The 72,089-nt window shown below is 37.1% G+C and overlaps 2 protein-coding genes across 5 annotated transcripts; both read right to left on the reverse strand.

The window, feature by feature from the left end:
* Positions 1–4,269: 4,269 nt before the first annotated feature.
* Positions 4,270–12,529, reverse strand: LOC104244210 (sm-like protein LSM3B). Its single transcript, XM_009799582.2, has 3 exons — positions 12,322–12,529; positions 10,211–10,306; positions 4,270–4,507 (listed from the first exon to the last, which is right to left on the reverse strand). The coding sequence occupies exons 1-3, from the start codon at positions 12,436–12,438 to the stop codon at positions 4,427–4,429; spliced, it is 294 nt and encodes a 97-aa protein (XP_009797884.1). The 5' UTR covers positions 12,439–12,529; the 3' UTR covers positions 4,270–4,426.
* A 29,892-nt stretch (positions 12,530–42,421) lies between these two features.
* Positions 42,422–47,473, reverse strand: LOC104244209 (uncharacterized). 4 transcript variants are annotated; one of them, XM_070174482.1, is made up of 4 exons: positions 47,375–47,473; positions 46,788–46,896; positions 43,635–43,822; positions 42,422–43,064 (listed from the first exon to the last, which is right to left on the reverse strand). In XM_070174482.1, exons 3-4 carry the CDS (start codon positions 43,794–43,796, stop codon positions 42,570–42,572), a joined length of 657 nt encoding a protein of 218 aa, XP_070030583.1. In that variant the 5' UTR covers positions 43,797–43,822; positions 46,788–46,896; positions 47,375–47,473; the 3' UTR covers positions 42,422–42,569. The 4 variants fall into 4 exon arrangements, with proteins under 4 accessions (XP_070030583.1, XP_070030582.1, XP_009797883.1 ...); XM_070174481.1 differs by having other exon boundaries at positions 47,222–47,473; XM_009799581.2 differs by having other exon boundaries at positions 46,788–47,473.
* Positions 47,474–72,089: the final 24,616 nt, after the last annotated feature.

The following is a 72,089-nucleotide window of genomic DNA, read 5'->3' on the forward strand; positions in this document are numbered from 1 at the left end:
TACTTGAGATGTGTTGGGGTGACACACCTGATAGGTGAGGGGCGTGTGTGCATATACCGGGGCATTCATGATTTGGGTAGTCTTTAGGCTACTATGAGACTTGTCTTGTATCATACCTCGTTACATCCGTGTTTTATCTACATTTAAGACTATTTGAGCTATGATTTATTTTAGAAATCATGTCTAGGCTATATGCTTATTTGTTTCAGACATGATAGGGCTATTCTTGCTATTTTGAGCTGTTTGCCTTAATTGTAGATATACTCTTAGCCATGATGCTATATTTATGTATGATATCTATGTCTTAGTGCATTCTTATTATGATTTCTTACTTGTTGTTGATGCCTCATATGAGTAACACTATTGAACTGAGTACCGTAGGATGTGGTTAATTGAGGCTTGAGCGGTAGTCATATTCTCAGTCATAATTTTTCATCTGCATGTTATATCTCGATCTCTGTGCATTATTCATATGTCATATCACATGTCGTTGATACTTTTTATATGTAATATCGTTTGGGCTGAGTTCTGTGAGACATGAGTCATTGAGACTTGAGCGGTTGATGATTGATGTAAGCCATAGAACTGTATTGTGATTTATATTTGGATCAGGTTGCACGCCGCAATGATATTTGGATCGAGTTACACGTCGTATTTTATTGACATTTGGATCGGGTTGTACGCCGAAACGGATTAATATTTGGATCGGACTGCACACCGCAATGATTATATTGATTATTTATTAGCGCTTGGGCAAGGATCCACCCTTTCGGAGTCTGATATTACAGTGAGCGCGGGCATAGTGATATATATGTGCTCTGGTGAGGGAGCATTTGTGCCAGGCACTCATACAGTGTTGAGTGTGGTTGTGTGTGCGATGGTAAGGAGCATTTGTGCCAGGGCGTGAGTATGTTAAGTGTGAGTATACTTGATGGTTTTATTGTGATGTTATTGACTAGACATGTATATTTGACAAGTAGGCATAAAGATATATTTTTCCTCATGCTAGATGGTAATGAAATGTCTTATCTGTTGTTGAAAGATTGGAAAATCATAGTTACCTTGTTAAACTCATATTCTAGTGATTTGGAAGAAAGATTGGGCTCTGACTGTTACACTTGAAAAGCATGCCTAATTTTTTCATATTTGGGAACGAGTTGAACAAGATATCTCTTGAATTGTTTTATTCTACTATCATCTTTATATAATGTGTTGTTATTGATCATTGGTGTTGGACACTGACTTTCTTCTGAGCTCGTCACTACTTTTAGTCCGAGATTAGGTCTGTTACTTCTTAAGTACATGGTGTCGGTTGCACTCATACTACACTTTTTCACCTTGCGTGCAGATCTTGGAGTTAATATTGTTGTGTATGGCGGGAGCTGGTATTGAAGTTGTACTTGCTTTTCGGATATAGCTACCACTTGTCCTTGGTAGTTTTAGATTTGAATTTAATTTATGTATATTCCAAATAGATGTTATATTTATTCATACCAGCTTTGTAAATCTAAATCTTAGTGGCTCCTAATTTGTACTACCAAACCGTTGGTTATTATTTAGAAATTTAGTTATTTCACTTATTGATTCTTATTATTTTCATTTGAGTTGTGTTAACTATTGTTTGGCTTACCTAGGGTTGGATTAGGTACCCTCACGACTAGGTAAATTTTTGGATCGTGACAAATTGGTATCACAACTCTAAGTTCATAGTTTCTACGAGTTAGAGCAAGTGTCTAGTAGATTCTCGCGAATCAGTATGATGACGTATCTAGTAGATTCTTGCAAATCGGTATGATGACGTCCATACCTACCTTCGAGAAGCTACAGGGAATCTAGGAAAAACTTCCCATCTTTCTTTGTCATAAGTCATGATTCAGTGTGAAGCGTGTATCATTGATTTCCTTCCATCCACTTCGTACGTGATGTTGAGCATTCGGTATCAGCTTGGCAATGACGGCCTGCGATATCGTGGATGAGGTGTGAGATGTGTTTTCTGTGTTGTGGGCGTAAGCCAGTCTGCAGGGCTTGAGATCAGGTTCAGACCGCAACTTCGGGTCGTGTTATATCATTAGTGTGACTATAAATACTTCCTATTAAGGAAAATTGAAATGAGCCAATCATTTTGAAACAGATTAATAAGGAAACACTGCCAATCTTTTTTTAAACAAATAGGGTATTAGATTCTCCCAAATTATAATGTTGAATTTCGGAAAGGAGAATATTAGAAACAATGTTTATTATATCATAATATATGCAGACATAAAAAATGAAGAAGAAAAAGTAAGCTTTCTTTTCAAATATTATGCTCTGAAATTATCCCTAAACCAATCTTTTCAAGCTCTGAAACTTCAAGCTAGAAAACAATCTTTTTAAATTTTAAGTTGGAGAGAGGTTTCTACAATTATCCCTGAAGTAAAATGTTATTTAAAGTTTCTAATTTTAGCTCTAATTTAAGTTTCTAGCTTTGGTAAGAAATTCCTGCAAACTTAAATTAAAACCTTACTTAAAATTTTAGGTGTTAGTGTTAGTAATAATTTAAGTCAATCATAGATTTGAATTTAATTATGTTAAAACAATATGACAAGTTGGACCTCCAATTGTGTATATAAAATATAAATACATAAACATTCTATGATTAAACAAATTTCTACGTAGAGATTGAGTTGGATGAGGTTTTTTCCCTCTTTCTTTGTTTAAAAAAATAATAATTGCCAGGAATTCTTCCTCGTATTATCAAACGCGTCCAGTAGCAATTATTTTCTATCATCATTTTTATTCAATTAAATACATCCAATTTTTTGTTACTTTATTCGAGTAAAAAATGAAAATAATACAAAATAATAAACTTCTTCTTTTAATGACAAAATATTCAATTTAGAGCGAAAATACCAAATAAAAGCAGTTCTGCAAAACCTCTTAACGAATTAATAACCCTCTAACAAAAGTATGGAACATGGAAAAGTAGTAAAATTTTCATGTGGCGCCCAATTCTGCGCCATCCATTGGATTTGTACTCGCTTTTTAAAAATAGTTTAATAGATATTTAATTTTTGGATAACTTCATATACCTATATTTTTCTCCTTCTTTACTGTTGTTGTCTTCTTCTTTGTGCCTAGAATTTATTCTTGTTCTTCTTAGTTGCAAAATGGATTTGTTCAATTTGTTGTTGTTTGACAATAATGATTGAGATTTCTTCTTTATGATATTTAAAAGTTATGTTTCAAATTTGAGCTCACTCGGAGTAGATTTGGGCATTGAATCATGTATTAGTTTGTTGAAATTCGAAAAATAAATTTATATTTTAGAAATTAAGATTCGAAATCTGAAGTTGCATTCAATAGATTTGAACTACTTAAGGTTCGAATTTCTAATGTTACATTTGAAAGATAGAAGAATTGTAGATTTTATCTCTGAAGTTGGCATCGAAGAGATTCAATTACTTCATATTCGAATTTCTTAAGTTGCATTTGAAAGATAAAAAAACTTTCAGATTTGATTTTTGAAGTTACATCGAAAAGATTGAACTACTTCAAATACGAGAGGGTACACATTAAAAATTTTGTGCAATGTGAGTATAACTTCAATGGTGGCCCAAAAAGTGCGTATGTATGAAAATGCCGCGAAAAAGTAAAATAAATCAATGTTAGGACTCCATCATAAACAAACAACTGTTCCTCCACCACTTGACGGAATGGAGAGAAATACGCTATATTAGCCTATTTGACCAAGCTTTTAAAATCAACTTATTCTCGTAACTGTTTTTCTCAAAAGTATTTTTTTTAAAAGCACTTTGATGAAAAGCATTTTATGTTTGACTAATTAATTTGAAAAACACTTTAGAGCAATAATTACAGCATATTTCCAAGTTTCTAAAAAGTGCTTCTAAGTATATTTTTCTCAAGCATGTTTTTCAAAAAATTGCTCTTAGGAAGAAACTATTTTTTTCTGCTTCTCAAAAATTGCTTCTACTTCTACTCAAAAGCACTTTTTTTTTCTAAAAGCTTAGCCAAACACTTCAACTTATAAAAAAATAAAAATAAAAATTAAAAAAAAAGTGATTTTCGCCTTGGAGAAGCTTGGCCAAACAAACTATATGGATTCTTCACCAAACCTAATTTGCTTGTGTCGGAGGTCCTTAGGATTAATATTCCCTTCACACCTCATTTTAAAAGTCACAAGCGGATAAAGCATGTTGCCCAATCCCTTTCGGACATCCGATAGAATTGGAACAATATAGAGAACGCTAGCATGGTCCATGCACAAGAATGGGCACGCAGAAACCTAGAGACGTGTTGCTCCAAAATGAGATTGTTATACAGATAATATTCCCTCAATAATCTGAGTTATTTTAAATTTTACTGCAGCACCTTAAACAAAATATAGGATGCTTGCACAGGTTTATGATGAGAACATCTTCTCTATTGATCAGGCAGTCCGCAGAGGAGGAGACACCAGTATTACACCATCCCCACGAACAAATAGGAAAGGGATGGTCCGTCTTGTAGTCTGTAATAAGCACAAGTAACTATGTTAGAAGATTATATACCGTTAGTGCAGAAAAGGCGGAAAAATATTGAGCCCAATTAATGTTCATAAGCAAATAGTATGTTTGCATCATACAGATGCAAAATGAAATTTAAGACATTCTGCCAAACATGACAGATGATTTGCTCATTTCCATGGTTAAGCTTATCCCCGGAAAAATAGATGTTAAGGCTTTCCTTGGAACTAAAATAGCTGAATCAAGCATGTGCAATGACGGGAGAATGCATTGATTTGTCAATCAGATAAAACTGGAAAACAGTACATTATTGAGTTCCTATATATACCATTATTTCAGGATTATAGAGTTCCATGGCATCATTTCGTTCAAAACAAAAGACGATTTTCCTGGTAGTTGTGTTTCATCTAAGAGGAAAACTTAGAACAACAACAACAATAAACCCAGTTTGATCCAAACAAGTGGGGTCTAGGGAGGGTAGTCTGTACGCAGACCTTACCCCTACTTAATGCAAGTAGAGAGATTGTTTCCAATAGACTCTCGGGTCAGGAAGGGCAAGAAGAAGAAGAGGAAAGCAAGGAAGGAAGAAAGAAGGAAGAGAAAAGAAAATGGGAGAGATAAAGGATAAATAGTACCAAATAATAGCAGCAAGGAATACAATACCTGAGACAAACAAAACCACATAACGTGATAGAAATCTAAGAATATGAAGGGATATGCATGCTACTAAGACTATCGATGAACAACTATAAACTAGCTACTAACCTTCTACCTTAATCCTCAACCTCCACACCCTCCTATCAAAGGTCATGTCCTCAGTGAGCTGAAGCAGCGTCATGTCCTATCTAATCACCTCTCCCCAGTACTTCTTAGGCCTACCTCGACCTCTTCTCAAACTCTCCATGGCCAACCTCTCACACCTCCTGACAGGAGTATCAATGCTTCTTCTCTTAACATGTCCGAACCATCTCAGCCTCGACTCCCGCATCTTGTCCTCCACGAGGGCTACTCCCACTCTGTCCAAGATAGCTTCATTCTTAATCTTATCTCTCCTGGTACACCCACACATCTATCTCAACATCCTCATTTCTGCTACCCTCATCTTCTGCAAGTGGGAGTTCTTGACTGGCCAATACTCAGCCCCATACAGCATAGCCGGTCGAACCACCACTCGATAAAACTTACCCTTAAGTAAGGGTGGCAAGTGGGCTGGTTAGGCCCGGCCTAGGCCCGCAAGCCATATGGGTAGTGGGCCTAAACGGGCCTACCCGTTTAAGCCCGGGACCAGGGGCTTGAGGCCCAAGTGGCCCGGTTCATTGAAGAAGCCCGTTAGGACCGGGACCGTTAGGGCCCGGGACCAGGTCCTAAGTGGGCCGTTCAACCGGTCCTAAACGGGCCCAACGGCTAATTTTTTAAAAAAAATCCAAAAATCCAAAAAAAAATTAGCCGTTGCAACATTTGAAAAATGGTCGTTGGCCTGCAAAAATAGACGTTTGGGCTTTCTAAAATAGTCATTTAACCCTCCCCCAACTTTGTTTTAACCCAAAACTTTTTATAATTACACTTTTTCCCTATTTTCAACTATAAATACCCCTCATTCTTTCATTTTTCTCACAAAATCATCAATCTCTCTCATTTCTCAAACTCAAATTGAAGTATTCAAGTTTTTGCTCATCTCTCATTTCTCAAACTCAAATTCTTAATTCAAGTTAAATCATGCCCGGTGATTCTAGATTGCACCTCTTTGTTTTGGAACACTTCAATGTGGTAGAAGAAAATGAAGAAGTTTACATAATAAAGTGCAAGAACTGTGGTTGAGTCTACACTCATCGTCCAAAGTTGGAGGGCATAGGCTGTTTAAGAAGGCATATAAAGAGTTGTCTTGCACGTTCTCCAGACATTCGTATTTAAGATTTTAAGTTGATTTGAGATAATTTGTGTTATTTTAAAATTATTAGACGTATTATGCTTAATGTTTTAGTTTGTTAAATTAATTTGAAATATTATGTTGAAAGCATTGAACTTTAATTTGAAGTGTATATATATATATATATAATTTACAAGAAATTACCTTAGATAAAAAATAGGCCAAGCCCACTTAGGCCCACATATATATATATGTATGTGGGGGGGGCCTAAGTGGGCCTGGCCTAATGTACGCTACCGAAACGCCGCTAACCTCCAAACACCTCCAGAGGACCTCCCTCGGGACTTTATCATATGCTTTCTCAAGGTCAATAAACACCATATGCAAATCCTTCTTCCTCTCTCTGTACTGCTCCACTAATCTCCTTACTAGATGAATCGCTTCTGTAGTCGAACACCCTGACATGAATCCAAACTGATTCTCGGAAATAGACACGCACCTCCTCACCCTGGCCTCCACCACCCTCTCCCAAACCTTCATAGTGTGACTCAACAACTTGATACCCTATAATTGTTGCAATTTTGGATATCACTCTTGTTCTTGTAAAGCGGAACCATCGTACTCCACCTCCATTCTTCGGGCATCTTCTTTGTCTTAAAAATAACATTAAACAACCCAGTGAGCCACTCCAAACCAGCCCGCCCCGCGCTCTTCCAGAATTCCACCGGGATTTCGTCTGGCACCATCGCTCTGCCCCTGCACATCTTACGCATCGCCCCTTCCACCTCCTCTACCGTAATCCGCCTACAGTACCCAAAATCCCGCTGACTCTTAGAGTGCTCCAACTCACCCAATACAATCTGTCCATCCCCCTCCTCATTCAATAGTTTATGGAAATATGACTGCCATCTTCTCCTAATAAGTGCCTCGTCCATCAACACTTTGCCATCCTCGTCCTTGATGCTCTTGACTCAGGAAAACTTACTCAGGAAAACAAAATTACTTATGCTAATGAGGAAAGTACGCTTCTCACAATAAGGATCGAGAAATGAGAACACATGTTCTGTTAAATTCATTTTAAGTAAAAATTCCATTTGTTTGTGATTGCTCCTTATTAAACATACTTTACCTAGCTCAAGCAATTGAATTAGCTCCTCATCTCTTGCCAATTACCTGATGCTTGGTGTATGCTATCCCATTCGCCTTGCAGCAAAACTAACAAAAAAGAGTATTGGCTCCCATATCTTGTCCATCTCCCGTATATTGTCCATCCCATTCGCCGACTCCCATCCCTCACCCTTTAATCTGACTCAGCCATCCACAATTCAAGCGACCACCACTACTGTCAATAACCCTTCTCCAAATAACCATGTGTTGTTCAAGGACACAAACAGACCAAGGACGGCCTTAGAACTTAGATGGAACCACCAATTGGTTGTGTACCCTTTAGCAACATGACATAAACGCAAGTATGAGACACTTTCAAATACAGCCACTGTATATCAGGTTTGACTTTTCCAAACATGATCAAATGCCAAAAATATAGAAGCACCACCACCGGAGAAGATTAAACAGAGAAGAAAAGAGGATGGCTTATCATCCTCACAAAAAAAGGGGAGGGGGGGTGGCTTAACTTTACGGCAATCGAAAACAAATATGCTAGAGACATTGTGCTACAAACATTTTCACTAAATAGTTCATTGATCACCCTTGATAAATCAATATATGGTATAAACTTCATTCTCAGTTGCATCGCACCAATGTTCAACACTCATATCCATGTGTCCATACTTGAGGGCCTAAGGGAATCAAATACACCAGAATATGCTAGCTGTTGTGCACCGGTGGTGACCCCACTGGAACTTCCTACATTTTCCTTTAGATTCAAGAACTAAAGCAATTACTCGTACAACAATCTCTCTGTTCAGACACTGAATTATCCATTTGGTACTCCTACAACAACACATTAAAATCCCTTATAACTCCCTCTTTAAAAACTAATATGACATTTACCAAATACTTAATTGTTATACTATTCTAAAAAAGATACTTCCATCTACAGAAACTACCTAATAGATAATGATTGTATACTAATAGATATTTGAAAATTATCTTCCACAAGACGTCAAAAAGATAACGCAAACTCTAGTAATATTGAAGAAATGATTCTAATAAACAAATATAATTGACTATAACGAGAAAGAATAGTGGCAGAAAACAAACCGCTCTCGGGACTTTGGTCTAGTGGGAAGAGACCAACACGTGATGTGTAGGTCAAGCGCACATGAACTTTTGAACCCTACCGCAAACAAAACCTTGGTCTTTAAGTGGAGAAGGGTAGAGAGGCGGGCCCGTCATCCACCAAGTTTCGAACCATGTGATACTGGCCCTTAGGAATTTTTCGGTGGGAAGAGATCATCACGTGATGTGTAGGTCAGGCGCACATGAACTTTTGAACCTTGCCGCAAACAAAACCTTGTCTTTAAGTGGAGAAGGGTAGAGGGGCGGGCTCGTCATCCACCAAGTTTCGAACCATGTGATACTTTTGAACCTTGCCGCAAACTAAATATTGGAATTGGAATTATGTACATAAATTATTGATGACATTGGACGAATGCAAACAATTCTAATATTTAGCTCGAGGTTACAAAAGGATAGTAGATAGACAAAGATGTAACACATAACCAAAATAGACTGGTTGAAAATGGAGAAGTGCAATCAGAAAGATATGCGATAGGAGGATACCTACCAAAATGAAACGCAAATTCAGTAGAATATTGTAAAACCGGTAATTTCACAAGGAATATTAGGCATCTCAGGTGCAACATATCCACGAGATGAGTGTCGTAGAAAGCGAATGTTAAGATGGATATGTAGTTATGCATGATAGAAATTATCATATCTAGCAAAAGGTAAAGTACTACAATAAAGGAGAAAATGAAAGAAGGCTCGCTTGAGATAGTAGGGTCATGTCCTAGTCAACCTCCAGATGCACCCATCTGCAAGTGTGAACCCGTGTTGATAGAAGGTGTTACAAGGATACAAACTGATCTAAAATCATATGGAATGAAATTGACTCAAAGGATCTACAAATTATTGGACTGCATACATACTAAGCAAAAAATAGCACACAATAGAAGGAAAAAGATTCATAATAGTGATACTAATTACTTTATGTTAAGGGTTTGGAGTGCAAGGGTCAAAACACTTGATATACGATGTGAATTTGTGCATAGATTCTTTATATTTTTTTAAAAAAAATTACATATCTGCAAACTACATAAAAATTACTACAAATCAACATAAATAATGATTAAAAATATGTTAAGAGAAAAAGTTTGAGAAAATTGTAGTCAAAGAAAAAACTGTTTAATTTCCCCAAATAGCAATACCTTCACATAAAATGAGATGGAGGAGTAGTTTAAATTAGTTTTAGTCATGTAGGTATGCTTACTCTATGTCCAATATACTCTAGGAGTCTTCCAATTTTATTAAGGATTCGTATGCCATTGGAAATGTAGAGAGCTTCTAGTGATAGAAAACCTAAATTGTGAGATATTGGATGCCAAAAACCTAAATGGAGCAACATGCACAGTGGGATTCATATAGTAGACACCAACTAGCTTGGGATTGAGACGTAGTAGTTGTTATTATTACATTGGACAACTAACTTTCCAAGTCAATTTATCAGATTTTCTGATAATTATCTTAAAATGCCGAACACTTTTACAAGTGTGAGTCAAATTGATTACAAAGATCTTAAATAGAAACATGTGGTGCATTGACCAATAAAAGAAAAAGGCATATATCAGAAACCAAAAGCGGAAGAGAGAGCGTGTACCCGAACTATTTCCTCATATGTTTCATCATCAATCTCAATTGTGGTCACAATTTCTTCAACATCACCAAGAATCATATTAAGATGCTGATCATAAGCCTGCAAAGAAAACGATATGAAAGCTTAGTGTCACTGCAGAAATATTGCCTCATTATAGATTTCTAGGTAAAAGCACAAGTAAAAAATATACTTTAATTTCTGTATGCATTTAATTCCAAGTGGACTTTTGAATATTGTTCTTTTATTGAAATTAACAAAACTATGAAGAGCTGTAGAACCATTTGCTATTCCATAATGGTCATTCAAAATCAAAACAATATCCAATATTTTGCAGTAACATCATTCAGATGTCATTGTTGGTTCACTTTGCTATTCTGTCATCGTTCTTTGTTGAAAATCTTGCTGGTCTTTTTGGTTTGGCCCTCCTGCTCGGCTCTTTTGTATTCATGTGAGTTATTTTAGCTCTTAGTTGCTATTTTTCTAAAAAGACTTTGTCCTATTCTGTCTCTATCTTTCTAATTACTTCTATCTTCACACATTTTATTTACTTTCAAGATACTGAGAAATCAAAATCAAAGGACTTTTGGACCAACAAAACATGGGGTGAATGACAGGAATGTCCACATAAGGGGATGGTCTTAGCCGAATGCCCCCGTAATTGGTTGTATTCAAAAAATAGCCTCGGACCGGGGCACACAAATATTGCTCTTCAGGAATTCTCTACCAGATTGGTAGAGTTTATGTTATATCTACTCTACCTATCTATTAAATTGTTCATCAAAGTGTAACCCGTTGGCATGATTTTGTCCTTGTTTAATTGTTCACCAAATTCTACAAGATTGGCAAGACTTTGTGTTATCTGCATTTCACCTATTTGTTATATTGTTCACAACTCTACCCAATTGGCATAATTTTGTGCTTGTTTAATTATTCATCAAAGTCTACCAGACTGGCATGATATGGTGTTATATGCAATCGACCTATCTATTAAATAGTTCATCAAAATCTATATGATAGTCATAATTTATGTTGTTCAACAAAGTATTTTTCGAAAATGCAATTTGGTACACAACAGTATGACAAAATGGTAAAAAAAATTATAAATTTTATATTACGATATAGCATTTGGTACAAAATCCTGCTGTGTCGGTAGATCTAGGCTGAAGCCTACACAAAGGAAAGGACACGGGGGCCATTTATTAAATACCACCAATTACGGGGACATACCGCTAAGACCAGCCCCATGTGGGGCTACCCCGCCCAATTATTTGCAAAACATGTCATGTGCTAGGATCAAATTATTCATTAACACCATTGGAGAAGCTAGATGGAAATCGCTTTGGAGTTATTTTACTTATTAATTACTAATTAGATGTCAACATTTAGAGAAGACTGCAGAGAAATATTCTTTTCTTTCTGGTTAATACTAAGGCTACCCAAAAACCATAGTATATTTATGCTTCACAAAGAAATTCTATAAGCAGTAGCACATAATTGTCCCCAAATAGTTTCCAACTGCATAATACTAAAAAGAATCAACCACACCCTCCCGCCCCTTTGCAAAGCCGATATAGGCACCCAAGGGTGTGGCCTAGTTGTCATTGAAGTGGGTTGAGAACCTGAGATCTCACGTTCAAATCAGTGGAGACAAAAACACAGGCGATTTCTTCCCATGTATCCCAGCCTTGGTGGGTAAACTTAGCTGATACCTGTTGCTAGTGGGAGGTAGCAGGTATCCCAACGTAAGCTGGTCGGATACTACAGTTATAAATAAAATTAGTCGAGGTGCACGAAAGCTGGTCAGATACTACAGTTATAAAGAAAAAAGGTGGATACAGGGAAAAAGGAAGAAGTTTAAGCAACCAAAAATAAAATTCTAAAAAACAAAAAATTATATTGAAAGAAAAAATAGCAATGTGGCCTAAACCCTAATCCAGGAATTAAAAGAAGGAAAAAGGGAAAGGGCTAAACGTCTACAGTATGCCAGTAAGACGTTTGGTAAAAGCAGACAAATTACCATCACATAACATTCAATTTTTGTAAGTTAGAGAGAATTTATCTTCGAAAAGAACAAAAGATAAAAGAAATAAAGGAAACGGCAGGTGTAAAAATACGTGAAGTTTGCCACGGAGTTCTCGGTCTGAACGGAGTTTGACGTAGATTCTTTCATCAAGGCTGAGTCTGATGAGATCTAACGGCTCTTTCACTGTGCTCTCTTCTTCACTTCCCATGCCTGTTGTCAATGCCTCTGTTTGTCTGCCTTTTACTTCCTGCTAATTCAACCGCGCCCTTTTTTATATAGTTCAGCAGAGTTCAGAGCTCAGTAGACTCTATTGCCTAGACTCTCTGTTGCCTAATAGTGTGGTTTGGGTTTGGCGGGTTACGAGCCCACCAAGTCGATTAGAAGCCCTACTCACTAGGGTTTCAAATTTAGCCATAAAGTTGTAATTTGATAAAATCCCACTAGGTGTTTATTGGGTGATTGACAGAAATAGTCCTATAAAAGCTGGTCTTTAAATATTATTTTCATTTTTTCTTAAGTATTTAGAAAATGACCTCGGTCCCCCACACACATATTGCTTGTCAAGGAATTTTTACCGGATTGATGGATTTTATGTAATATTTACTCTATCTATATTATTAATTATTCATAAATTTTGTCTAGTTGGCATGACTTTCACTACTAGAAATTCGGCCAAAATCGAACGAGGCCGACCGATTTATTTTGATAGGTCAAAACACAGACCGAAAAACTGAACGATGTTAGTCGATTTTCCAGAATATTTTTTGTTTTAATTTTTTTTACAAAACCCACCGAATTTGGTCAAGTTTTTTGGCGCCAAAATAAAGGAAGTTATTTTTGCATCGCGGAAAATTTATTTTCAAGAAATCGATCAACTTTGATCGATTTTTCATTTAAACTAAACTAAAATTAATATTCAAAAAATCGATCAAAACAAGTCGGTTATTTTAAAAAACGACTGATTTTGCTCTGTAATTTTATTTTTTTAACAAAACCGATGGAAATCGAGAGGTTATTTTTGCACAAAAATACAATTAAATAAAATAATAAAATAAAAGAAAGTTTTAAACAAAAAAACACCAATGGTCTAGTGGTATAATATTATCATACTATAGTACCGACCCCGATTTGATTCTCAAATGATGCATCTTTTAATTAATAATTTAAAAAACTGACCAATTTTGGTAGGTTAAAACTGACCAAAGTCAGTTAGTTTTTTCGGTCGATTCTTTTTTTGTCAGCTGTGGAATTTAATTGATCAGCCAAAATCGGTAGGTTGGTTGTATCTACCGCACGATTATAGACTGTTATGAATCAATCGATTTTTGCCAATTACCAACCAACATTAGTCTGTTTTGGCAATCGATTTTTGTCCTATTTTTAGTAATGTTTGTGATTGTTTTGGCATGACTTTGTATTAACTGCATTCAACCTATTTATTAGATTGTTCACAAACTCTACCATGTTAGCATGATTTTGTGCTTGTTCAATTATTCACCAAACTTTACCAGGTTGACATGACTTTATGTTATTTGTAATTAACCTATCAATTAAATTATTCATCACAGTTTACCCAATTGACATAATTTTTCCGTGTTGTTCAACATAGTGTTCTTCGAAGTTGCAACTCTAATTTTGATCAAACCTCCAAATAATCTCAAGTTTGAAACAAGACCTCCGAATACCAATGCAAGCGATTCTAATCACCAATTTAATCAGATAACACCAAATCAAGAAGACTCACTTTATCTTTTTTAATATTTTTTAAGGACCGATAATGGAGTTTTAAAGTAAATCACTAAATCAGTATTGCCACTAAAAATTTAAGCATAAATTATCAAGGTGCAAATAATTTTAATAATAATCAATCATTAACTTCCAGTTTCTACCCCTAAACAAGAATTTAAAGCTTTTAATATTGAAGAATTATGGTATTCTTGGTGAAGAAAAAGATGTAACGACTCGACCGATCCTTTTGAGCTTTAGCACTTGGTTCGGCAGTTTGAGACCTTGATTAGCTTCACATTATGCATTATGACTCACGTATATGGTTGGTTTTGATTTTTAAGAGGTTTGGAGTTGATTTGGGAGAGTAATTCTCAATTTGGAAGCTTTTAGTTGGAAGAATCGATCAAGGTTTGACTTTTGAGTAAACAACCTCGGATTCATATTTTGATGGTTCCAATAGATCCGTATGGTGACGTTGAGCTTAGTTATATATTCGGATTTGGATTTGGAGGGTCCTAGGTTGATTGGCTCTAATTGTGAAAGTTAGAAATTTGAAGGATTGAAAAATTCATAAGTTTGACTAGGAGTTGACTTCGAGACTATCGGGGGCAGATTGTTATTTCGGAAATTGGAATAGGTCTATTTTGTCATTTAGGATTTTTTCGCAAAGTTTGGGCTCACTCCGGATTAGTTTCGCTTGAATCGGACACTTGGTTTGAAGTTTATGAACTTAAAAGATTGATCTTGATCGACGATTCTTGGTTTTGATATTAATTATTGTGTTTAGAGATTATGGATAGGTTTATGTGGTATATTTGAACTTGTTGGTATTATCGGATGTGATTTCGTGTGCTTCGGATGAGTTTTGGGGTGGTTTCAGACCACTGTGAGATTCGATTTCATTGATGGTGCTGGTGTACCGTATCTGCGGAGCATTAGTCGCAAATGTGAGGTTGCACCTGTGCGTGAGGTGCTTGTAGATGCGAAGATGGTGAGGCCAGGGGTTGGACGCTTCTACAAAAGTAAGTGCGAAGTCGCACTTGCGGATGCATGTGCACCAGCTGAGCTTGGTTGGACTAAAGAATTATGCTTCTACACTTGTGGAGCCACACCTGCGATGTTGCAGATGCGACTGAAAGGCCTCATATGCGATGGGGGCTTGTGCTATTGGAAATCGCAAATGTGAGCGAATGAGTCGCAAAATCTAGCTTGTAGATGCGAGCTGGAGTCCGCAGGAGCTAGAATTCCTAGCAAAATATTATATTTGAGGGTTAGCTTCATTTTAGCATATTTTGAGATAGAGAGATCGAATTGGGGCAATTTTCATCCCCCTGGTTTTAGTAAGTGTTCTTCACTTAGATTTGATTATTATTCGTGATTCTATCTCTAATTTTGACATTTAATCGATGAATCTAAGGAAGAAAATTTGGGATTTTATCTACACTTTAAGAGAATATATTTTGGGGTGCTGACCGTTAATTTGGAAACTAATTATATATTTGGACTTGGCAGATAATGAGTCATCGAATTTTGGTATTGGTTTCGCATTTCGGGCACGTGGGCTTGGGTTGACTTTTGAAAAAAATTCAAAGATCGAAACTTTATGGATTGGAATTGCTTAATATGGGATTATCGATTTCCTTGGATAATGTTTGGTTTGCATTTGTGGATTAGAGGGCTAGATCTAGGTTTTGACGCGATTAGGGGTGAAGACTAACCCGGATAAGATTAAGTATTTTGCCTAAGCTTGATTTGAAGGTAATTATTCCGTTGGCTATGAAATTTGTTATAATTTGAGGGCGACGCATATGTGAGGTGACAAGCGTATATTCATGCACTATGGTTATTCATGTTCTGGGTAGATCTTAGGCCCTTATATCCCTTGTTTGCTTATCTCCATTTGTATGACTACATGAACTATCATTCATGCTAGAAATCATGTCTAGGTTATTTGCTTAATTGTTGAGGCATGATTGAGCTATTTTTGCTATGTTGAACTATTTGCCTTAGTCGTAGTCATACTTTCTAGTCATGATATTATTTTCGCGTGTTATATCTCTATCTCTGTATACTTTTGTTATGTTATTTCATATATTATCGGCATCCTTGTTCACTTTATGAGTTTGAGCTAAATAGTGGTACGTTGGTATATATTTCGTGTGGTATGTTGAAATTATGTGATAACAACAAGGATAGGGGAAGACTTTGTGCTAGAAGATGGAAAGAGGAAAGGTTTGTTCTTGAAAAAAAGTTCACAAGCTCAAGCATTTGAGACTTGAAACCTTATTTAGTAGTAAAAGTAGTAGAGAATTAGTTATAGAAGAAGAAGAATAGGAGGGAGGGAACTCAAATAGGGAAGCTTGATATTAAAGACATCCAGGTAATGGTTCTAAGTAGAACAAAAAGAGCAAACCCCAAAGAGAATCTTTTTTAAGTCTCTACAAAGCCAAAGGCTACTAATATCAATATTAATCTTCAATTGAAGTTACAATGAAGAAGAAAACACTCATTTTTTATATGTTGGCTGTCACCATAAAGAAAAAACCCTAAAAGAACATTCTAGGCTTCAAAGGTGGTAAAACTAAATTAAATAAGTTGAAGTTTCTTAGGTGCATAGAAGACTACCCACACTTTAGTCAATGTAGTCAATATTAAAGACTACACACGCTTTGTTCAATGTAGTCAATATTAAACTAAGAAAGAATTAATGAAAGATTCTAGAAATTATGTTAAATTAACACTAGTTTGGGCTGCTGAAGTTGTTCCTTGTTGGGGATGATTTGGCCCCATTCACCTCCCTTTGGACTTTAATTTTTGCCTCCAAATAGTTGTAAGACTTTCCTAAAATATTTTCTTTGAGATAGAGTTCTTCTCCCATCATAAGACATCTTTTAATTACTATTTGAAACTTATTGAGTTTGTCTTGAAACATCTTCATTTGAGATCTTGTCGTGGACCTTCTTGGAGCTTCTAAAACGTCATCCTTGTCCTTTAATGGCACGGATATTCCATGGTTGCTATCATTATCCCCCCTCTTAAAGAAGATTCGTCTCTGAATCTTAATATTGACCTACAGCCATCATGGTAATCACAATAAAATAACACAGAGTAGTGACCATGCAACCATTTAGCCCACTTATTTCTTTTATGTACAAACACTCCTTTCAAATATCCAAGCATAACATCATCCAAGAGAAAATGTAATTACCAACACAAACAATCAAAACACAATTCATAAACTCTCTAAACATTAGATGATGGTTACCTAGACCAAAAACATATGACTATCAAGAAAACATATCATATTTGCTCTTCCTAAACAACTTAACCTCACCATATAATATACCATAGTCAAGGTGTGGATCAAAAGTTATTTTCTTGAGAAGTGGCTTGTAATGAACGTGCGAGAAAGGATCTTCAAAATAAATTAAAGATATTATGAAGTTACCAACTTGTGAGTACTTGTCATTCTCCACTCTTGAGCCATTATATTCTGCATTTAACTCAATAACTTCAAAGTTTATAGCACCAAAAGTTTCATGTGTCTCATTGTTTTCATTGGCAACTTCTTCATTGATATTCTCAAACCATAAAGGATTAGAGAACAATTTAAGTTGTTTGCCAATTTCTTCCGCTAATGGGTCGTTGTAAACTTTAAAACCTTGGCCAATGGGATTTTTATCTTCGTGTGAGGTGTCATTATCCTTTTTCCAAGGTTCTTCCTTCATTTTCTGCATGAAAGGAGAAAAAACATGTAATGACTCGACTGATTGTTTTGAGCATTTACATTTCGCTCGATTGTTTGAGGGCATAAGTAGCTCCGTATGATGTATTATGACTTATGTGAACTGTCAATTTTGGTCTTCAGGTTATTCAGAATTAATCTGGAAGAATGATTCTCAGCTAGAAGCTTTAAATTTAAAAATATTTGACCAATTTTGACTTTTTAGTATTTGATCTCGGATGTTACATCTCGCGTTTTTCATACATAAAGTTTCATCTTCAGTAAATTGACATAAACTCGGGGAGGAGATTACCTTGATATTATCATATTTATGCTTATACCAAGCAATAAGTAAGTGACATGAAGGAAGGGGTACACGAATTAAAGAAAATGAGTTTCGTTGAAGATTGTCGAATTGGGATAAACTACGGGTCGAGCGATAATACCCGATACTTATGGACTAGTACCATACAAGGTACCATATGACCACGATAGTATGATGTATAAGGTATATTAAAAATAAATAGAATTTTAAGTAATTTGAGACAATTCTTAATTATGCGGGTAATTGGTTAATTAGTGAGTAGTGAGATATTACCTAATTAATAATTAAACTATGAGACTGGAAAACCCAAAACATGGCAATTAGTTAAAGAAATGACTAAGATTCATTCTTGATTAGGTGGCTAATTCTTACAACAATACATATTCTTACTAGGCATGTTAGTTATACCTTTACTTAATTTTAAACATTTTCCATATCAAGACACCACCATTAAGAAATGTGGAACGTTAGCTACCCTAAAAAGTTTCAACAAGTTTCATTCAAAAATACTCCAGTCAGGCCCTAAGCGTTATATTAAGCAACATGAATTCTCGCAACCAAAAGGGATCCAACGAGTATTATTAGCAACGTAAAATTTTGCGGTTCTAAAGGAGTACGGTGCAACCTTTTCCCAAAAATATCATACAGATTTTCCCTACTCCGGGTATGTTAAGGCTAAGCTCTTCCTTTATTTTGGCATGATCTCGTCATTACACAAGTTTGATAACAAGGCATAAAGAAAAATACATATCTCGAAATTTACGTATATTTTGCTAGTCTCGCAAGTTACAATATTTTGTTTATCGGGAATTCATATTCATTTGACTATTTCCTTCTTTCAGTCAAGAAAGCAGAGAGTTTATATATATAGTATTAAAGTATTTTCATTACCATCGAGCTATAATCGATGGACAGGCCCCTATTAGGCAACCTCTGATCAGATGGTTAGTTATATACCAAGCCTACTATGGTCGAGCGCCTATGAGCGAGCCTAGTTGGTCGAGATACAGAGCCTAGTATGGCCGAGCGCCTATGAGCGAGCCTACTACGGCAAAGGAGATATATACATATGCCGAGCCTTATAGGGCCGGACATCTATTTTACTCACTATATTGAGAGAGTTGAGTCAGTATTAGCAGATGAGCATATCTTCAAATTTTCTTTGACTCCTAGTTGCTTTCAGTTATTATATTATCAGTTCAGTTTCAGCTTTCAGTATATTGCCTTACATACTCGGTACATTATTTTGTACTGATGTCCCTTTATGGGGGTGCTGCATTTCATGCGTGCGGGTCCAGACAGACAGACGGGTAGACCCTTTCAGTAGGTGTTGCCCGAGTTCAGCTTTATCGGTAAGTTCCTCGTCTTTCGAAGTTGCCGGGTCTAGCAGTTTGGTGTACATCTTAAGCATAGATGTAGATAGGTTATGGGTAGGTTGGGGACCTGTTCATATCACAATACATCTATCAATAGAGGCTTGTAGATATATCCTGTCAGTTAGTGTAGTATGAGGGGCTTGTAGGCCTTGTACGTATATTTTGTTGGCTTGTCAGTTGCAGTAATCACGACGGCACATTTAGTCAGCATTAGTCTCTATTCAGTTTTACATTTTTCATCGTATGTTATCTTGTAATGTGGCCCATGTCCAAAGTGTGACATTACATGTTCAGAGTCTCTTAGTCGCAAGTGGTACGCAAGTATAGGTGAGGCACTGGGTGCCGGTCTCGCCCCCAGGCTCGGGGCTTGACAAAAGTGGTATTAGAGCAGTTCTGTCCTAGAGAGTCTATAAGCCTTGTCTAGTAGGGTCTTGTTTATAGATGTGTGGTGCACCACATTATATAAGCAGGGGACTACAAGGCATTTAGGAGATGGTTACCCTTCTTTCAAATCTAAATCGTGTTGTAGCACTGAGTCATAGGAAATTTGAGTTAAACTTACATGTTGACGTTTGCATGCACAGATGACGGTAACTAGGAAGACTACGGCTAGCCAGATGAGGGAAACAATAGTAGGTGAGGGGACTAGCAGGGTACCCCCAGTAGATGGGGCCCAGTTGGAGTCCTAGGAAGAGACTCCTACCCAGCAATTACAGGCTCATCCGCTACCTGAGGAGATTCCTAGGGAGACCGCATATCCAGTTCCCCCTCCGCTTTCATCAGATCAGGACTAAGGAGTGCGGTGCATTTGTTGGTACAGTTGGTATCTACCCAACAACAAGCTAGGGCATCCGCTAGTATAGGGCCTTCCGAGGGATCTGGGAGCTCAAGGGTCTGAGAGTTTATTACTTTGTGTCCCCTAGAGTTCACGGAGATAGATCAGAAGGAGGACCTGCAAGATTTCATAGATCAGCTTCACACGATCTTTTGGGTTATGCATACCACGGAGAAAGAGGTAGTTAAGCTAGTAGCTTTTCGACTTCGAGATATAGCCATCCTTTGGTACGAGGGATGGGAAAGGTCCAGGGGATGTGATGCACCTCCAGCTATTTGGGAGAATTTTTCAGATGCCTTTCTTAACCAATATTACCGCGGGAGATCCGACAGGCCCGAGTCGATCAGTTTCTAGCCCTCAAGCAGGGCAATATGGGAGTTCGAGAGTATAGTCTCCGTTTTGACTCATTGGCCAGATATTCACCATCCATAGTTGCTACTATGCGGGATAGGATCCACAGGTTTATAGCAGGGTTGGACCCAGAGTTGACCGAGGCATGTGCCACCGTTACATTACAAGATAGTATGGATATCTCCCAGATTTAGGCATTTGCCCAGAATATAGAAATGGGTAGGCATAAGCAGCAGGGTACAGAGAGGACTGAGTCAGGGCAGCGGAAGAGGATGAGAATTTCCAGGTCTCAGGAGCATTCTCAGGGTAGTTATAGGCCCTAGTACTTCGAACGACCACCTAGACCTCCGCCACCTCAGCTACAGGGTTACAAGTATGACCGTTATACTCAGTTAGGACCAGGTGAAAGCTCCAAGGCATCAGGGTTGCAGCGACAATGAGGTTCGGGGCAGATATGGCCATTCCTGTCGCGGTGTGCCATCTGTGGTAGAGGACAGTTGGGCCAATGTCGAACCTGTTTCGATACTTGCTATAAATGTGGACGTCTAGGGCATATGATGTGAGATTGCCCAAATAGAGATTCTGGGGGTATGACGTAACCAGCGAATTCAGTAATAGGATCAGCTATGTCCGTGCATCCTTCAGGGTACGAGTCTCAGTCTTCGGCTGGCAGAGGTCGAGGAAGAGGTAGGGGGTCCAGTTTGACTGGTAACCAGAATCGTATCTATGCGCTAGCAGGTCAACAGGACCAAGAGTCCTCAACAGACGTTGTGATAGGTATGTTGACCATTTGTTCTTACAATGTTTATGCCTTGATAGACCCAGGATCTACTTTATCATATATTACCCCATTTGTCACGAGGAAATTTGGTGTAGTGCCTGAAATACTAAGTGATCCTTTGTGGTATCTACATCGGTCGGAGAATCGATTATCGCTACACGGGTTTACCGAGGTTGTACGGTGATAGTTTGTGGTCGTCAGACCTCAGCCGACCTAGTTGAGCTAGAGATGTTGGATTTTAATGCTGTCATGGGCATGGACTGGTTGGCAGCTTGTTATGCCACAGTTGATTGCCGAGCAAAGACAGCCAGATTTCATTTTCCAGGTAGGCCAGTCCTTGAATGGGTAGGTAATACAGCGACACCCAGAGGTAGGTTTATTTCCTATTTGAAGGCGAGAAAAAAGGGGTGTATTTATCATATTGTGCGAGTTAAAGATGTAGATGTTGAGATACCTACACTTCAGTCTATTCCAATAGTCAAAGAGTATGCAGGTGTATTTCCAGATGAACTTCCAGGTATTCCTCCAAAGCGAGAGATTGATTTTGGCATCGATTTACTTCCAGGAATGCAACCAATATCCATCCCTCCGTATATAATGGAACCTTCCGAATTAAAGGAGTTGAAAGAGTAGTTAAAAGATTTACCGGAGAAAGTCTTCATCAGACCCAATACCTCACCTTGGGGTGCATTGGTATTGTTTGTACGGAAGAAAGACTGCTCGCTAAGGATGTGTATCGATTATAGGCAACTAAACAAGGTAACTATTAAGAATAAGTATCCACTTCCAAGGATATACGACTTGTTTGATCAGTTGCAGGGAGCTAGATGCTTTTCAAAGATAGATTTGAGGTCAGGGTACCACCAGGTCAGAGTTCGGGAGAAAGATATTCCCAAGACAGCCTTCAGGACCCGATATGGCCACTTCAAGTTCCTTGTCATGTCCTTCGGGTTGACGAATGCACCTGCCATATTTATGGACTTGATGAATTGCCTATTTCAGCCATATTTAGAACTATTCATCATAGTCTTTATTGATGATATTCTGGTTTATTCACGTTCAAAGGATGAGCATGTGGACCATCTGTGAGCGGTACTCCAAACTCTCCATGATAATAAGTTATATGCTAAATTTTCTAAGTGTGAGTTCTGGTTGAAGTCTGTAGCATTCTTGGGGCATATTGTATCCAAAGGAGGTATAAAGGTAGATACTTAGAAGATTGAGGTTGTGAAATCCTGGCCTAGACCTACCACTCCAACAGAGATTCATAATATTCTAGGCTTAGCAGGATACTACCGGAGGTTCGTAGAGGGTTTTTCTTCTCTTCCATCACCATTAACGAAGTTGGCGCAGAAAGCAACTAAGTTTCAGTGGACAGAGGCCTGTGAGAAATGTTTTTAGGAGCTTAAGAACAGGTTGACCTCAGCGCCAGTTCTAACACTTCTAGAGGGCCTGGATGGTTATGCCATGTATTGCGATGCCTCAGGTGTTGGGTTAAGATGTGTCCTAATGCAACATGGGAAGGTAATTGCATATTTTTCAAGGCAGTTAAGGAAACACGAACGGAATTATCCGACCCACGACCTCAAGTTAGCTGCAGGTGTCTATGCATTTAAGATATGGCATCATTATTTATATGGTATTCATGTTGATATATTCACAGATCATAAAAGCCTGTAATATATCTTCAAGCAAAAAGAGTTGAATTTGCGACAGAGGCGATGGCTTGAGTTATTGAAAGATTATGATGTTAACATTCTCTACCATCCAGGGAAAGCTAATGTTGTAGCAAATGCCTTAAGTCGCCAATCTATGGGTAGCTTAGCACATGTAGAGACCGGAAAAGACAATTAACCAGAGAGATTCATCAATTAGCTTGTTTGGGGGTTCATTTAGTGAACTCTGGCAATGGAGGAGTCGTACTCCAAAATACTGCAAAAAATCATCTCTCATAGCTGAAGTAAAGGAGAGGCAGTACGAGGACCCAGAGTTGGTCGAGTTGAGAGAGCAGGTTCCACAGTAGAAGAAGCCATTTTTAGAACTCAAAGGAGATGGGGTTCTTAGATACAGAGGTCGTTTGTGAGTTCCAGATGTAGCAGGGCTACGAGACAGGATTATGTTAGAGGTACATTATTCGTGGTACTCCATTCACCCTAGGTCGACGAAGATGTATCATGACATTAAGGATGTGTATTGGTGGAACGATATGAAGAAGAACATTGCTGAGTATGTCGCTCAATGCCCTAGTTTCCAGCAGGTGAAGATAGAGCACCAGAAGCCTGGAGGGCTAATGCAGACTATAGAGATCCCGACGTGGAAATGGGAGGCGATAAACATGGACTTATCACAGGTTTACCTTGTTCTCATCATAAGTTCGATTCCATATGGGTGATAGTCGATAGGCTCACAAAATCAGCTCATTCTTATCGATCAGATCTACATATACAACATAAGATTATGCAAAATTATATACTAAGGAGATAGTACGACTACACGGAGTACCAATATCTATTATATCTGACTATGGGGCCCAATTTACAGTACATTTTTGGAGGTCATTTCAGCAAGGTCTAAGGACTCAGGTGAATCTCAGCACATCTTTTCATCCACAAACTGATGGACAAGCCAAGATCACAATTCAGATGCTCAAGGATGTGTTACGAGCATGTGTGCTGGATTTTAAAAGAAGTTGGGATGAACATCTACCTCTTATCGAGTTTGCATATAATAACAATTACCACTCCAGTATCCAGATGACTCCATACGAGGCTTTGTATGGGCGTAAGTGCAGATATCTTATAGGGTGATTTGATGTTGGAGAATCTGGGTTACATGGACCAGACCTAGTTCAGTAGGCCATAGAAAAAGTAAAGCTTATCCGGGAGCGATTATTGACAGCTCAGAGTCGTCAGAAGTCATGATATTCTGATGTGCGACGATGATATTTAGAGTTCGGGGTTGATGACTGGGTATTCTTAAAGGTGTCACCTATGAAGGGTGTGATGAGATTTGTCAAGAAAGACAAACTTAGCCCACGGTATATTGAGCATTATAGGATCATTCGAAGAGTGGGCCAAGTAGCTTATGAGTTAGAATTGCCCTCGGAATTGAAGTCTGTCCATCTGTTTTTTCACATATCTATGTTACGAAAGTGCATTGGCAATCCTACCCAAATAGTGCCCACAAATGATGTACAGATTACAGAGGACTTGTCATACGAGGAAATTCCAGTTGCCATCCTAGACCAACAAATCCGCAAGGGGGTAGCCTCCGTGAAGGTTTTATGGAGAAGCAAGAATGTGGAAGAGATGACGTGGGAAGCGAAGGAAGAAATAAAGTCTAAATACCCCCACCTATTTCAAACTAGAACTATGGATCGAGATGGGATACCTCAGCACAACCCTATTCAGGCAAGTAGGTTCTACAATAAGCTCTTATTTTTGACTTTTCGAATTTATAATAAACAGCGGTGTGAGGACAAGTGTGGCATATATAGTATGATTTTTGGCTGTGTGCAGGGTGGTTTAAGTCTAGTGTACGGAAGAGACTACGACAAAAATTTTCCCAAAGAATCTAACAGTAGAAATTTGAGGACCAATGTTCGTAAGAGGGGAAGGATGTTACATCTCGCATTTTTCGTACTTAAAGTTTCGTCTTCAGTAAATTGACATAAACTCAGGGATGAGATTACCTTGATGTTAGCATATTTATGTTATTTATACCAAGCAATAAGTAAGTATCATGAAGGAAGGGGTACACGAATTAAAGAAAATGAGTTTCATTGAAGGTTATCAAATTGGGATAAACTACGGGTCGAGCGATAATAACCGATACTTATGGACTAGTACCATGCAAGGTACCATATGACTATGATAGTATGATGTATAAGGTATATTAAAAATAAGTAGAATTTTAAGTAATTTGAGACAATTCATAATTATACGGGTAATTGGTTAATTACCGGGTAGCGGGATATTACCTAATTAATAATTAAACTATGAGACTGGACAACCTAAAACGTGGCAATTAGTTAAAGAAATGACTAAGAGTCATTCTTGATTAGGTGGCTAATTCTTACAATAACACCTATTCTTACTAGGTGGCATAACATGCTAGTTATACCTTTACTTAATTTTAAATATTTTCCGTATCAAGACACCACCATTAAGAAGTGCGGAACATTAGCTACCCTAAAAAATTTCAAGAAGTTTCATTCAAAAATACTCCAGTCAAATCCTAAGTATTATATTAAGCAACATGAATTCTCACAACCAAAAGGGATCCAACGAGGATTATTAGCAACGTAAAATTTTATGGTTCTAAAGGAATACGGTGCAACCTTTTCCCAAAAATATCATACGGATTTTTTCCTACTCCATGTATATTAAGACTAAGCTCTTTCTTAATTTTGGCATGATCTCATCATTACACAAGTTTGATAACGAGGCATAAAGAAAACATATCTCGGAATTTACGTATATTTTGCTAGTCTCGCAAGTTACAATTTTCTCTTTATCGGGACTTCATATTCATTTGAGTATTTTCTTCTTTTAGTCAAGAGAGCAGAGAGTTTATATATACAGTATTAAAGTATTTTCTTTACCATCGAGCTATAATCAATGACAGACCCCTATTGGGAAACCTCTGATAAGATGGTAAGTTATATACCGAGCTTACTGTGGCCGAACGCCTATGAGCAAGCCCAATTGGTCGAGATACAGAGCCTAGTATGGTTGAGCACCTATGAGCAAGCTTACTACGGTAAAGAAGATATATATATATACCGAGCCTTATAGGGCCGGACAGATATTTTACTCACTATATTGAGAGAGTTGAGTCAGTGTCAGCAGATGAGCATATCTTTAGATTTTCTTTTACTCCCAATTGCTTTTAGTTATTATATTATCAGTTCAGTTTCAGCTTTCAGTATATTGCTTTACATACTCGGTACATTATTTCGTACTCACGTTCCTTTTTGGGGGCGCTGCATTTCATGCGTGCAGGTTCAGACAGACAGACGGATAAACTTCCTTAGTAGGTGTTGCCCGAATTCAGCTTTATCGGTAAGCTCCCCGCCTTTCGGAGTTGCCATGTCTAGTAGTTTGGTGTACATCTTGTGCATATATGTAGATAGGTTCTAGGTAGGTCGGGGCCCTGTTCTGATCACAATACATCTATTAGTAGAGGCTTATAGATATATCCTATCAGTTAGTGTAGTATGAGAGGCTTATATGCCTTGTACGTATATTTTGTTGGCTTGTCAATTGCAGTAATCATAACAACACATTTAGTCAGTGTTAGTCTCTATTCAGTTTTACATTTTGCATCGTACGTTATCTTGTAATGTGGCCCATGTCCAAAGTGTGACATTACATGCTCAGAGTCTCTTAGAAACAAGTGGTACGCAAGGATAGGCGAGGCACTAGGTGCCGGTCTCGCCCCCAGGCTCAGGGCTTAACATTGGATTGGATTTTTGATGGTTTTGTTAGCTTTGTTGGGTGATTTTGAACTTAGGAGCGTGTCCAAATTGTGATTTGGAGGTCCGTAGTAGAATTTAGCTCTAAATGGCGAAAGTTAAAATTTTGGAAAGTTTGACGGGCAGTGGCCTTTTTGATATCGGGGTCGGATTCTGATTTTGAAAGTCGGAGCAGGTCTGTAATGTCAAACATGACTTGTGTGCAAAATTTGAGGTCAATCAGACGTGATTTGATAGGTTTCGGCATCGGATGTGATGTTTGAAGTTTCAAAGTTCATTGATTTCGAATTAAGGCTTGATTCGATGTTTCAATATTGTTATGTGGATTTTGAGGCCTCGTGTAGGTCTATATTATGTTAGGGGACTTATTGGTATACTTGGATGGGGTCCCAAGGGGCTCGGGCGTGTTTCAGATTGATTTCGGATCATTTTTTCCTTCATGTTGCTATTGTTTGTTGCTGATGGTTTTGGTATGACCGCACATGTGGCTGGTTTGTGCAGGTGAGATGGTAGTAGAAGCGTTAGTAGAGTCACAGAAGCGAGAAGAGACTGGGTGAGGAAGACCGTAGAAGCAGATTTTTGGAGCGCACCTATGCGCGGGCAAATGCGAGATTGGAATCGCATATGCGTAAAGCTTCGCAGAAGCAGAATTTGATATCCGCAGGTGCGAGGATTGTTGGGCAAGGCTATTTTTGCAGAAGCAAAGTTTCTACCGCAGAAACAGTGGTCACATATGCGACGATTTGTTGCCAAATGCAGAATCGCTGGCAGAATGTTATAAGTTCGAGGGTTGGTCATTTTTATCACATATTGAGCTATGGACTTCGGAATGGAGCAATTTTTGGAGAAAATTTTATCACAAGGATTGGGGTAAGTGTTTTCAACGCGATTTTGGTTATATTTCGTGAATGTATCATCGATTTTAGCTTTTGGTTGATGAATTTTATAGAGGAAATTGGGGTTTTAGCCTAAAGTTTTATAATATAAATTTTTAAGTTTTGAACACCGATTTGCAGTCGGATTTGAGTGAAGCTAGTATAGTTGGACTCGTAATTGAATGGATTGTTAGATTTTGTGAGTTTTGTCGGGTTTCAAGATGCGAGCCTGGGTTGGAATTTTTGGCCGATTTTGGGATTTTGATTCAAGATTTGACCTTTTTCGATTGGGATTGATTCCTTTAGCATTGTTTGATGTATTTGAGTTCTTTTTGGGTAGTTTTGAGCCGTTCGGAGGTCGGTACGCACGAGATAGCATTTTTGGAGCATTGCTTGGCTTGCTCGGTATTGGAATTGGCTTGTTCGAGGTAAGTAACTCTTCTAAACTTAGTACTGAGGGTATGAAACCCTTAATTATGTGCTATGTGAGTGGTGTTGAGGTGACGCACATGCTAGTGACAGGTGTGTGGGTGTGCACCGTGTAGATTGTGACTCCGTTATTGATGTGGTACTGTGTAGTTACCTGACCTTACCTGTAATCATGAAATTTCTACGTACTTGAGCTATTAAGCTGTGATCCATGTTAGACACCATGTCTAGGCTATATGCTTATCCTGATGGGACCCACTAAGGTCATTTCTGATGTTGAGTTATCTACTTTCATTGCTTTATATACTCAGTCATACACATCCATATGCATATCATATCTCAGTCTATGTTGTTATTTATTGATGCATCATATCATTATATTCGGGCTAGTTTTATGACATTGTGAGCCCGAGAGAGAGATTATAGAGATTGATGATTGAGTGAGGCCGATGGCCTAATCGTGAGGATATTGATACTATAGCACGTGAGTTGTCCGTGCGGATTCTGATATTGATACTTTAGCACGTGAGTTGTCTCGTGCAGCACGTGAGTTGTCCATGCGGATTCTAATATTGATATCATAGCACGTGAGTTGCCCGTGCATATTATAGCGCTTGGGCTGTAGGAGCCCCTCCGGAGTTTGTACACACCCTAGTGAGCGCGGTTGATTATATTGAGGGATGGATCTTCCCTAGATATGGATCTTGTCCGAATCATTTATATACCTGGAGATGGATCTTTTCCATGGGGCCAAATGGGCCTTCCTCGGTACTAAGTGACTGATGGTAAGTGATGTATATATTTCGGGATGGATCTTCCCTGGGCTATGTGGGCCATATACAATACCAGGTGGTTGAGCATGACGGGTGGAAAGTGTGAGACAATGAGATTGAGTACTCTGAGAGTATGAGTATATGATTCATCTCTGAGATACATGGCATTGGCATGCACACATGACATACAGACATAGAGATGCATTTTTCCTCATGATGTACGATATCACGTCATTCATGACTTTTTACACACATTGATATGTGGGCATATAGAGGTATTTCACACTTGCTATCAGAAAGAAAATGAAACATCTTATTTATTGTGGAAGGGATTTTTGGAAAAATTATAGTTTTCAAACTATCTTATATTTTTCGACGATTTCGGTAAAGGATTTGGGTTTCACTGATATTCTTTAAAAATGGAACTATTTTCAAAAAAATGTGAAAAAACTGAGCATTTTATCTCTGAGTTACTTTCTTATTTATGTGCTCTACGTTGTTATGAACCGTTGTTGGCTATTGGTGTTGGACCCGACCCATTTTCTAGCTCGTCACTACTTTCAACCTAAGTTTAGGTTTGTTACTTATTAAATACATGGGGTCGGTTGTACTCATACTATACTTCTGCACATTGTGTATAGATATTGGCTACCGTGGTTGTTGTGTTCAATAGGAGCTAGATTTGAAGATGTACATGTGTGCCTGTTGTAGTTGCATCTTGTCATGGTAGCCTTAGATTTATAAAACTCTGTTTATGTACTTTTCAAACAGATGATGTACTTATTTCATACCGACTTTGTGAACTTTATTCTTAGAAGCTCATGATTTGTACTACCAGTCCTTGGGAAATGTATAAGATTTAGATAATTTCTTTAATTAATTGTCCTGTTAAATATTATTGAACTGGTTAGATATTAGTTGGCTTACCTAGCGGGTTGGGTTAGGTGCCATCACGACTAGTGGATTTAAGGTTGTGACAAATTGGTATCAGAGCTTTAGGTTCATAGGTTCTACAAGTCATGAGCAAGTGTCTAGTAGATTCTTGCGGATCGGCATGATGGCGTCTATACCTATCTTCGAGAGGCTACAAGGCATTTAGGATATACTTCCCATCTTTTTTCCTTATTATGCGGCATCGATTCAGCTTGAAGCGTAATCCTTTGAATTCCTTCCATGCATTCGTATATGCACATGAGCGCTCGGTATCAGCTGTGCATCGATGGCTTGTGATTCCATGGAAGAGGTGCGAGATGTGATTTCGGTATGCTGATGATGGGACAGTCTAGAAGACATGAGGATGGGTTTGGACTATAGCTTGAGCACAAAGATGTTGACTGTGTGAGAACGTGCTTTTGGACTTATATGTCTAATAACGTCTATATGAGTGGAATTTGTGACTAGATGAGTGGTCGGATGGCTATATGATGAATATGATGTGACTACGGGTATGTTCAAATAGATTGGATTTGACGAAAAGGTATAGAGAGATGTCAGTTTGAGGCAAGCAGGTGGTTATCTCCTGTGGGGTGTCCTGAGGGTTGTGTGATCCCTATGTTGTTTTGTAGCGAGTTCTCTTTTACTAGTGAATTATATGTGTTGTAATTTGAGTTTGAATTGCTTATGAGAGTTGGCTTGACTGTTACGAGAATGAATGCGAGATTTGCAAATGATTTTAGGTATTATATGGTTTGTGTTACATGAGCTTATAAAGGATTTAGTTGAATCTCACTACAGTATTTTGGCTGTAATAAAGTATGGGCATTGTGAGTTATTATGTGTTTTGATCTATGGATTTGAGCCAAGTGGGGGAGTCCGCTATTGATAAGTTGATTGCACGGTTATGTGTTGTATTGGTTTCAGTTTGAGGTATGTTGGTGAATCAGTTATGACTTTCAGAGGTTGAGATCGAGAATGACTCGAGTAAGGAAATTTCTGGATACGGGTTGTATTACACTCAATGGGTATATGGGAATCATGGAATGGATCGAGTTTGTTATTCGTGACGGATGTAGTGTGCTGGGAGTAGGGGTCTACTCAGTTGCTTAGAGATGTGAATTACTTCTTATGGTATTGGTATGCAAATGGTGCACAGGTCATTCGATTCGTTTGATCAGTTTAATAGAGATTTGAGAAGAATGGATGACTCTCAAGAATGGTTCTAATGGATTCAAGATTTATATATAGCAATTGGGAACCTTCAGGATTTATATATGGCTAGAAATTGAGATTTACATTGGATGATGTCGAGACTTATGGCATTTATATATCCTTATGGATTCTACATTTTAGTATTAGGAAGGTGAAGGAAACAACTTTAGATTCGCAGAAGGTCTCTTCATAGTAGGTATCTCAGTTGTGATACTTTGGGGTACTTAAGAGGGAATTCAGCGGCTTACAAGTCTTAGGGCGGTGTGGTTCTATGCTAATGTTCATGGGCAAGTTTTGGTTAAGGATAGTAGTGTTCTAGCAAGGAAAAGTATCAATTTGAAGGAAATTCAGTAGGAACTCGAAAAATTAGGATAGCTTGGTAACGGGTTGGATCAGCATGGTAACAAATATGAGTGGCTCTTTTGGTTCTTATGATGTAGGGAGTTTCTAAAGGTGTTTTGTGGCAATACTCTTGGGTTTTGATGGCCTGCGTAGCTTGGTTGAGTTAGAGGGATTCAGTCCTGATGGTTTGGTTAAGTGCAAATGGGTTTTAGAGAGTTCTTGATGGTTTCTACCACGATTTGAGAAGTATATTTCCTACTGGTGTGTGGGACATGTTGCGTGTTGTGATTTTCTCCTGGATGGGAAAAGTTCTTGGCTAATCGAGTATGTAGTTGCTTGTGACCCGGAGTGGATTACAAAGTTCTCGTATTTTTCATATGATGGCTTGGTATATGCGGTGTGTTGTGTAGGATTGAGATTTGCATGTGTAAGGTCACAATTCAGTTTTGAAGGGAAGGAAATGAGTCCTTAGGTAGCATGGACGGTTTCAGATGACTAGGTAAATGATATTACTATTTGGTATGGCTTAATGAGAGTGTACATTTAAGAAGGGGCATTGCGTTTGATTTATGGATACTACATTGGTATTGTGTCACTCTCCTAATTGATCGACTGCTGCTATTCAAATTTTGCTATATGGCACAGGAGAATTTTAGAAGTATTTTTCGTGGGATGATCGTGTATGAGAGATGTGCTCGACATTTGGGCGGTGGAGTTGGGATCAGATATGGTGATTCGTGTGTTCTATGGAATTGGAGACTAGGAGTTTTCAGGAGCGGATTGTTTCATGATTATAGACTATGAAGTTGTGGTCGAAGCTAGCCAAATGATAGTATGTGTTATGATTCAGTCATTATGGACTTTCAGAGGGTTATTTATCTATTTCTGGATGACTAGAGTTGATTTGGGAGTCCATCGATAGGCTCAATTGGGATGTGTATTCTACACCGAGTTGGGTTGGTTGGCTCCATACTGCTATTGTTATGGGATGTGCCATGTGGTTGTTGTTGAGCTTACTTGTATTCTGAAATGATATGTGAGTTACTCTTCTATGCTACAAGGAGTTTTGATTCGTTCGTTATATGCACGTGCGTTGCGGTTCTATTTGGGTTTTATAGTGAAATTTGAGCGAGATGGGTATTTGGGTGTTTCATGATTGATTGAACATTGGTTATGTTCTTTCGGGCTTATGTGGCATTGCGCCATTTGCTTCTCCGTGGTTATGGTAATGCACTTTGGGAACTTGATGTCGAATTGCGTGATTTTGAGCAAGGTGGCTTGAGGTATATGTCATGGACCAGTGTTTGGATTATGAACCTTTGTGTTAGATTCGTGTGATGGTCCTATGGTGTGTGATGGATTTTCGGTATTTCGTTGTAGCAATATTTGTTAAGCTTGCGGGGCAGTTCTCTTATTTGAGTCATTTTCTATGATTTGAGTACATTTGGATTGTGCTTATTGGTGCACGGATTGCACAGTTGTGGCTTTAGATTGTATTGATGTTGCATGTCACTAGAGTGATTATGTTAGATGAGATAAGGTCATCGGACCTAGAATGGGTGCTATCGGATCTGATTGCGGGATATTTGGAAGGATATTATTGCTGACCGGCCTAGAAATTTGCTATAGTTCCTATCAAATGAGAGGGAATTCCACAACTGGTTGATCTAATGAATGGTTATGAGTTCTGAGTGTTTCTTACATCATTGGCAGTGTACGAAGGTTTTAGAACGAGGCTTTATTTGATATGAGGTTTATTATTGGTATTGGGTTATTTTGAGCAGCTACTGCGATTAGAAATTATCGCTATGAGTATTTGAATTATGCGGTATATCATGTGATTATATTTTGGGTTATGATTGCAGTTTGTTCAGACTTATACAATGTGTAGATGCGAGATATCCTATAGAAAATTTCGGATGTGAAAAATTTGGTTCTAAGGTTTATGGGCTAGGATGAATTATGAAATTTCAGTTCGGTTGTTTGAGGGCATGAGTAGCTCTGTATGATGTATTATGACTTATGTGAACTATCGATTTTAGTTTTTAGGTTATTCGGAATTGATCTGGAAGAATGATTCTTGGCTAGAAGCTTTAAATTTGAAAGGTTTGACCAAGTTTGACTTTTTAGTATTTGACATCGGATTGGATTTCTGATGGTTCTGTTAGTTCCGTTGGGTGATTTTGGACTCAGGAGCACGTCCAGATTGTGATTTGGAGGTTCGCAGTAGAATTTGGCTCGAAATAGTGAAAGTTAAAATTTTGGAAAGTTTGACTGGGAGTGGCTTTTTTGATATCGGGGTCGGATTTCGATTCCAAAAGTTGGAGAAGGTTCGTAATTTCAAACGTGACTTGTGTGCAAAATTTAAGGTCAATCGGACATGATTTGATAGGTTTCGACATCGGATGCGAAGTTTGAAGTTTCAAAGTTCATTGATTTCGAATTGAGGTGTGATTCATCGTATCGATGTTCTTATGTATGTTTTGAGGCCTCGAGTAGGTCTGTATTATGTTAGGGACTTGTTGGTATACTTGGCCGGGGTCCCGAGGGGCTCGGGCATGTTACAAATTGATTTCGGATCATTTTTCATTCATATTGCTATTGCTGGTTGCTGCTGGTTCTGGTATCACCGCACATGCGGATGGTTTGAACAGGTGCGATGGTCGCAGAAGCGTTAGTGGAGTCACAGAAGCGAGAGAGGCTGGGTGAGGAAGACCGCAGAAGCGGATTTTTTGTAGCGCACCTGCGTGCGCAGATGCGAGATTGGAATCACAGGTGCGTCAAGCTTCGTAGAAGCGGAATTTGATATCCGCATGTGCAGGGATTGCTAGGCAAGGCTATTTTTGTAGAAGAAAAGTATTTACTGTAGACGCGGTGGTCACAGATGCGACGATTTGTCCGCAAATACCGAATCGCTGGGCAGAATGTTATAAGTTCGAGGGTTCGTCATTTTTATCATATATTGAGCTATGGACTTCGGAATGGAGCAATTTTTGGAGCAAATTTCATCACAAAGATTGGGGTAAGTGTTCTCTACTCGATTTTGGTTATATTTCGTGAATCTATCTTCGATTTTAACTTTTGGTTGATGATGTTTAAAGAGGAAATTGGGGATTTTGGCCTAAAGTTTCATAATATAAATTTTTGAGTTTGGAACATCAATTTAGAGTTGGATTTGAGTGAAACTAGTATGGTTGGACTCGTAATTGAATGATTTGTCGGATTTTGTGAGTTTCATCGGGTTTCAAGGTGCGGGCTCGGGTTGGAATTTTCGGCTGATTATGGGCTTTTGATTCAAGATTTGACCTTTTTCGATTGGGATTGGTTCCTTTAGCATTGTTTGATGTATTTGAGTTGCTTTTGGCTAGTTTTGAGCCGTTTGGAGGTTGGTACGCGCGAGATGGCATTTTTGGAGCATCACTTGGCTTGCTTGGTATTGGAATTGGCTTGTTCGAGGTAAGTAACTCTTCTAAACTTAGTGCTAAAGGTATGGAACCCCGAATTATGTGCTATGTGATTGGTGTTGAGGTGACGCACATTCTAGGTGATGGGCGTGTTGGCGTGCACCGTGTAGATTGTAACTCTGTTATTTCTGTGGTACTGTGTAGTTACCTAACCTTACCTGTAATCATGAAATCTCTACGTCCTTGAGCTATTGAGCTGTGATCCATATTAGACACCATGTCTAGGCTACATGCTTATCCTAATGGGACCCACTGAGGTTATTTCTGTTGTTGAGTTATCTACTTTCATTGTTTTATATATTCAGTCATATGCATCCATATGCATATCATATCTCAGTATATGCTATTATTTATTGATATATCATATCATCATATTCGGTCTAGTTTCATGACATTGTGAGCCCGAGAGAGAGAGAGAGACGGGAGAGATTGATGACTGAGTGAGGCCGATGGCCTAATCGTAAGGATATTGATACCATAGCATGTGAGTTGTCCATGCGGATTCTGATATTGATACTTTAGCACATGAGTTGTCCGTGCGGATTCTAATATTAATACTATGTCACGTGAGTTATCCGTACAGATTATAGCGCTTGGGATGTAGGAGCCCTTCCGGAGTTTGTACACACCCCAGTGAGCGCGGTTGATTATATTGAGGGATGGATCTTCCCTTGACATGGATCTTGTCTGAATCATTTATATACCTGAAGAAAGATCTTCTCCATAGGGCCGGATGGGCCTTCCTCGGTACTGAGTGATTGATGGTTAGTGATGTATATATTCCGGTATGGATCTTCCCTAGGCCGTGTGGGCCATATACAGTACCGAGTGGTTGAGCATGACGAGTGAAAATGTGAGACAGTGAGATTGAGTACTCTAAGAGTGTGAGTACATGATTTATCTCTGAGATACATGCCATTAGTATGCACACATGACATACAGACATAAAGATGCATTTTTTCTCATGTTGTACAGTATCACGTTATTCATGACTTTTTACACATATTGATATATGGGCATATAAAGGTATTTTACACTTGCTATCTGGAAAGAAAATGAAACATCTTATTTATTGTGGAAGGGATTTTTGGAAAAATTACAGTTTTCAAACTATCTCATATTTTTCGATGATTTCGGTAAAGGATTTGGGTTTTCACTAATATTCTTGAAAAGCGGAACTATTTTCAAAAAAATTATGAAAAAGCTGAGCAGTTTATCTCTGAGTTACTTCCTTATTTATGTGCTTTATGTTTTTATGAACTGTTGTTGGCTATTGATGTTGGACCCAAACCATGTTCCAACTCGTCAGTACTTTCAACCTAAGTTTAGGTTTGTTACTTATTGAGTAAATGGGGTCGGTTGTACTTATACTGCACCTCTACACATTGTATGCATATGTTGGCTGTTGTGGTTGTTGTGTTCAATGGGAGCTGGATTTGAAGATGTACTTGCATCCCTGTTGTAGCTGCCTCTTGTTCATGGTAGCCTTCGATTTATAAAACACTATTTATGTACTTTTCAAACATATAATGTACTTATTTCATACCGACTTTGTAAACTCTATTCTTAGAAGCTCATGATTTGTACTACCAGTCCTTGAGAAATGTATAAGATTCAGATAATTTCTTTGATTTATTGTCCTATTAAATATTATTGAACTAGTTAGATATTAGTTGGCTTACCTAACAGGTTGTGTTAGCTGTCATCACGACTAGTGAATTTTGGGTCGTGACACAACACTAGAACAAGAAAGAGTTAGTTGATTGGCATATGAACAAGATTCATCCTCTCTCAAGTTTCCTTTAATTTGTTCACTCATTTTTCTTATTGCTCACATTCATCACATTGCGGCAGATTGTTCACATTAAAAGATAAATCAACAAGCCCACACTCACTCCCAATTTCAATTATATCTCCACTTAAACTCCTAAGATTACCAAATTGAGGTACAAGTTCAGCATCATTTCTATATAGAAATAGATCATCAACAAGGTCATACCATATGAGATCATGAAGCTCACACTTGTCTTCAACTTGCAATTTCTTCCATAGATCATTGGTAATTGCACCATTGAAATCTTGTTCAGATGTGAATTTTCATGCATTTGCTGCTCTAACTTTTCAATAGTTTCTTCTTTCATAACCTGAACATTTGAAGCATAAATACTAGCAAAAGAATAAGTTAGTTAGCAGCTTGAACAAGAATCTTTCTCCCTTAGGCACTCTATTTTTTCATCTCTTTTTTTTCCTCATCTCTCAAGTGTACTTGTTCACTCTCCATTTTATCTCTCAAATTCACTTCACTCAATTTTACCCACTCATTTTTATATCTTGACAACTCAGTCTCTTCACTCATTACTTCCTTTCATTTTTCCTCTCTTGAGTTGTCAAGTTTCTCACCCTTACTTTTCTCTTTTTTTTTTGTCTCTCATCCTCACTTTTTTTTGGTGTAGTAAAAGCTTTTATATAGTATCATTCTTTTGTCCAAGGCAAGGAATGGTGCAATAAGTATCACAATTTTCCCCATACTTGCCAAGAATCCCTTTTCGATCCTTAGGAGGATTTCTAACATCAACTCTAATTTTTAGATTCTGAATCCTACTTTTGTTTTTCCTCTTGCATTTTTGTTTCTTCTCAAATTCCTCCACTGATCTCCTCACCTTTAATTTATCTTCTTGAATCTTCTTAGGTGTTAAAGATACAAGCGCACTCATTTTTCCATTATTTTTTAAAATAAGGAATACCTATTCTTTTCTTGATCATATGAAGTTTTTTTATAGCAATACCATGATTTTTCCAACAAGATGTGACAAGTGTACAAGGGAACCACATCACACCAAATCTCATCCTTGTATCTCCCAAGATAAAATGACACTAACACCCTCTTTTCTGCTTTTACTCCTTTTAAAAAGCAGGGTTAATAATGCTTAACACAAGATAATCCCACCTTTTCAATAATGCAATTACTAAGTTATGAAGAACATTTTTGTCAATCTTAGTAGCACACATATTAAACAATACTTCCACTCTAATTTGAAAGATATTGTTAAGTTAAACCAGCTCATGTCCTTTTCTAGGACACTTTCCCAAACTAGATCTTATTGCAGTATGTTTAATATGACTCACACTCCCAACCCCAACATAATTAGTATATTCATCATCATAACTAATCTCATAATAATCAGAAAATTCATCACTACAATAATCATCATAAGATCCTTGGGATTCATCTTCAAGAACTTCACATATCTGATGTGATTCTTTAAAGGCTTGGCTAGCATTTGATTCATAATAGCCGTCATACTCTTCACAAGAAACATAGGAAAGTCCATCTTCTATGATAACCGAATTTGGATCCTTGTCTCGCAATTGCGACACCTGCAGCCGAGTAAAAGATGGAAAAACAGGACTTAGCTCATTCCTCACAAATTCTCAACCCTAAACATCCTAGAAGGCAATTTTCCAAGAGACTTTCTTCCCAAATTCATTGGTAAGTTATTTTAATCCATTTCTTTTCAATTACCCACTATATTTCATGAGATTTCAACATCAAATTTAGGATTTCCATGATAGAAATTAGGAATTTGGGTAGAATTGAGGATTCTTATAAATTTCAGATTTAGATCTCGAATTGGGGTTAGATTTCGAAACAAATCACATAACCAGACTCGGGGTGAATGGGTAATCGAGTTTTAGTCTGAATCGCAATTTTGATCAAGCGGGCCCGGGGTTAACTTTTATTGACTTTTTCAAAAATAATCTAAATTGAACCTCTTCTCTTTGTGGGTAGTTTCTAAATCTTATTTTGAATAATTTAGTTTATAATTTGCTAGATTTGGTTGGTTTGGAGGCTTGTTCAAAAGGCAAGGCCGTAGTTGATTGATTGCTTGAGTTGGGGAGTGAGGTAAGTGTTGATTCTAACCTTGATTTGAGGAATTAGGAACCCTTGAGATACATGTTTTGTGAATTACGTGTGAAACGGCGTATATGCGAGGTGACGAGTATATATATGTCGTTGTGTTACTTGATTCCATGTTTTCATTACTTCTTGGTATATCTTGTTACATGCCTTAATTGCTATATGTTTATTTGACTTCCAAGTCATAATTATTACTTGTCATTTAGTTATCCTTGTATTAAATTGTTCATTCCTTTCATAATTCCGTGCTTATTTACTAATAATCTCTATTTGCTTTTCTTGCATATCTAACTTGTCCTATGTCTTGCTTGTCTTATAGTTTTGTAAAATTTGTTGCCTTCTATAATGTAGATTCAAGTGTATGAGTTGTTAATTGGTAGTTATCGATGAGTTGGTAAAGTTGAAACATTCGAGTTATTTTAGATTCCTTGAGTATTATGTGATCCTTCATTGTCTCGTATATTTACTCTCTTGATGTAAAGCTTCTTGTAAATTTTTGTTGTTGATTTGTTATTGTTGATTAAAATTGTTTGGGTAGCGGATGCACGCCGTAACAGAAATTGAAAGGTAATGAATTGAAATGGCGAAATAAGGACGGATTATGATATTGACAGATGATGATATGGTGGAATCGGGTTGCACGCTGCAATGGATTGTATAAAGTTATATTTGTTTGTGTCTGTTGGATTGGCCTTGGTATTTGAGATGCGTTTATATGACTTGTTATTCTGGGCTCTACGGTAGTTGGATTTTGAGTTCGTTGTTATGAATTAACTGCTTTATTTTCATTCGTGCCTTTTCTGTTATTATTATTGCATACATGTTATTGTAAGTTACCCGCCTTAGACTCATCACTACTTCGTCGAGGTTAGGCTCGGCACTTAGAGAGTACATGAGGTCGATTGTACTCATACTACACTCTGCATTTCTTGTGTAGATACCAAAGTTGGTCCCAGTGCACTGAGTGGGGTTGCTTGGATCTAGCTATTAACGGAGACTTGAGGTATAGCTGCATGACATCCGCATCCCTGAAGTCCCCTTCTATATCATTTTAGCTGCTTATTTTGATTCAGATAGTTATGCTTATTTCAGACCATTATCTGTAGTACTCTAGACGCACATGTATTCGTGACATCAGTTCCAAGGTTTGTATTTGGATTTTGTCACTTATTAGTTTATTTCCTTATTTCAGACTATTCAGTTTTATCATTGTCGTTTAATTTGAAAATTGTTAAAAATGGTTAATAAATATAGCTAACGTTGACTTGCCTAGCAAGTGAAATGTTAGGCGTCATCACGGTCCCGAGGGTGAGAATTACCGGTTGTGACAATAATTTGTTGCTTTATCGTATATTTTACCTTAGTTATCTCTGTTTTAAAAAGATTGACATAGTTCGAAGTACGAGGGTCAAAGTACTTAATTTTAACTTTGAATTTGAACATAGATTCTTTATGTTTTTGAAAATAAAATTTATATTTTCGAAAATCACATAAAAAGTATAAGAAGTCATAATATATATATATATATATATATATATATATAAAGGTGGGAATTGGCAAGATGATGTGGCAGTCCTTTAAAGCCAACATTCTTATTTATCTTTTTTCTTGTTTTCTGGACTTTCATCCTAATTTTAGTATAATTTTCATTATTAAAATATTTTTCCTACATAATTACTGTTATGAGTTTAAATAACGGAAGAGGAGGAAATTTTGGAATTGAATTACATCGTTCATTATATACACTAATTATGAATATTAAATAAGGGAGAGGAAGGGATTCAATTTAATTGGGCAAAATAAGCAGCTTTAATGACTTAAAGAAGAAAATGTGTAAAATAAAGCTGATGAATGAGTATTAGCATTCTAATGAGAAATGGTTTCTGCCCACTCTTCTTATTTTTCTTCACAAATCCAATGAAAGCTCTTTATTTCATTTTTCCAATCGTTATTAGAAGTAATTATATAATTATTAGTATTAAATTGTATTTAATCTGTTATCTATATTATGATCTTTTCAATTCTCTGCTTGACCACTCAATTTCCAATCCAACTATATATTGTGGTCTCTGATTTTATTTGAACTATGTAACTAGTGAGTTTTCAAGTTCTTTTCATTTTAACAGTATTCCGTATTACATGTTAAAATTAGAGTAAAACCAAATATTTCAGCAAATGCTTGTGCATCTACACTTATACATATTAGACAATGTTTATGTATACGGAGTAATCCAAGGTCAAGATGATGATGATACTAAAAATATCTTTCTATAAAGTTCCAAGAGCCGGTGAAGAAATTTGGCAAGCTTTTATTTTAATGATACATGATTAATTTTGGTAAGCTTTTCTATGAATTTTTATTACTTTTGTGGTTTGTATGAAACTTCTATTTTCAAGTCACTTTTGCTGTTTTATTTTTGTGTGTGTTGTATATGGATCATAGTGTCACAATGGTGACTCTGGTGTTACAAGCATTTTTCTTATTTGTTTTTTGTTTTGTTTTGGAGAATAGAAAATATATGGTATAGAAGTTCTTATATTTTGCTGTATTTTACTAATAGATTATAGGTCATTGCGTGAAGAATACGATTTGTATCTAACTTATAGAGATATAACGTACCACTTCTCCAAAACTAAAATGACCAATTATTTTTCATCACTTTTTCTCTTGCCTAATTAGAAGTGTAACAGTTTTAATTATTTTCGATTCTTTTATTTAAGGTTTTGTATATATAGTAACTCCCAAGAATTAAATTGGATGTGGTAAAAGAAATTAAGATTTTCCCCCTTTTTAAAGGTTTATGAATAATATATTACCAAAATGTTAAATTTAATGAGGCAAATTGAAAAAGCAACTGTAGGGAAAAGAAATAGAAGGAAAGAAAAGAAAAATAGTTTGTAGAGGCAGTATAAGATAGGAATAGAGAGAAAAAGAGAAAAAAATAGTAGAAAGATTAGGGAATTGAAAAGGAAAGAAAAAGAAGATCAATACAAAAAATAGAGAGATTTTCTTTTTTATTTTTAGTTTCTTTACTTTTCACTTCATTTTTATTAAATGTTTTACTATTTAGTGAAAAGAACAAATTAAATGCATATAATACATTCATGTATTTAACATATAACTCAACTAAGAATTACATATTTATTTTATATTATATGATATTTATTATGATTGCGCGAAACGCGGACAAGTTCTCTAGTTTATAATTCATAATATTTATAAAATATTTAAGAGAAATATGATCAAGGAACAACGTGGTAGACTTTCAACAGTAATGATGCCAATTCTTTTCAAACGTAGGGAGTAGTTATTATTTGGATTGAATTTATGGCTTTTAGCCTTCAACTACGAATTTAATTGCTTTATCCTAAATATCTAATTTTGGATTAAAATTTTTTGTTAAAAATATTTAAAGAGTATAAATTGTGATGGGTTGCATTTGACTGAAAGTTAAATTTCAAAAGATTATTAGAACAATTAAAGTCAAATAAATTGCAATTCACCCCTCTTACGGTCTTCTATATCGACTAAAGTGTTAAATTTAGCTTCATGAATGATGAACAAGAATATAAAATACTTTTCTTATTCATATACCAAATTAAAAATAGATAATGTCAAATGTGGTAATGAACGAGATGAAAACGTAGTATGATAATGAGAATGATAGTATTAAACAATGAAATATTAATTTTTGCTCATAACAACTTGTTCAACATGAAATCAGTGACATACCATCTGAATTAATCACACATGCAACCCTTCAAGTAATTAAGGAACCATTTGCGTTATGATTTACTTGTCCCACCAAAATTTGCCTGACTTCTTTTCTTCAATGACAGGTTTCTTTGCCTCCGTAGCTGGCTTCTCTTCTGTTTTGTTCTCTACTAGAGCTTCAGATTTTGTTGCCTCTGTTACGGGATTTTCTTCTATTTTCTTCTCTGCTTGAGTCTCCACTGCTTCTTTTACTTCCTCTTCTTTCTTCTCTGCAGAAGCCTCTGTGCCCTCTGTTTCAGATTTTACTTGCTCAATATTCGTCTCTGTTTCTGAGTTTTCTTCCTCCACTTTCTGCTCTGTAGGAGTCTCGGTTTCTGATTTTACTTCTTCTGTTGCCTTTTCAACCGATGTTTTAGCATCTGGGGTCTCTACTTCTGGTGCTTTTGTTGTGTCAGTCGTTATATGGGCATCAAGTGCCGTCACAACTTCTTCTGTCTGGGGTTCCGATGGTTCAGAAGCTTGTGTGGTAGATGTCTCCTTTTTCACTTGTTCTGAGTTTTTCCCTTCTTCACTCTGCATCGGCGAATTAATATCAGGATTTAGCGAGATGCAAATAAATTAATCAACAATAACTTCCTTTGTTTCATTGTATATGATGTGTTTGACTTGGGTAGTTGGGCACAAAGTTCAAATTTTATTTTGGCATATACTATTAAAATAAAAATAAAAACTTTAAAATTAAAGAGTTTCCAAATATAATAATATAATGCGTCATTCTTGAACATGTCAAGCCGCCTTTTAAATTCCAAGATAATGCATATTATATAGCTTTCTTTTTTAACATTGAAAAACTAGGCTAATGTCAAAGCAATTGCATGAAAAATATGTGAAAAGTTGAAAAAGTTTCATCTTGACACGTACATAATGCAGCTTTTTATAAAGCCTTTTGAAATTAGTAGTGCGTCACTAAAAATGTAAAAGGTGAATTTTCAGATATCAACGTCAAGACAATACATGCAACATTACAATATATATATATATATATATATATATATATATATATATATATATATATATTGTTTGTTATATATTGACATAAATTTAAACAGAGAAATAGAGAGAGCCACCGTAAAATATGAATACCTCCTTGAACAAATTACCGAGAGACTGGCGTTTATCATCACCCACAATTCCTTCTTCCGCCGCCACATCAGCTACATTACCGCTGGAGGCCACTTCCGGCGCCGGAACTTTTCCGGGAGCGGTACCTTCTAAGACCTTAGGCTTGCTTGCACATGCTCCCATTTTTTCCAAACAATGGATCGAATGGTCTGTTCAGATCAGGAAAACACCGATTGAGAAAATTGCCTTTGTTTCAACGAGTTAGTAATTAATATTTTAGGCCTTTATGAGCTCGACGGTTAGAAGGAGGAAAGAGGCGATGATGTAACGGATTGATATCAGACAGAATCAGAAAGAATGGTTGAGGGGTAGCAAAATATGAAGGAAACAGAGGCATTTTATTGGGCGGGAATATGCTGTTCCTGACCTTCTGCGGCGGGGAGACTTCTTCGTTGGACTTCTCGTTTTCTGCTTCTTATTTTTTTTCTTTGTTGTTTTAAATTTATTTTTATCTGTTCTGCATTTTATTGATTAGTACATATTTATTTAGCTTTTTAACAAGGCAGAATAGTCTAATAGATACATGTAATTATACCAATTCAAAATCCCGGCCCTTTACTCCACGAATTTTCAAGTGAACACTTGAACTTGTTCAAAATTGATATTATAAATACCTCCAATCCGTTTGATGCTCACTTGCCTGACATAGATGATACATCAATGCGTAATAACCTGATCAGTCATTTTAAGTTCTAGCATCTCGTTCTATGATTTGAGAATTCGAGCTGCTTCTTATGGTGTATTATAACTTGCATGCATGGTTGGTTTTTATTTTCGAATAGTTTGGAATTGAGTTAATAGAGTAATTCTCAATTTGGAAGCTTTAAGTTGAAAAAGTTGACCAAGGTTTGACTTTTGAGTAAACGACCACAGAATCAGGATTTGTTGGTTTCAATAGGTTCGTATGGTAATTTTGGACTTGAGTATATGTTCATATTTGAATTTGGATGTTCCTAGATGGTTTGCTTATATTTGCCGAAAGTTGACAATTTGAAGGTTTGAAAAGTTCATAGGTTTGACTGGGAGTTGACTTCGGTGCTATCAGACTCATATTGTTGTTTTTAATCTCGTATACGTTCGTTTTGTTGATTGGGACTTGTATGCAAAGTTTGATTGTGATCCGGAATGGTTAAACATGAATCAGACATGTTCAACAAAGTTTGAAGGTTTGAAATTTAAGGGAATGATCTTGATCTTCAATTCTTAATTTGATGTTATTTATGATGTTTTGAGCTTTTTGGATAAGTTTGGATAATGTATTTGGACCCTTTGGTTTGATTGGATGGGGTCTCGAGGGGCTCGGGTGAATTTCGGAGTGGTTTCGGACCATTTCGGATGTTGATAGCATTGCTGGTTTTCGGAGGTCTCTGATGTTCTTCGTGATCGTGAAGGACTAACCCCGTTCGCGTAGTATTTTTGGCAGGCACGATTTTTGTGCTTTGCGTTCGCGAAGGGGCTATGAGCTGGAGGAACTTGGTTCTACGTGTTCGCAATGGTTTACCGCGTTCCCGAAGGGTAAGGGCAGATGTGCATCACGAACGTGATGGTCTAGCCACGTTCACGAGGAAGGACTTGGTTCTACGTGTTCGGGAATTGCTTATTTTTCACTATTTTTAGTTTTGGAGCTCATGAAAAGGCGGTTTTGGAGAGAATTTTCACTACTACTTTATGGGTAAGTAATTTCTATTTAGATCATATTATATATCTTCATTTTCCATGGATTTGTACACTTTATCATGGAATTTTAAAGGAAAAAAATGGGATTTTTGCCTATACCTTAAGAAAGTGTATTTTGGGATTTTGAGTACCGATTTGGATTCGGTTTTAGAATCTAATCATATATTTGGATTCTGCAGGTCATAGATCATCGAATTTTGGTATTGGTTCCGAATTTCGGGCATGCGAGCTCGGGTTGACTTTTAGGACTTCAAAGATCGAAGTTTTATGGATTAGGATCGTTTCCTGCATTGGTTGACTTTCCTAGTCGATGTTTGGCTATATTTGATCCCATTAGAGGTGATTTCACAAGGAATGAGGCTTTGGAGTTTCGGACTAGCCCGGTTGAGGTAAGTATCTTACCTAATCTTGTTGAGGGAATAACCCTTAGGAGATAATTTTTTTTGTCTAATTGAAATATGTGAGATGCAAGGTGACGAGTGTTGCACCCTATTTTGCACAGGTCAAAATAAAATACAACTAGTGATTCCTCTGAAGTTGATGAAAAAGAGTCGTCACCTAATAATTTTAGAGGTATACTAGGGTACATATAAGTCTATAAGGTCATTGTCCTAATGGTCAACTAACTAATGAGATTTGGGTAAGGTTCCAATTATTCTAAGGGGAAGGTGTTAGACATCCTTTAAAATCTACGCGAGGTAGTTCCTAAAAATTAAGGTAGATACGGGGAAAGAATTATATATGTCCTAGTTGATTAATTGATTAAAATTACTAAATGGTTTTTTTATGAAAAGCCTTGTATAAGTAAAAATCATATTGATTCATGTTTGAAGGCTCATCTTTTGTAAAGAAAGTATATTCCCTTTAGAAATGGTAAGATTTGTTTAAAAATCTTAGTAAAATAAGGGGTTATTACAAGAAAATGTGTTTATGCATTTATCAAAACTGGTATACTTGATCCATTTATTTGGAGGTTGTTTTAATAAAGACCATTATATTTTCCAAAAGGACTTCTTAGTCTTGGTACTTCTAAAAAAATCAGTGATGTATGATTGCGTTTTTGTGTTAGAACAGTTCAATCTCCAATGTTCCATTTTTGAAAACCTTTCAAAGGAGTTGTTTTCATTTAAACTCGTTTAAATTCCGTCGATGCATAAAACCAAACAAAACTCATTAGAAAAGATATGCAAGTGAAAGAAAGATTAGTTGCCAAAATAATTAGTTTCAAAACATTAAGATTTCAAAAGTGTTAAGGTTGTTAAAACGAATAATCCTTGAAGCCACAATTATCTTTTACCTATTAGGTTCTGATTTGCCTAAAGTATGCCTAAAAAATTAAGATAATAATGAATTTTTAATATTAGCATTAGTTCATATACACAGAAAGAAAGACAATAGCAACAACAATTATTTTAGATAAAGGGAAGGAAGGCTGACAAAGTAGCTAGATTCAAAGCATTAGTGGACTTCAACATGTGATAAGGAAGCATCCCGACTCTCTGAACCTTGGCCTGAGTTCTCAATGAACTCAGCAGGCCCAATGATCCTGCAAAGGAAAGAGTAAGAGTTTATTAGCACATCTAAATATAATGTAAAGTAAGATAGAGTTTACAATAAATGTGAACAGGAACTGAAGAAATACATAAAGGCCAAATTTTATTTATACTAATCCTATGTAAATTAATTTAGGTCAATGACTATGGGACTGGGATGAACCATTTTTATTTATGAGGTTCTCCTAAGGACCCCTTGTTGGGAATAAACCCCCTACCAAAATAATATTCACGGTAATAAAAGCGGAATAATAATGTAGCACCGAGATACGGTAATTAACAAGAATAAAAGAGTAATAATGACACCAAGATTTTTACGTGGAAAACCCTTCTGAATAAGGGAAAAACCACGACCCCGAGAGGAGCAACTGATATCACTATAGTAAAGAATTTACACTTTGTAGGCCCGAGTAAAATACTACAAAGACCACTACAATACTCAAAAGAAATAACCCTCTTTTGATATTTCACCTCACTATAATATTGCTCACACTCTCTATTTTCTTCACAGACTATTTTCTTATATCCTGTCTGTGAAACCTCACTCTTTCTTTCTAGTTCTCAGATATATTTTCCTTTGAGATTGATGATAAAAAATGAGAGCTTGCTCTCATTTTATAGGCAAAAACAAGCCTCCCATACTTGACATTTCAATGTTCTACAGCCTACTTTCTTTGACAGACAAAGAAAACGTGGGCTGCTGCTGCCTATATTGAAAACTGAAGCAAGGAAGAAAACTTCTTCCTTAAATTAAGGGGCTGGACCCCACACCCCTGACACTTCAGAGTTCATGAGAGTCTCATGGACCCGAGTAGTGATTGTGCCAGGGAGGGGTTCCCCAATCATAAAGTCAAGTTCAGACAAAATACCCTTTAGAATTGAGCCTCATTCTTCTTCAGAGGTTTAAGCACAAACTAAATATCAAATTATAATCTCAACCAAACAGGTGCTTAGACAGTCTCACATAACCAACACAAAGCACACTAGCAGAAGGTCCCATAATACATTCAAGGAAATCAATCACAGAGAAGCACCAATTGATTTAAGACAGACACACATTCTATAAAGTGAAGTCATTACTGGAGTGCAAAGTCATAAATAATCATGGATTTACTTATATTTGAGCTCTAAAATCATGATCTTTATCAGACACATGTTATACTAGTTCCCAAAGTTTTAACAGCTTAGAAGGCTTAAAGGTTGATTCTGAGTCATTCCATGGGACATCGCATTTACAGAATACTCATAAGAGTTACATACACATTCAAGAAGAAAGTATAAAGCACAAATGATTGACTATATACTTATGTAGGTAAGCTTTGCTGTCCTACTTACAATTCCAGCTTTAGAAAAATCATACTAAGTAGTTTATGGCAACAACACTTAAAAGGAACAAGCATAAACACTCATTCACTAACTTCATCAAAAGTCCAGTGCTTCATAGGATCCTAATAGACAGAGTTCCCTTTAAGCAGGCTTGGATTATTAAAGCAAGTGATAGAACATCACAACAGTCTCAGAACAGCTTCTTTCAACAATGATAGTACAAGTCATAAGTTACTATAAATTTGCGTTTTTTCTTTAAAGGGTGTGAATGGGAAATGGAAGAGGCACCTTTTGGATTGCATCTCTCCATATCACCCTTCCTTTGTCTATAAATTTAGAGGCTTGGCCTCATTTTTCAGAGTTGAAAAATCTGAAAATTTCTCTCCTCTTTTCTATATTGTTGCAACATTATTTTTAAATAAACATAAGTGTCAAGTGTGATTTGCTCCGTCTGTCGAGTTCGCTGAAATTCTGTAATTTCGATTGCCAGTATTGCAGAATAGTTATTCCGTTCTATCCTGGGAGGAATTAATCCAAAACCTTGGGCAACAGTGAGGGGATTAAATTCCTTAAGGACACACAAACAACTTGTGGGCTCTGAAATTATTTTTTCTGTTTTGTTTATTAAACTACTGTTTCTCTGCTTCTCTGATTTTCTGATTTTTAACACAGTAATACCAACAATCTTAAGGAATTTAATATTTTCATTATAGAGAAAGAACCGGAGCGGAAATCTTGTTTTGTGATGATTGAACCAGCAGTGTTGTTGAAATTGTTGTCTTATTTTTCTGGAGTCAAAACAACTGCCAACGTTTCATTTTGAAATAATGAAAGAGAAAGTAAATTGCAATATTCTCTGTACTTAACCATTTTCCAACGGAAACTTTGGAAATGCAATTTGCAAAAGGTTTAAACATTACGGAGAAAAGAAGAATTGCAAAGAAAATTTCATGGTAATGAAGAAGTTAAAGCAGTCGATGCTTCAAAGAAAATTTGCACTAAAGTCAAAAGTGGCGCTTTCATGACTTCTTCTGTTGGTGCAACTTTGAAATGAAATGGAAAGTTTTTGAGAATAAGGATTTAATCAGAATTTCAACATTCTCGTGAGCTAAGAATCTTTGTCTTCGATTTCCGTGTTCGATGCTTAACTTTTATGGAAGTTGACGACATCGAAATCTAAAACATGAAAAAGGCAAAATTCAAGGTGCCGATTCGGAGCAGGTCCGAAGGACGCTCGATATAAAGGAACCAATATACTAGCAGAATGGTTGTTCGTTAAACTACTATTGGGAATCAATTCAGGAAACTAGAAATGTTTTCCTTTTGACATTGAGTATGGATATGGTCATGGCCAAAGCCACAATGTCATAGCAATGAATTTTGAAGAAAGTGATAAAATCGAGTTCTACTTTCTTAACTTTACCTATGATTTATTTTTACAAATGTTAGGATAAAAGTTAATTTTGTGATGATCTCAAAATATATTCTATTTGCATGCCATAAAATATATTACTTAGTTTGTATATAATTTGGTAGCATGCATGAAATTATATGACATTATTTTAAAGATTGTAAGACATGAGTTAGGCTTTCAGTAGTACTTGAAGTATTCTTGAGATCATGAATATAATATATGTAAAGATGAATATATATGTGTTTGACTAGAGAAAAAGATCAAAATGTTTAAAGTGTTATAATGGTTTAGTTGGAAAGCCATTTGGAAAGGGAATTAAAATTCTCGTAAAGTGTTATATGGAGACTGAAATCTTCGTGATTTTCTACTCCTGCTTTGAGATTAAAATCTGCGTGATTTTTTACTCGATTGTGGAGATTAAAGTCTTTATGACTTTCTATTCATTTGTCGGAAATTAAAGTCTAAGTGACTTTATACTCGTTTTGGAGATTAAAATCTTAGTAATTTTCTACTCCAATTTATTATTCGGTTTGAAGATTAAAAAATTTCACTGTTTATTAGATCTAGTTGTATCAGATGTTACTCGGTTTGAAGATTAAACACTTCACCGTTTATTAATTCTGAATGTGTCAGATTGGTTTGAAGATTAAAAAATTTCACCGTTTATTAATTTGGGCTCTGTCGTGACACAAACAACAGTTCTTGTGGTTGGCTCAATAATGTAATAGGGGCGTCGAATATGAATCTCATTTTGAAGAAATATGTTTAGAATATGAAATTATTCACCAAACGATCGCCCCTTAGTCACTACAATCTAATGAAATTGCGAAAAGAAAGAATACGTCAAAAGAGGCGATGAATGCCTAGTTCTAGTTTACCCAAAACTTGTGGGGGGAGCTATGCTTACAGCTAATTGAATATTCATTCGCGTTCCCCATAGCAAGACACAATCCATTCTATATGAAAAATGGAAAGGAAGAAAACCTAACTTGATATATTTCTAAGTGTGGGGGATATTTGGATAAAGTGCAAGTTCTTAAACCCAAAAGGATAAAAATCGGATCGAAAACTGTTGATTTCGTTTTCATAAAATATGCAACAAATAGTAAGGCATATCGTTTTCTGATTCATAAATCAGAAAATCTCGACATTCATATTAATATGGTAATCGAGTCAGATAATGCTGAAATTTTGAGAATATTTATCCATGTAAAATGGAATGTGAGTCGTCTAGTGAAATATCTAAGCAAACTCGGGAAGAAGCAAAGGAAAATACGTTGAATTAGAAAAATCCAAGACATAGTAAACGTCAAAGGATAACTACTTCCTTTGGACCACATTTTCTTACATTCTTGTTGGAAAATGAGCCTCAAATGTTTAAAGAAACATTGTCTTCCTCGGAAGCACAATATTGGAAAGAGGCAGTCAATAGTAAGATAGAATTCATATTAAATAACCATACTTGGGAATTGGTTGATCTTCCTCCAAGAAATAATCCTTTCGGTTCTAAGTGGATTTTTAAAAGGGAAATGGAAGCTGATGGTACTATTGACAAATATAAGGTAAGATTAGTTGTAAAATAATTTAGACAACGAGCAGGTCTTGATTATTTTGATACATACTCGCCGGTAATGAGGATTACATCTACTCGGGTGTTAATAGCGTTAGCCGCATGCATGGCCTTGAAATCCATCAGATGGACGTAAAGACAACCTTCTTAAATGGATATTTAGAGGAAAAATTTTATATGGAACAATCTAAAGGGTTCGTAGTTGCTGGAAAAGAAAAGAAGGTGTGTAAACTTGTTAAGTCACTTTACGAGCTAAAACAAATACCCAAACAATGACATGTGAAATTTGACTAGAAAATGTTGTCAAATGATTTCAAATTAGTGTATTTACACTAAGAATACTCTAAATTATGTAGTCATTATTTGTTTATATATGGATTATATATTGATAGTAAAGGCACATGAAACATGTGAAATGTGGGGGCATTTAACTTATGCATAACAAAAGCTAATGTTAAGACGTGATGTATATATTATCTTGAAGAATTAGATGATATAATTCTTCGAACGCCACGAATCCTTAGGGATATTGATATGGTAGTCGGTGAATTCATTACTTGTTCAGTCTTAGTGATGACTAGTGATGTAAGTACAAATTCGAAAGTTGTTTACGTGCCTTTCCAGAAATGATTTGTTCTTTCTTGAATATTTATAATATTTAGCTCTTTTATGAAAGGGTGTTACCTGGAAGGCTGTGATTTTTCATGAAAAGTGCGTTTGTATGTCTTGTATAAATATGATCGTTCACAAGCGAACGTATTAATACGTTGGTCTATAATGAGGTGAACCAACCGATGAACATGACCAAATCCATTGAAAGTTGGATTTGTTTCATAAATGAAGGTGCTATAATTTGCATATCATATAGACGTATGAATAAATAACATACAAATACTTGAAAATGGCAGAGTGATTGCAAAATGTGTTATATATTAAAAGGTTATGGACACAACTGATGCCAATCATTCCTGTTATTGTTCTAATATATTATTGCTACGTTAAGTGTAGTCAATAATCTGATATGCAATCGAAAGTCAAGACGTATTAGTCTACAATATAAGAAAGTTTACATTGAACTTCATGACAATGAAGAAACGAGTTTTGAAGTATTTGAAGTATACTCCAAATTATGCTTTGCACTACAATAAGTATCTCTCTATAATAGAGGGGGTGTAGTAATGCAAATTAGATCACCGGTTCAATCGATTCTAAACAGTCGGTGGAGGAGCGATGTCTTGGAAATCGTTCAAACAAATATACATTGACCTATCTATAGTGGTGGTTGAGTTTATAGCCTTAGAGAAGGCCGGTGAAGAAGCTGAATGGCTCCGAAATTTCTTGGAAGATATTCTATTTTGGCCTAAACCTTTGGCACCTATATGTATATACTGTGATAGTCAAGTGACAATAAGAAGGGCTGAGAGCATTATCTATAATGAATTTTTTTATCATATACGATAAAGACATAAAACCGTTAGGCAACTACTCTCTAGGGGAATTATCATAATTGACTATGTAAAGTCGAGCAATAATATGTCGGATCCACTTATAAAAGGCCTAACTAGAGAGGTAGTTGAAAGATCATCGAGAGTAATGTGACTATGACCAAGGACAAGTCATTGTGGCAGTAACTCTACCTAGAAGACTGGAGATCCCAAGATCTAGGTTCAAGGAGCTTAAACAAAGTCACTAATGACGGTTCAACATTGTCAAATAAAATTTCTTTTTGGTCCATTCTCGTGATGAGACAATGTTCAGTACCAAGGATAAAACATTAAGACATTTTAATGGTTTTTAAGTTTGATACAAGGTATATTAAATAGTGTATCTACGGGATAACACGTTTAGGAATCACCTATGTAAGTATGAAGTGTAAGCCGCTTCAAGGAGAATTCTGTAAGGCCAGTTCTCTACGCACTTATGAACCAGGTGGTGTTCAAGACTGAAACGAACACAACAATGAGAACCAAAGATGGTTAAGGGTTGATTATGTGACTTATGGTTGTCTAGGTATACACCAAAGCTCGACGGTTCAAAGATATCAATTCTACCGGTTGACCAAGTATATCCGACATAAGTTCACTACAGAAAGTTCAAAAGAAAACCTACTTATCCAGATGCGATTAATCCTCACTTGCAAATCACACTGTATTTTCATGCATGTTTTTTTACACATATGCCCATTCCCCATTCATGTGGGGATTGTTGCGTTTTTTCTTTAAAGGGTGTGAATGGGAAATGGAAGAGGCACCTTTTGGATTGCACCTCTCCATATCACCCTTCCATTGTCTATAAATTTAGAGGCTTGGCCTCATTTTTCAGAGATGAAAAATCTGAAAATTCCTCCCATCTTTTCTATATTGTTGCATTATATTCAAATACACATAAGTGTCAAGTGTGATTTGCTCCGTCTGTTGAGTTCGCTGAAATTCTATAATTTCGATTGCCAGTATTGCAGAATAGTTATTCCGTTATATCTTGGGAGGAATTAATCCAAAACCTTGGGCAACAGTGAGGGGATTAAATTCCTTAAGGACACACAAACAACTTGTGGGCTCGAAATTATTTTTTCTGTTTTGTTTATTAAACTAATGTTTCTCTGCTTCTCTGATTTTCTAATATTTAACACAGTAATACCAACAGTCATGAGCCACTATAAATTTGATTTACAAAGCTTGTAAATGAATGAATACAACATCTGTTTGAAGGTTACATAAACAAAAATGAAATCTTGTGTTACCATGAACAAAAGGTAGCATGAATTCGGCACGCTGGTAGGTCTCCAATGCAAGGCTTCGACATCCACAACTACTCAGCTCTAGAAACTTCACGCAAGGTGCAAAAATGTAGTATGAGTACAATCGATCTCATGTACTCAATAAGTATCTTGACTAACCTCAGAGAAGTAGTGACGAGATTTTTAAGTCAAAAGATACTTACTAGTCAAATAACCTGTGCAATATATCAAAGATTGGCAACATGAGGTATAGTAGAAAAACATAACTATAATCTCATCAAAACAGGTGATAACAATTCCATACAAGTAAAGGCTGAGCTTCAACAACAAGCCATCAAATAGAAACACACACATATGACACCTCTTGCCCACATTATCACTCACCCTCGTACAGAAATGACCTCGTGCCTCAACATTAGTCACACCCGCACGACAAAAACCTCGTGCCGCAATATAAATCGATTCTGTATCAATTATCAAATAAAACGTTCAAGAGAAATTTTCAACAATCATATATATTAATGCGAAGCATCTTAATAGTCCCTATAAGATGGCCTATTTTTACACTCAGTGCTTTGATAAGAGTGCTGCAATGTTGATATTGTGTTGGTTCTTAGCTGATTATGTATCAGTACTCTATTGATAATTATAATGCATTATATGGTTGTTTGTTTAAAGTTATTGATGCTTCTGTGTGGCTGAACCTTTGACATTTTCCTCTTTCATATTGACAATGTGAAACTGGTAAATGGACATCTCATGTATATCTAATCCTTTGAGGAAGAGTAAGTTTATGTGGTTAAGGGTATTTAGGTGTGAAACCTGATTTGTGGTTCAAAGGAAGTCCTGGTTGTGTGCATACAAGCTGAAACTGTTCTGAAAGTTATTATATTGTTCTGTGACCTACTCAAGTGATCTGGATCATACTTAGAAAAGGTTCTAAAATGTTGGACCTCTAAGGAGAATAACAGGATAAGTATGCAGGTCTATCTTTGTCAATCACTGATATCTTAGACTGCTTAACATGACTTCCTGGACCTAAAGATTATAAATTAGGCATATCTGGTGGTAACATGAAATCAGCCATATGCACTTTACAACTTCTATCACACTGTGTCCTAGTACTAATCATCTTGAGCATTTTGTACACATTGTGTCACCTCAAGGCCTTTGATACTAGAAGCATCTTAATAGTCCCTATAGGATGACCTATTTTTACACTCAATGCTCTGATAAGAGTGCTCCAACGTTGATACTGTACTGGTTCTTAGCTGATTATGTATTAATATTCTATTGATAGTTGTAATGCCTAAGACTTTGGTCACTGAATCTTATTAATCCTCCTAGTATTAATACAAAGTGAATTTGGATTCACTGCATCATTAAGCTTTATTCTTATTTGTTATTTTATTCTTGTTATGCTCTATATTTATTTTCACTAATTATCTTCTTATTTCTTTTGTATGCATGTTTGAACTGGGCCTGATGAGTTCTTCGGAACTCGGGCACAAGTTCCAGTCTAGGACGCCTTTCGCTATATGAAGTCTGCTACTCGTGTGAAATCTGCTGGGCCTGGTCCACTGGCCCAATATCGAGAGTCTGGTTCCTTTTCTCTTCTCACTTTTAGTGTAACGACTCGGACAGTCGTTTTAAGAATTTACACCCCGATCCCCTATTAACTGCTTTCCCCGAGTTTGTTTATGCTATTTTGATTCGCCGGAATATTTGGTTTTGAGTTTCGGAGTGTTTTGGGATACTTAGTCCCTAAATGAGAGCTTAAGCTTTAGAATTTGGATTGTAATCGGAACAGTGTGAAGACGACCTCGGAATAGAATTACATCGGTTCCTTTAGATCCGTTGGGTAATTTCGGGCTTAGAGACGTGTTCAGATTGTGTTTTGGAGATCCATAGTTAATTTAGGCTTGAAATGCCGAAAGTTGAATTTTTGAAGTTTTCGGTTCGATAGTGAGATTTTGATACGAGGCTCAGAATGAAATTCTGGAAGTTGGAGTAGCTCCGTGGTGTTGAATGTGACATGTGTACAAAATTTCAGGTCATTCGGAGGAGGTTTGATAGACTTTTTGATCGAAAGCGTAATTTGAGAGATTTTGTAATTCTTAGGCTTGAATCCGATGTAAAATTGGTGTTTTGATGTTTTTTTGAGCGTTCCGAAGATTGGAACACGTTTGAATGATGTTTTAGGATTGGTTGACATGTTTGGTTGAGGTTTGGGGGCCTCGGGTGTATTTTGGATGCTCAACGGGTCATTTTGGAACTTGTTGGAATTGCAGAACTGCTGGTATCTGGTTTCCTTAATCGTGTTCGTGCCCTTCCCTCCGGGTACGCGTAGTATAATTTCGGAGGATGATTTAATTGTTCTTCGCGTTCGCATGTTCCCGCTCGCGATCGGGGAAGTCTTCCCCCTCCTCTTCGCGTTATCCCTCTATCCGCGTTCGCGTAGTAAAACTAGGAGCGGGGGGTACTGTGACCATTTTTTGTACGCGTTCGCATTGTCTTGTCCGCGAACACGTAAGCCTGCCTTTCCCTCTTCCACGTTCGCGTGCTTCATCATGTATTCGCATAGCCCAGTTCAGGAGCCATCAGATTTTCCTCTTCGCGATCGCACCTCATTTTACACGATCGTGATGTACAACCACCTGGACAGTATTAAACATTTCCAAAAATGAGGGTTTGGCCATTTTTATCAAAACTTAAGCTTGGGAGCTCGGATTTGAGCGAGGTTTTGAAGGATTTTCATAGATATCGATTGGGTAACGATTCTTAACTCCCTTTTGCTTGTAGCCCATTAATCTAAACATGAATTCATCATTTAATTTCGGAATTTGGATAAAAATTGAGGGAAAATTCATAGACCTAAATTTTGAGTTTTGATTGGGGAATTGACATTGGATTTGGTTAATTTTGGTATGGTTAGGCTTGTGAGAGTATGAGGATTCTGAAAATGTAAATTTTACCCGATTCTGAGACGTGGGCTCGGAGGGTATTTTGGTTATTTTACCTAATTTCGCGTATTAGCTTAGAATTTAATTGTGAAATCAGTTACTTAAAGTTATATTTACATTATGCAATTGAATTGAATAGATTGGGCCATTTGGAGTCGAGTACTCGTGGCAAGAACATGGTTTCAGATTGATTTTGAGCCGGTTCGAGGTAAGTGGCTTGCTTAACCTTGTGTGGGGGACCTCCCCCTTAGGATTTGGTATTATTGAAATTTGAAATGCCTTGTACGTGAAGTGACGAGTGCGTACTTGTGCTAATTGTTGAAAAATCCGATTTTCATTAAGTAATTATAATTGTGTTTCTTTTCCTGTTTATACTACTTGCAATTCAAGCCTGTTGTTAGCTTAGCGAAGCATGTTTAGTTGACTTAATTTCCTTACTTGCTCAAATTGCCTTATTTGGATTATGTGCAGCATGCTAGGCTACAAATACCTTATTTACGTTGGTATGAACTTCGAATTGAACTGTGTATCCTTCTTGTAGTTGTTGTGTGTTTATTTTGGGACTACGGGACGGTATCCCCGGAGATCCCCCTATATGTTTACTTTGGGACTACGGAACGGTATTCCGGGAGATCCCCCTGCACACTTACATTGGAACTACGGGACTGCACCAGCTAGATTCCCCCTGTACTGAGTGTTTACATTTGGGACTACGAATCGGTATTCTGGGAGATCCCCTTGCATTATGAGTTGGACCACGGGACAGTATCCCTAGAGATCCACTGGATATTTATATTTGGGACTACAGGACGGTATCTTGGGAGATCCCCGATTGTTATCTTGTGTTGAGCTGTATTTCTTTCTGTGTTTACTTTGCCTTTGTAGTAGTTATTGCTGTTCTTACTATCCTGTGTCCCGGTTGTTATCTTGTGTTGAGCTGTATTTCTTTCTGTGTTTACTTTGCCTTTGTACTAGTTGTTGCTGTTCTTACTATCCTGTGTTACTTTTACTGTTATATTTATTTTGTCACGTCCCAAACCTGAGGAGGCGTAGCTAGCACCCTGTGCCATAGTGGCTCGAATGAACCACTCTGTAACTCATTTGTTGGTTTTGTGAGTATAATGGGCCAACATGGCCACAACTCGTAATGTACAATTTTAAGTGGGCAAATGTTATATTAATGAACCATCAATCATAAAACATGGATACATATGGCCGTCAAGGCCTCTGACATACTGTACAAAATAAACTTCTGTCTACAAAGCCTCTAAGATTATTTGACATCAAATTTGGCAGGGTACTGGCCTACCCATAAGTTATGTAATAATACTTCGACATGATGACTCGTAGACTCGGATGCACTCCGAATGAGGTGGAGTCTTACCGATCTTTCGCTGAATGCCAATCTCGTCTACTATGAGGGTTCGTCAAACTGATTGTCTATACCTGCAGGCATGAATGCAACGTCCCCAATAAAAGGACGTCAGTACGAATAATGTACCAAGTATGTAAGGCGGAACTGAAAGCAGAAATTACTAGGATGTCCACTTACTTTTCCTCCAATTTAATATATCTTTTTAACAAAGTAATAATTTTTATAAATGTTTGGTCAACATAGCATGTAGTGTACAAGAAGTATACCATAAAGAAGAAGACCTACAAAAAGATATGGTTTTCTTCACAGTTAGTTAAAAAGTTCTTTTCTCTCCGTCTTGTACCATTTATTTTACTGATTTTTGCATTTTAATTTGATAAAAATTTGTGATTGCACAGAACTACTCGCGCGTTCAGAAAGTAGATCACTTAAGTTAGTTAACATCTAATCAAGTCCCAAAAAAGAAAATACTTGTAGAAGAGAAGAAACATATGCTTAATTTTAGAAAACACTTGTAGGATATACTGCTTCTACATACCACAAGCATGTTTGGGCTTGGTGTATGAATCTTCAGAAGTGATCCAAAGTTTTAACTTACGTATCGCACAAAGAATCCACTCAGACCAATAGAGAATATGAATTAATATAAGATAGAGAAGAAACATGGGATAAATGACTCAGCCTGTAAGTTTGGATAACTCCATAAATCATAAAATATTTATAATGTCATGCATATGCGTGTGAATGTCATGTAATACATAGGTCTATACGTACATAATATCATCGAGCCCCTGAGGGCATCCCATCATATCATATCGGCCACTGTGGGCAAATCATCAACGTATACCAGCTGATCAGGTGGTGGTGCGTATATAATGCCATAACCTTTTACATATCTCATATACATATCTTTACATATATACGCGTATATAACACCATCTGGTGCTACTGTGGGCGAAATCATCAACGCATACCAGCTGATCAGGTGGTGGCGTATATAATGCCATAGCCTTTTCCCATATTCCATATACATATATACGCGTATATAACGCCGTCTGAGTCATGGGTAAATACACATGTATATGAGTGCAATGCATGAGAATTACGTTAATAAAACTTCTCGGAACGTATTATACCTCTGACTAATATTGTGAAATAAACTTTTTTCAACTTACGTATTTTTCTGAGACCCATGAATAGACAATAGAATAATAACACATATGAGAATTCAAGAATATAGGCACCTCTAATACTGTTATGAATAAAGTCATTTATCTTTGGATGAACTACAAAGGAAGAATGACAGTACTCCATGCGCATGAGAGTTTGTCTCGGTTTGTATGTGTATGTGACTACGTATATTAGCAACAGATATAATCCAAGAGGCTCTTTTAAATTAAGACTAGCTGGAGAAAATACGCAACCTTTCCAAGGGTGATATTGAGTTCGCAAGTAGACACAACTGTCAGCAAGCGACCCAACTTGATCCCAGAGAAAAAAAAAAACTCAAAAATATCTAGCCATATAATTGATTCAGATTAGTGGGAATGGGTCCAGAAAATAGTAGCAAGAGGAGTGTGTTTAACTCCAGGTGAGCATCATCTGCTAGGAAAAATTTAGGAGATAAATATAGTGTGCGTGCCACATGGCATTTTCATATTCAAACATGTATCCATAAATATAAAAAAGAGTAGAGAAGCCAAGACCTGAACTAAGAAATTTGTGTGTCATATGATAATTTACCTGGTGGGCCAATTAATGAACTCAACAATTTCTAGATCTGAACAAGCTAAAGGAAGAGGTCTACCACAATCTTTTATCCCATGAGATTTTTAAAGATGGTAGTAAGCTCATTATGCCAATTACAGCAATATAATGACCATTAAATTGTCCAACAACTTGTAGAATATTCACGCCATATTTGAGCATTTTAGTGATGTTGGTGGGAGGCTGCTGCATACTGTCCTTAGCACTCACTAACTTGGAAGAAATACAAAATAAATAGAACACAAATATGAGCTAATTAAGATAGTGGCTTCTTTTGTTTGCAGGAGTAGGAGAAGTAGAAGAATAATTTTTTTTAAGAAGAAGTTGTGGATTTTTCAAGATGTTTCGTTCTTTTTACACATTGTCGGCAATCCTTACTTTCTTAAAGTCCATTAGATCGCCACACGTATTAACAATGCGTGAGTCACAATTGTTTTAAGGCAAAATTCGCCGCATTATGTTTTTGTCCAAATTATTTTAGATAATTACCAATTACCCGCATAATTAAGAATTATTTCAAATTATTTAAAATTTTATTTATTTTAATACAATTTATACACCGTATTATTACGGTCATGTGGTACCATGTAAAATAAATTCATACACTATTATTTTATTAAAATATCCATATAAAAATATCTATATTTTCTCAATTTATAATTTTCCTAATCTCATATAAAGAGTACCAATTTTCGTACGCTTAATTCTTAAAATGGTAAAAACATAACGTTCTTTTGTGAGAAAATATTTTCTATTTTTACAATAAAGAAAATCTCATTTATAAACTTTTATTAGGTGTATAATTTATCATATCCAAAAATAGTAATAATGGTAACTATCCAAAATTATACTTATAAAACTTTTATTAAAATACTTTACTTAAAAGAAAATACCACACTAACATAATATCTAACGGTATCAATGTTGTAAACTTACAGGGTCTCATAGTAATAATATCTTAAACCCTCTATAACCTCCTAGACATAATCCCTTCGAACCCATGTGGATTTACTACAACACATCTTAATGCTATGGTACGAGATGTAACATATTTATACTATTTTTTTCTACACTGTTAAATCTTATATTTTATTTGACCTCAATAGGGCCCCGACCTTCCTCGTCACTACCCGACCGAGGTTAGGCTTGACACTTACTGAGTACCGATGTAGTGTACTCATGCCCTTTCTGCGCATGTCTTTCATGTGCAGATCCAGGTACTTCGACTCAGTTCTATCACCATTGAGGCGAGGCGACTGTTCCAGAGACTTCGAGGTATATCTGCCGCGTCCGCAGACCGAGGAGTCCCTTTCTATTCTCTCTTTAAACATTAACCCTTCTCTATTTTCTTTTGTTAGACATTCTGGAGTTAGATATTTGTAGACATCCAAAAGCTTGTGATTTCATGAGATTCTGGATTTTGGGAAATGTTGTTAGTTCGAGAGTTGTATTGTTTATCTCGAGCGGCATCTTAAATACTGTTTCATCCTGTTATTTTGGTTTTTAATTATTTCTTCCGCAAATTATTTATTTTCCGCATTTGTTAGGCTTACCTAGTCGTAGAGATTAGGTGCTGTCACGATAGTTCACGGAAGGCAAACTGGGGACTTGACATTTAGACGATAAATTTGGTTGTTTATTTGTGTATATGTCTGTTACTAACATTATTATTGAATACAATTGATATCTTTGAATGGTTAGGAAATATAGGCAAACCAATGCCCATAGGTAAAAAGAATAAAATCTGAACTATGTTTGGTTTAACACCTTTAATGTCTTAACCACTTATTCTTTCAACAAATGAACAAGTTTGTCTTGCCATCACGAACCGTTTCTACAAGTTTTGTATTCAAAAAGATTCGAAAAGAGAAATGATTTCTCTTTGTAAATATCAGAATCGCAAAAGATAATTAGAAAGCTAATTTTCAAGACACAAAACCTAACACAAGCCGGTGATTACAAACTGAAATGAATTTTAAAAAAATACAACTCCGATTGAAATCAATACTTAAGAAAAGGTATACCTATCCCATCTATAATATATTTTCTAGTAGTCTTTTATTCCACTAAGTTGTACGAGTAACTGCATTTTTCCAAATGAGATAAAACATTTAAATCTTCTTCAAAATATACTCCTTCACGAAGTTTTCTCAACTTTTGTAGGCATAAACATTTCAAAAGGGATTTTTCATGGATTATAAACGTTAAAGAATCTATAGCTCCTTTTTCAAAGTACATACCCAATCCGTTTTTAAAACAGTAGATCTGTAAACAAGACTTAGAATACTTTACAGACTTTAAGCACCTAATTAACTAAAATATAGACATTCCTTTCCCGAACCTAGTTTAAGTTTAAGGAGCTACCTCAGGTAGATTTTAAGGGATGCCTAACACCTTCCCCTTATAATAACTAGAACCCTTACCCAAATCTCACCTGTTAGTATACCATTAGGATAATAATCTAATAAACACATAAATACCCTAATATACCTTAAATATTAGGTGACGACTTTATCAACTTCAGAAGAATCACTAGTTGAATCTTGTTTTGACTTATGCAAAACAGGGTGTATCAACATGGAGACTCTGCTCGAAAAATTACACTTAGGTTCTAACTTTAGCAGACTTAGGCTAGATCTGAAATTTGGGGATGTTTGTTTATATTCTACTTAATTGTGCAAATATATGTTTACTTGTCTTACTTGTTTATATTATTGTAACCTGTCAGACATACACTTATTTGCTTGTTTTTAAAGTTGTTGCTGCTATCATAATCATCTATTACTGCTTTATAAACTGTCATTACATTCTTCCTATCGAGTCTTTGCCGTAGACAATCACTGTCACGACCCTAAACCACCCCGATCGTTATGGCGCCTATCGCAGTGCTAGGCAAGCCTAATCGACAATTATAACATAAACACGTCATTTTCTTAATTCCTTTAATAATCATATATTATCACAAATCTTTCGTTTAAGTGTTTCAAAATAAGCGGAAACAAATATGTAAAACATTAACCATTGCCCGAACCCGGTATCACTAGTCATGAGCCACTAAAAATACAATCTGATAACGTCTGCTCAGTACATAATGAGTTTGATAATAACATATACTAGTAGATAGGAAGGAGAAAGACAAGGCTACGGACGCTGCGCAACTACCTTGCTAACTCCGGAAATGCTATGAAGGTAGAAACAACTCTCACTCGGATGCTCTGTCACCTGGATCTGCATACAAGGTGCATGGAGTAACGTGAGTATGCCAACTCAGTAAGTAACAATTATAAATAAAGGCTGAGTGCAGTGACGAGCATTTAAAATCATATACAATTCATAACATAGAATCTCAAAAGAAATAACAAAGTCGAATCAGTAATTCAATTTCCGAACATCTCTAAAAACTCCAGTTTCAGTGTGAAATCATTTAAAATATTTGTTCAATATTTTTCAATAGAGGCTCAGTATAAAAGAAGAGTGAAACAATAATTGCATAAAACAAGCCCCTCTGGCGAAGTATCACTCATATATATATATATATATATATATATATATATATATATATATATATATATCACTTCTAGCAAGCCTCTCAGTCACTTGTGACTCAACTCTTATCAATCAACGCTCATACTCAGCACTCCTGCTCAATAGACATCTCATAATAATAGCCGATGCGACGTGCAGTCCGATCCGTAAGCATATATAGTCGGCTGCGCTTACTGGGGTGTGCAGACTCCGGAGGGGCTCTTACAGCCCAAGCGCTATATCCCTGCGGCGTGCAGCCTGATCCAACATATCGTTGCACCATGCAGCTCAATCCATATGCATATAAATATCGCTGCGGCGTGCAGCCCGATCCATAAATATATAATCCTCACCATCAGGCCCTCGACCTCTCTCAGTCATTAACCTCACAGCCACTCGGACATTTCAGTGAAAAATTATGGATCTCAACCCAAACAACTTTCATATATTTGAAAGTAGAGTAATGAAACTACATCAAACCATAAACAGGTATAAATCATGACTGATGATCTGCTTTCGAATAAAAACAGTGTGAGGATAGTAGTAAAATACCCATGAGGATCCAAACAGTACGACACAAGGCCCCAAATATGGCATTCAGCCCAAGTTAACAGATTCATTTCTAAAACACATAGATATCATATAGAGTTTATCAAAATATGCAACTCTACAGTTGTCACGGGACGAATCAAGTCACAATCCCTGCGGGTGCACGCCCACACGCCCGTCACCTAGCATGTGCATCACCTCATTTATCAAATAGAATGAAATTCCCGGGTTTCATACCCTCAGGTCCAAATTTACAATCGTTACTTATCTCTAACCGGGAGAAAATCTGTTACGACCAAAACCGATGGACCATGATGGGTGCCTGGGTCCAACCTGTCAAATACCCCTAAGCATACGTCTAAGATATGAACCTGAATAACATCTGCTAAATTACGAAAATAACATACACGAAAAAACCCTGCCAACAAGGCATATATACATATATATGCAGAATACAGTGGGCGAGTCAACAAGGCTGCTATAGACAACTATACATCCAAAACTGAAAGTTGCAAGGCCACATACAACCCAACTAGACATACTGTCTACAGACATCTAATAGAAATATAACTGTACAAAGACGGGACTAAGCCACGTCATACCCACACACACATACACACATACACACACACACACACATATATATACAAACGTATCGTACCAAAATCAAAGCAGCTCCGGATCAAGTAGAGCACGACAACTCTCGCTGATCAGGGATCCTAAGAAGGGGGACCGTCAACTTGCCTACCTGCACCTGCGGGCATGAAACGCAGGCCCCGTGAAATAGGGCGTCAGTATGAAAAATATACTGAGTATGTAAGGCATGAAAGTTAGTACGTAAAAGACATAGATGAAACATGGAATATAGAAATACGTCTTTAAATCTGAATAACTTTATAAATTCTAAAACATTTATAATGTCATGCACATTCGTATAAATGTCGTGCCATGCATAGGTATAGGTGTACATTATATCATCAAGCCACTGAGGGCATCCCATCATATTGTCTCAACCACTGCGGGCAACATCATCAACATATACTAGCTGATCAGGTGATGATGCGTATATAACGCCGTAATCTTTTTCCATATCCCATATACATATATTTACATATATACGCGTATATAACCCTATCTGGTCATGGGTCAATGCACATGTATAAATGGGTGAAATGTATGAAAAATATGTAATAATCTCAATATTCCTTCCGGATAAACTTTTTCAACTGCTTATTATTCTGAGACCCAAGAATAGAAGATAATAATAATTCTCATGGGGAATCAAGAATATAGACACCCCTACTATTTCTATAAATAGAGTAATTTATAGAAACTGTGCGTTTGTTCGTTTCTCCTGTATAATTTGGACCATGCCAAAAGAAAGAAGGGATGGCCTTAACATACCTGGAGTAGGAAAAATTCCGTATAATATTCCGTTGGAAAATCTTCGTTGACTGAACTTAGAACTCAAAAAAAATCGGATTAAGCTTCTTCTTTTTGAATTTCTTGAACAAAATTTCCTTCTGCTTCTTTGAAATTCTGATATAGGAATTGTCTTTCTGGAAATACGCTGGTTTCCATAGAATGCTAGCTAGGACACATTAACTAGTAGAATGAAGCTTTCTTGAATTCTTTGAAACTTTTTCTTGTCATCTTTCCATTGTAATAATTCTTGGACATGATTTTTACAACTGGATGTAAATAGATGAGCATTTTTCGTTGTTTTATTGGTTGTGGCCTTGAACGAAATTTGTTGCTGATTCTTGGAAAATCTTTGAATGAAATTTGGAACATCAAACCAAGAAATTAATGTTTTTGGTTCTTTCTTTCTATCCAGTATAGAAATGTAACAAGTCTTGTTTTATTTAATTAAAATTAATTATTAAATTTCTACTTAAGCTTAGGTAGCCACCTAGGCATAAATGACTACTTAGTCATCTCTAGGTTTGTGGCTTCTTGCCACATGTTAGATTTGTAATTTATTAATTTTTGTCCACTTATTAGTTAATTGGGTAATGTCCCGTTACCCGATAATTAATCAATTACCCGCATAATTTAAAAAATTATCCCAAATTACTTAAGAATACTACTAGTTTTTAATATACTATATATATATATATATATATCACGTCCATAATTATCGGGTAGTATCGCTCGACCCGCACTTTTTCCCAAATTGGCCATTTTCAACGAAACTCGTTTTCTCTAATTCGTGTACCCTTTATCCTTCATGACACTTATTTACCGCTAGTTATAGATGACACTTATTTACCGCTAGTTATAGATAGCGTAAATGCGTTAACCTCAAGATAATCTCATCCCCGAGTCTACGTCAATTAACTAAAGACGAAACTTTTAACGTACGAAAATGCGAGATGTAACATCCTTTCCTTCTTAGAAACATTCGTCCTCGAATGTTTAATGCTGTGGGATCTATATAAACTTGGCAGAGTCGCCTTTGTAACAACAGTACTACCAACTTTCCCCATAGAAGCTTAATAACCCAATGCCATACAGGACTATAATTATGAATAACGACAATGACCTCATACGACCAATGACAATAACTAACACAAGAATTCGCACACGTACCTTGAGGTTATGACATTTCAGTCGGATCCTTCTCTAGAGGAGGAAATGAGTAAGGATATCTAGACTTTATGTTTTCCTCGACCTCCCAAGTCATTTATTCCATATTGTTGTTCCTCCAAAGTACTTTCATGGAGGCTACCTCCTTATTCCGCAACTTGCAGATTTGTCGGTCTAAGATGGCAACTGGAATTTCCTTGTATGACAAGTCCTCTGTAATCTATACATCATCCGTGGGCACCACTCAGGTAGGATCGCCAATGTACTTCCGTAACATAGATACGTGAAAAATTGAATGGACAGTCTCCAACTCCGAGGGCAATTCTAACTCATAAGCTACTTGGCCCACTCTCTGAATGATCCTATAAGGCCCAATATACTGTGGGCTAAGTTTGCCTTTCTTGCCAAATCTCAGCACACCTTTCATAGGTGACACCTTTAAGAATACCCAGTCATCAAACCCGAACTCTAAATCTCGTCGCCGCATGCCAGAATATGATTTTTGATGACTCTGAGATGTCAACAGTCGATGCCGGATCAATTTTATTTTTTCTATGACCTGCTGAATCAGGTCTGTCCCATGTAATCCAGATTCTCCAACATCGGACCACCCTATAGGCGACCTACATTTCCGTCCGTAAAGAGCTTCGTATAGAGCCATCTGAATACTAGAATGGTAACTATTATTATATACGAACTCAATAAGCGGCAGATGATCATCCTAGCTACCTTTGAAGTCTATTACACAAGCTCGTAACATATCCTCCAGTGTCTGAATAGTACACTCAGCCTGTCCGTCTATATGGGGATGAAATGCTGTACTATGACTTACTTGAGTCCCCAATCCTTTTTGGAAGGACCTCCAGAAGTTAGTTGTAAATTGAGCTCCTCTATCCGAGATAATAGACACAGGGACACCATGCAGTCGTACTATCTTCTTGATATAAAACCTCACATAATCCTCTAAGGAATATGTAGTTCTAACGGGCAGAAAATGTGCTGACTTTGTAAGCCTATCAACAATCACCCATATCGAATCGAACTTACGCTGGGTACACGGTAAGCCTACGATGAAGTCCATATTGATTACTTCCCATTTCCAAGTCGGAATCCCCATAGCTTGCAATAACCCACCGGGTTTCTGATGCTCAATTTTAACCTGCTGACAGTTAGGACACTGAGCGACAAACTCTGCTATATCCCTTTTCATTATGTATCACCAATATACTTCCCTGATATCATGATAATTCTTTGTTGCTCCTGATGGATAGAATAACGAGAATAGGGAGTTTCTCCTATAACCTGCCAACACAACCCTGCAATATTAGGCACACATAATCGTCCTCGAAATCTGAGAACCCCATCTTCTGTAATTTCAAATGGCGTCTTCTCCTTCTGAAAGGTGGTATCCCTATAATGAACTAACATAAGATCCTTGTACTGTCGTTCCTTTACTTCAGTTACTAAAGAGGATGTTGCCGTATCTTGAAGAGTAATTCCAACGTCACCTGAGTCCAGTAACCGAACTCTAAGACTAGCCAGCTGATGAACCTCATGGGCTATTCCCTTCTTTTCTGGCTGTAAATATGACAGGCTACCCATAGATCTACGGCTGAGGGCATCGGCTACTACATTCGCCTTCCCTGATTAGTATAAAATATCAACGTCATAGTCTTTAAGTAGCTCCAACCATCTCCTTTGACGTTGATTCAATTCCTTTTGCTTGAAGATGTACTAGAGGCTCTTATGATCCGTATAGATATCAACATGAATGCCATACAAGTAGTGCCTCACATCTTTAGTGCATGAATCACCGCAGCTAACTCTAAATCGTGGGTCAGTTAGTTATTCTCGTGCTTTCCTAGTTGTCTAGAAGCATAAGCCACAAACTTACCATGCTGCATCAGCACACAACCCAATCCAATGCATGAAGCGTCACAATAGATAACGTAACCATCGGTCTCTTCTGGAAGCATTAGAACCGATGCTGACGTTAATCTGTCCTTTAATGCCTGGAAACTCCGTTCGTAAGAATTAGTCCATTGAAACTTTGCTCCCTTCTAAGTCAACTTTGTCAAAGGTGCTAAAAGGGAAGAAAATCCCTCTGCAAATCTCCTGTAATAACCTGCCAAACCAAGAAAGCTACGAACCTCCGGTGGTGTTGTGGGTCTAGGCCAAGTTTTTACTGCCTCAATCTTTTGTGTATTCACCCGAATTCCTTCACCCGAAATGATATGACCAAGGAAAGTTACAGAGTTCAACCAGAATTCACATTTAGAAAATTTTGCATACAACTTCCCTTCTTGTAGAACTCTAAGCACAATATGCAGATGATCAGCATGCTCATCTTCTAAATGAGAATACCCCAATATATCATCGATAAATACAATTATGAACAGATCTAAAAAAGGCCTGAACACACGGTTCATCAAATCCATGAATACTGCTGGGGCATTGGTCAGACCGAACGACATAACCCGAACTCAAAGTGCCCATATCTAGTCCTGAATGCTGTCTTCGAAATATCTTCATCCTTAACCCTTACCTGATGGTACCCGGACCTCAAGTCTATCTTTGAAAAACACTTGGCACCTTGCAACTGATCAAATAAATCATCAATTCTCAGGAGTGGGTACTTATTCTTTATCGTCACCTTATTGAACTGCCTATAATCAATACACATTCGTAAGGAACCATCTTTCTTTCTCACAAACAAAACAGGTGCTCCCCACGGTGACGTACTTGGTCTGATAAATCCTTTTTCAAGTAAGTCCTTTAATTGTTCTTTCAACTCTTTCAGCTCAACGGGGGCCATTCTATAGGGAGGAATAGATATTGGGTGAGTATCTGATAGTAGGTCAATAGAAAACTCAATTTCTTGCTCTGGCGGGAGACCCAGAAGCTCATCGGAAAAAATATCAGGAAACTCATTAACCACAGGGATGGACTGAATGGTTAGTGACTCTACTTCCACATCTTGAGCCCGAACTAAGTGATAAATACAACCCTTTCTGATCATCTTCCTTGCCTTGAGATAAGAAATGAATCTTCTTCTCGGCGATGCCGTATTACCTTTCCACTTCAAAATAGGCTCCTCTAGAAATTGAAATTGGACTATCTTTGCTCTACAATCAACGTTGGCATGACAAGAAGCCAACCAATCCATACCCATAATAACATCAAATTCTACCATATCTAACTCGATTAGATCTGATATGGTAGATCGACTATGAACTACTATTATACAACCCCTATAAACCCGCTTAGCTATAATTGAGTCCCCAACAGGTGTAGACACCTTAAAAGGTTTAACCAATTCAGGTTTTATTTCAATCTTACTAGAAACCAACGGAGTAACGTATGATAAGGTGGAACCTGGGTCAATCAGTGCATATACATCATAGGAGGAGACTGATAATATACTTGTAACAACATCAGGCAATGACTCCTGGTCTTGTCGCCCTGCTAACGCATAAATGCGGTTCTAGGGATTGCTCGAACTAGATGCTTCGCCTTTTCCTCTACCACGATTCATTGGTACTTGTGGACCTTTCCTGGGGGGCGTACTGATGATGACGAACCAGCTACAGATCCTGCTGGCTGAGCTATGATTGCATCACCTCTTATTGGACAATCCCTCATAACATGGCCCGAATAACCAAAAGTATAACAAATACCTAATCCTATGCGGCACTGCTCAGTATGCTGCTTACCCCATTGAGTACATCGTGGCAAGGGCGGCCCCATCTGATTTGACTTACCTCTATGCTGAGAACCTGAGGCCCTAAAATTCTGACTAGACCCTGAATATGTGGAACGATCAAATCTCTTACCGCCAAACTGAGGGGGTGTGCAAGCCGATGGCTGGGTTGGATACCTCGGGTACTGTTGCCTCTGACCACCTCGAAACTTACCAGAAGGACCCGAAGACCTCGCTCTCTTATTCTGGGTCCTATCATGCTCACGATCGGCCCTCTATTTCTGTTTACGCTCCTCTACACCCTGAGCGTATGCCTGAATACGAGAAATATCCATGTTTGGCTGAAGAATGACCGACATACAATCGTTAAGCAAGTGAGGCTCTAATCCTTTCACAAACTATTGAACCCGATCCTCCATCTTAGAAACAATATAGGAGCATACCTGCCAATGTATCAAACTGAAGACTGTACTCCCGAACACTTAGGTTACCCTATCAAAGTGTCAAGAACCTATCAACTCTGGCCCGCCTAAGCTCTGGTGGCAGATAATAACGAAGAAAAGCTTCTGAAACTCATTCCATACTACTAGATGGGCATCCTCATCTCTGGACAGTTCCCAAGACTCGTACCAATTAACTGCAACATCTCGGAGTCTATAGAAAGCTAGCTAAACTAACTCAGTCACAGTGGCCTTCATTACCCTTAACGTCCTCTACATTCTATCAATAAATACCTGAGGGTCCTCGTTTGGATTTGCTCCAGTGAATACCGGAGGGTCTAAATTAATAAAGTCACGAACCCTCGCACTCACGGACCTATCTGCGTGACCAATACCTACTTCCTGACGCCGAGCCTGTGCGACTACTAATCGGGTCAATAATTGAATAACATCTCTCATCTCCTGATCCGGCGCATCTGGCTGAGGTGCTGAACATACAGGGGCGGGCCCTGGAGCTGGTGCCCCTCGGAGCTCTTCTGGAAAAGGCGGGGTATGTGAAGTCTGAGATAGAACCTCACCATGAGACTCTCCCCGAGCCCTGGTAACTCGTGGCACTCGACTAGTAGTCTCACCAGCCACGAACTTTCCCTTCTGGGCGACCGTACTCTTTGGAGGAATCACTGAAAATATAACATATCGTTAGGAACATGAATTCTTGTATCGCACGATCTGAGATAAAAAGGGAGGATAACATCCTCTATGTCCTGTAGCCTCCTGTTTATAAGTGTAGTGCACGACACACCCATAAACAAGACTCTACTAGACACGGTCTGTAGACAACCCTAGGACAGAACTGCTCTGATACCACTTTTGTTACGACCCAAACCGATGGACCGCTCGGGTGCTTGAGTCCAACCTGTCAAACACCCCTAAGCATACCTCTAAGATATGAACATGAATAACATTTGCTGAATTACGAAAATAACATACATGAAGGAAACTTGCCAATAAGGCATATGTACGTATATAGGCAGAATACAGTGGGCGAGTCAGCAAGGCTGCTATAGACAACTATACATCCAAAACTGAAAGCCGACAAGGCCACATATAACCTAACTAGACATAGTGTCTACAGACCTCTAATAGAAACATAACTGTACAAAGATGGGACTGAGCCACGTCATACCCATATACATATATATACAAACGTATCATACCTAAAATCAAAGCA

This window comes from Nicotiana sylvestris, chromosome 5, assembly GCF_000393655.2.
Source record: "Nicotiana sylvestris chromosome 5, ASM39365v2, whole genome shotgun sequence".
NCBI lineage: Eukaryota > Viridiplantae > Streptophyta > Magnoliopsida > Solanales > Solanaceae > Nicotiana > Nicotiana sylvestris.

Excerpts from the sequence above, each read along its gene's own strand:
- LOC104244209 (XM_070174482.1), bottom strand. The coding sequence starts at position 43,796 with ATGGGAGCATGTGCAAGCAAGCCTAAGGTCTTAGAAGGTACCGCTCCC. Across the intron at positions 43,065-43,634 it reads TCGGTAATTTGTTCAAGGAG|AGTGAAGAAGGGAAAAACTC; the intron begins GTATTCATATTT and ends TCGCCGATGCAG.
- LOC104244210 (XM_009799582.2), bottom strand. The coding sequence starts at position 12,438 with ATGGGAAGTGAAGAAGAGAGCACAGTGAAAGAGCCGTTAGATCTCATC. Across the intron at positions 10,307-12,321 it reads AACTCCGTGGCAAACTTCAC|GCTTATGATCAGCATCTTAA; the intron begins GTATTTTTACAC and ends TTTTCTTTGCAG. Across the intron at positions 4,508-10,210 it reads CATATGAGGAAATAGTTCGG|ACTACAAGACGGACCATCCC; the intron begins GTACACGCTCTC and ends TGCTTATTACAG.